General features: G+C 37.9%; 1 protein-coding gene across 1 annotated transcript; it reads right to left on the minus strand.

Moving 5' to 3' along the window:
* Positions 1 to 3,005: 3,005 nt before the first annotated feature.
* SUCNR1 (succinate receptor 1) lies at positions 3,006 to 19,587 on the minus strand. Its single transcript, XM_068969087.1, has 3 exons — positions 19,413 to 19,587; positions 19,314 to 19,372; positions 3,006 to 3,953 (listed from the first exon to the last, which is right to left on the minus strand). Exons 1-3 carry the CDS (start codon positions 19,585 to 19,587, stop codon positions 3,006 to 3,008), a joined length of 1,182 nt encoding a protein of 393 aa, XP_068825188.1.
* Between the last annotated feature and the right edge of the window lie 52,502 nt (positions 19,588 to 72,089).

Raw genomic sequence — 72,089 nt, forward strand, 5'->3', positions numbered from 1 at the left:
GAAAATAGCTTGACATACACACTCAAAAGGAGTATTGAATTCAAATTTGTCCTATAAGACATTCATTCATAATGAAGAATCATTTAAAATGTACCTTGTTTGGTGCTGCGAAGACAATAAAATATTTTAAAAATTAGATACAATTTTTCCATTAACAGACCTAAGAATTGACTTTAAAATGTATTTTATGAAAACAATAGTCAAAAGTAGTCTGAAGCCCCAGAGGTAGGCAGATTTATTTTCAGATTTGGGGAGAAGTCCTAAAAGTAAGGCTTTAAAATGGAGAGACAGATAATATAGACCTTAAAAGAGGCTTAGATTTTTTTAATATGTGGGCTTAATAAAACAAGGTGAGCATCCAGGCATCCGCAGTAGAGAAAGTTCTAAATATAATGAAATGAAGTAGCTATCTTGGTTGAAAGGTATAATTTGTGACAACAGTGGTGAGAGAGAATGCACAGGGAATAAGTGTGTCCAGACTGCAAAATGCTGGACCAAATACTTTAGTCAGGATTCTGGAAGATACTAAAAAGCCAATAAAAGATAAGTTATAAAGCCCAACATTTTTTTCCCTTGCAAAACACAAATGCAGAAATGATATCCATTATTTATTGTTTGAGATTCCATTCATTACTTATTGCTTATGATTCCATTCATTACTTATTGCTTGCAATTGTAATCACCTGGTACAAAATGCAAATGGAATAGTTCTTGTAACTTCCATGCAGATCACTTTAATCAGTTAAGGATTACATTGTCACATGACAAATTTGAACAAAAAATAAGAAATATGTTATAAAATTAACATTTTGCTTATAAAATATGTGTAAGAGTTCATAGTTTCACAAAATATTTCACTATACTATTAGAAAAGCTTACCCCTACCAATTCTTGGGATAGGTGTGGCACAAATTTAATTTCATGTTTACAGATGAAAATCAATGCATCAGATGCAAATTACAGTTAAATTATATGTTTGCAGATAAGTGAATCTTTCCTAAGACCCTTTCTTGTGGCCTTTTCTAATGAAAAAAAATTCAGAAGATCAACTTTTATCAGGCAGTTATAAAATGACATTGACACTTTAAAATTATTGACAAACAAAAAAAAATTTAAAAGCTTAAGGTTAGGTAGGAAAACAAATCCTTTGTAAGTAATGTATTTTTACAATATTTCAATGGGAACATTTTGGGGTTTTGGAATGTCAGGATATAATGTTACCAGGAAACCTCAAAACAGGGGTGACATGGAATTTTATGTCTTTGCTGCTATAATGCTTATTTTTATCCTTTGCATTACAGCTAATGACCTTAAGGAAAAGAGCATAGGCATGTGGCCATGCACACATTTTACTGCATGTAATATGTAAATTATTATATGATACTTTTAAACTCTAAATAACTAATGCAGCACTCATTCCCCCTCTCCAAATTTGATTTGTGGCATGGGATAGTGTTTACATAACCCTCTTGGAATAATCTATATTGATAAGTACATAAATGTTCTGTACATTTTGCAAATTCATATAGTGTATTTTGTCTAAAACATTTTCTCCAACAGTCTTAGGTAATACTCTATGAAAATAAGTCTCATTGCAGATATGAGTCACTCTCTCAAGATAAAATTGTCCTTGTAAATTATCCCATTGCTTTAAAAAAAATAAGTGTGTGTGTATTTGGGGCAAGGAGGCGGGTGTAGAAAACCTGATTTTTCTCTCCCAAAATGGAAAATAATTAACTCAATAAGTTTTGATATTACCATTTCACTTCCTCTTATTTTCTGGTTTATGATATTAATATATTTCAAAGTTTACTATTTAATCAAGAGCAGGAAGGCTAAAGAACTTAATATATTTCCATGCACTGAAAATCACATTGTGATCATAAAATACCAGATGGTACACTGATTATAAAAACAGTGCACTGACTTTGTTTTGTTTTGTCTTCCTTTGAGTTTCCTGGTAGGTGCTTTGCATTCTATGACTTTGGAATTTTTACAGTTATCCTTGGTATCTGACTCTATTATTTTTATAAAGCCACTTATACCTAAGTCCCCTGAGAGCTGAGCTCACATATGCCTCTATGAAATCATCTCTTTAGGTTCTATTTAATATGATTATTTGCACTAAAAACTGTATAACAACAAAAGAGAACTTATAATTACAACTGGACCCCAATTCTTAATCAATATAAAGAAATATGGGCATATTTGAACAAGTTACATTTTTTCTGCTCTTTGTTGCTACTATTATCTCTAAATTTGCTCAAGAGCACAACTTCTAGCAACAATATTTAATAGCACAAGACTAATCTTCTCTTATTTGGTCTTCACAAAAAATTATGGAATTGTACGAGTAACCTTGTATGAATAACATTGTATGGGCTTCCCCAGTAGCTCAGCAGTAAAGAATCTGCCTGCAATGTGGGAGACCTGGGTTCAATCCCTAGGTCAGGAAGATCCCCTGGAGAAGGGAATGGCAAGCTACTCTAGCGTTTTTGCCTAGAGAACTCCAAGGATAGAGAAGCCTGGAGGGCTCTAGTCCACGGAGTCACAAAGAGTTAGACACGACTGAGCAACTAACACACACACACATATACACACACACTCGAATAATTTACAGAATATTGCCAATACAATTTTTTTTTTGTTTTTACAGTCTGACTAGTGATTAAACACAAACAACTTGCAACTTTATCTTCTGTTCCTTTTACACTGATTGAGAGGGTCTTATATCATGTAGAATTTTGGACTTATGTGCTCAAACATTAGACAGTGCTAGTCCAACTCCTTTCAATGCTTAGGTCAAGAAACCAATAAATACCTTCCATCATCTTCTTTTCACACACCCTGGGTCCAGTCCAGCATGCCTTTAAACCAGGGTCAAGTCTGTGGGCCTCTCTGAGTTACGTCTGAGTTAAACTCTAACTGACGTACAGCTGCTTCTGTAAAACAATCTGCTACACAGACATCTCACTATTCTCGAATGAAAATGTTAGTCCATGAGCTCATCTTCTGAAGGATGTAAGGGCCTTGAAGTGGTGCCTCAGTTTATTCATCAACATCTCCCTGAAGTGATCTCCCAAAAGGAAATAGAAGACAGGGTTAATGACACTGTTCAGAAAGGCCAACGGCCTTGTCAGGATATACAAGGAGTTGATGATGGCTTCAGTACATGGGGACTTCTTCCAGGTCTCCAGGCGTGAAGCAATCCGGACATTTCGCATGACATGGTAGGGAGTAAAAAGCACAGAGAAGATCACAACTGCCATGATGACTAAGTGGAGAGGCTTCTCAAGGGGCAAAGCTGTAGTGAGCTGCCTGTTCCTCTGCTTTAGAAAGAGAGCAATCTTCAAATAAAAGAAGCACATCACAAAAAGGGGAATGAGAAAGCCCAGAAAGGTTAGACACAGGCTATAAATGAGGCTGTGATTGGGGTCCCCAGAACTTGCATAATCAGTACAGTTGTTGCTGTTGTCATCAGAATGTATAAAAAGAAGTATGGGCAGGAGCTCTAAGGTTACTAAACCCCAAATGGCCAAAGATATTAAAATAGCAAATGCTTTCTTTTGCAGGAGGTGTTCCCGGAAAGGATAGTTCATGAGCAGATATCTATCGATGCTGATGAAAGTGAGGAAAAGAATACTGGTATAGAGGTTGGCATGAAGTACATATCGGTTGCTTATACACAGCACATATCCGTATGTCCATTTGCTCTGGGCGTACTGTCTCATCAGCATGGGAAGGGTACACAAAAAAGCCAAGTCACAGATAGAGAGGTTGAAGAGGTAGATGTTACTGCTGTTCCAGTTCTTCAGGCAGAAGAGGTAGCCAAAAACAACAGCAGTATTCCCAAAGATTCCCACAACAAACTCAATGCCATAAAAAATGGGAAGGTAGCAGCTTTCCAGGGCAGTCTGCACAGCCTGCCAGTGTTCACAAGTTGCATTCCATTCCTAAAGAAAGGAGAGAAAACATAAGGATGAATCACTAACGTAAGACCGAAAAAACTACAAAATATCATTGCCTTCATTATTAGCATCATGATCAACAGCATCATCATCATCAAATAACACTTAAAATTTGAACTGCAGAGAGTTGGTTACATTAGTAAGAAGTGCGTATGTATAATACACAATTATATGCCTATATATCATTAATATATTATTTTTACCTATACTTACTGAGATCCTTTGAACTATATGCTAGATACAGATGACAGTTGTGAGTAAAATAACATTCTCCATCTCAAATAACTTTTCCTCTCTTGGGAAAAATCAAGAAAGAAATAAGTTCATGTCATGTAATGATAAAGATTGTCAGACATAAGGGAAAGCATATGCAAATGTCCAGAGATGGAAACATGCATAGAGGACTTGACAAACAACAAAGAGACCAAGAGAAATTGCAGTGAAATAAGTGAGAAGTCAGATTAACTTTGTCTTCAGGATTGACTGTGGTCCATAGCAAATCGCAGTAGTTCAACAAATTCTCTGAGCTATGTTTAACTGAACCATAGACTAGAAGAGGAAATAGCGATGCTTACAACTTCAGTCTTGCAATTTTTGTTTCCATATTGGCAAAGGATTATGCTTATTGTATTATGTTTATAAAATACAACTCCAGTCTTTTAATTTTGCAACAAGAGAATATATTTATTGATATTTGCCAAGCACATCATAAATATTATCTCTAATTTTCAGAAAAATCCATTTAACTCAATTCCACGTCCATCCCACTAGACAAGAGAAAAACCTGGGTTGAAGACCTAAATTACTAATCACAGGTCGCCAAGTGTCAGGGCCAGAATTTGCCCTGCAGCCCACGGCACTGCACACAGTAGATCCTTCGCTGTAAAATTGAGCAGGCTAATTGAAGAACCAAGCAGACTGGCTTCACTCTGTATTTGAAGTTATGTGAGTTTACTGTTCTCTCACACTACCAGCAATTTACTACATTTCTCGTTGTCATACCTTTCCAATTTTTTCAAACCTCTGTCCTACTCATCATTAGCAGATGGTTTTGCCTGTGAATCCCTGAGAAGAACCTGGTCATTGGGCATCCACTCTCTGGTTCCTGCCTCTCTTACTATCCTCTCCTCCTTCCTTCCTGTGACAACAGAAAATATCTATTTCTCTTGGCTTACTTCAGATTGAACTCATCCCTGAGTTCTTAAGATTCCCACATGTTATTCATCATTTTTTCAGCCGCTCCATCTCAACTTCATCCTTTCCAATGGCTCTGATATATGCTCATCTTGTCATAAAAGCAAGGCATATATAAGATTAAACAACTCTCCCTGGTTTCACATATTTCTCTCCTTGTCATACACTGATCAACATTGGAGCTGTCTTCACTAGTTATTTTGACATCCTGACACCCTATTCCTTTTTCAACCTACTTTAGTTTGGCTTCTGATCCATCACTCTACCAAAATGGCTTCCGTATTACTCCATCTAATGCTCATTTTTTTCAGTCATCTTATCTGACATCTCTTCGTACAACTATGTTTTTCCATTTTTTATAGAAGTACTCTCTTCTTTTGCCTTCTGTGACATGAAAATCTCCTAATTTTCCCTTCTTTCCCTCCTTGGTTGTGTTTTGAAGACTCTCTTACGGTCTAAGCCTTCAAGGCCTAAGCATTAAATGTTGACTTCCTCAAGGATCAATGCTGAATCCCTTCTTTATCTAAACTCCTTTCTTTATTATAGCCCTTCTTTTCACGTCCATGGTGTCAATGGCATTGTCAATACCATACACAGGAGTTTGAGCAAACTCTGGGAGATAGCGAAGACACAAAAGCCTGGTGTGCTGCAGTCCATGGGGTCACAAAAAGTTGTTAGCATCTGAATAACAACAATCTAGATGCCTGGATGATTCAATCCACTTTCTATCTTTAATGACCATCCATATATCCACCTATCAATGTACATCTCAGCCCAGCCCTGTCTTATAAGCGCTAGTAGTTTATAGTTATTACCATAGATTGATCTCTCAGAGGTGCCTGTCTCTAGAAATCCTGTATAAGTTCTCCAACTTCCTTCTCAATCTTGCTGTACCTAGATCTAACTCAGTAAATGGCCACACCATTTACTGAAATGTTCCCCTTAAACATCTGAGCAATGTCTTGAAGTCATCTGCAGCTCACCTCCAATAATGAATAAACAACCATGTGTTGTTGACTTCAATGTCTGGATATTTCTCTGCTGTTGCTTCAGTCATGTCTGACTCTGTGCGACCCCATAGACGGAAGCCCACCAGGCTCCCCCGTCCCTGGGATTCTCCAGGCAAGAACACTGGAGTGGGTTGCCATTTCCTTCTCCAATGCATGAAAGTGAAAAGTGAAAGTGAAGTAGCTTAGTTGTGTCTGACTCTTAGCGACCCCATGGGCTGCAGCCTACCAGGCTTCTCTGTCCATGGGATTTTCCAGGCAAGAGTACTGGAGTGGGATTTCTCTAATCTATCACTATTGCTTCATCTCTTTCATCACCATTCTAATCCAGGCCACCAGCATCTTGGACTGTTTTATATTCTCCTATTGTCTTCTCACATCTTCCCTGGCCCCCTTTCAGTCTACTTTCAACATGATAGCTAAACAATATTTAAAACCTCCAATCAAAATTCTGATCATATTTCTCTCTGCAACCAAAAGGCTTGAATAATTTTCACAGTCTAAGGAATAAGGCCATAATTTTTAGTGAGACTTCAGTGCCAACATGGTCTGGCTCCTGGACTCCACTTCAACCTCATCTAGCATTATTCTCCTCCTTTCTCATCTTTCTTCCTGTTGTTTGCATGCACAGAGAATTTTCCTAATGTTCAGTTTGTTGAATTTTTCACTGACATTTTATATGATCTTTACTCCATCACATCCTCTGTCTTATATCTCCACTTCTTTCAGACTTCAGTTTAAGTGCAGTTCTCCAAGATAGGTTCTGACTCCCCAGTCTAATTAGCCCCCTGCCCAGTGTATGCTTAGTTTTTTCTTAGCATTTTTCACAACTTTATCTTACATACAGTTTATCTTCTATACCTGGTTCAGTTCAGTTTAGTTCAGTCACTCAGTCGTGTCTGACTCTTTGTGATCCCATGAATTGCAGCACGCCAGGCCTCCCTGTCCATCACCAACTCCCAGAGTTCACTCAGACTCACACCCATCTAGTCAGTGATGCCATCCAGCCATCTCATCCTCTGTCATCCCCTTCTTCTCCTGCCCCCAATCCCTCCCAGCATCAGAGTCTTTTCCAATGAGTCAACTCTTCGCATGAGGTGGCCAAAGTACCGGAGTTTCAGCTTTAGCATCATTCCTTCCAAAGAAATCCCAGGGCTGATCTCCTTCAGAATGGACTGGTCGGATCTCCTTGCAGTCCAAGGGCCTCTCAAGGGTCTTCTCCAACACCACAGTTCAAAAGCATCAATTCTTCCGCGCTTAGCTTTCTTCACAGTCCAACTCTCACATCCATACATGACTACTGGAAAAACCATAGCCTTGACTAGATGGACCTTAGTCGGCAAAGTAATGTCTCTGCTTTTGAATATGCTATCTAGGTTGCTCATAACTTTTCTTCCAAGGAGTAAGCGTCTTTTAATTTCATGGCTGGTACTGGTCTATAAATACTTGCTTAGTGGAAAGAGGAACATAAACACTTGACTTTTTACAAAGCATTTATATAAATATTTCCTCTGAGGTCTAAGAAGTGATAAGTGAAAGTGAAAGTGAAGTCGCTCAGTCGTGCCTGACTCTTTGCGACCCCATGGACAGTAGCCTGCACCAAGCTCCTCCGTCCATGGCATTTTCAAGGCAAGAGTACTGGAGTGGGTTGCCATTTCCTTCTCCAGGAAGATAAGTCCACCAAATTAAGCTCCTTGTTCTATTTCCACATAAAAGCTGATGCTATATATAGTATGAAAGTGAAAACATTAGTCATCAAGTTGTGTCTGACTCTTTTGCCACCCTATGCCTTCCAGGGCCCTCTGTTCATGGAATTCTCTAGGCCAGAATACTCGAGTGGGTTGCCATTCCCTTCTCCAGGGGATCTTTCTGACCCAGGGACCAAACCCAGGTTTCCCACACTGCAGGCACAGTCTTTCCCATCTGAGCCACCAGGGAAGCCCCGTATATAGTATGACTAATATTAAAAAGTAGCAATTGTAGTAGTGCTATCTATGATTTAGACATATAGTTGTAGAAGGTAAAATTTAATATATATCTTCTAGGATCAATTTTAAAAATTTAAATTAGCTAAAAAAATTGAAATTTACACATGAAGTTAATAAACCCCAGAAAGTTCAGGACAGATACTAAAATATTCCTATTGATGAGATTCCAGATGATTTTTATTGTGTCCTTTCTGCTTTGGTTTATTTGGACTATTTTTACTTCCAAATCAGCATGTGTGATATTAAACATTTCTAGAAATACAGTAGAAGTTCAATGATATTTACAAAATACAGGCTTTATTTTTCAGCTCACTGGTAATTTTTCAACATTATTTTTTACTTTATTCCCAGTGACTTCCCATTCCATGATTCTGGAAGTTCTCTCTTCCTTGTCTTCTGTGACATGGCGATCTCCTTGTTGTCTTTTTTCTCTCTTGGTAGACCCTTTTACAGTCTAATCTTTCTTTGCCCATGTTGCAAATTATTAGAGTTTTTCAAGATCATTTCTAGGCTACTTTGTAATTTTGGGAATACTCAAAATGCTGGTGCATGCACCCAAATGAATATTAAACCAGTAGGAAGTTTCATTACAACAAGAAGCTTACTTGTTTTGTTTTTGAATTTCCTCTTTTTCTAATTATAATTCTTTCTGCCTAGTCAGTGCTTAAATGTACTGACTTATGTCAGCAGCTTATGTGTAGCATAAACATTTGGCTGCCATGGAAGTAAGGGTAATGTTGTCTAACATTTTCAGACCACTATAACCTCACCTGGACCCACTATTTTTAGATTTCAATTAGTATGAGTGTGTCTTTAGTGTGGTAATCACAGTTCTACAAATTGAAGTAACCTAGTCCTTTAAGCAAAAGTCTTGTTGAAGATGACTTTCCCTCATGAAAAATGAATATACTCTTTGCTTTTTAGTGGTTAAATTCTTAAATTTTGGAAATAGAAATCATGATAAATCTGTTATAGCTGATTTGGATGAATTATTTTTAACAGGTTTTTTTTATTAGATGTTGGCAATTAAAGTGAAACCTTTAATTATATTTATAAAAACATATCTAGATTTGTTAGAGGTATTAAACTATAATATTCAAATTACATAAGTAGATCACTAGTTCTCATTTTTAATTTGGGAACAAAGTATTACTTTAATTGTATTCAGTTTTTAAAAAATGTACATTTTTGACACAAATTTAAAACTGTTTGATAGTCTATTAGCTTTTAAAGTGTTTTTCTTATAATCATCACAGTGAGATAAAGAACATTTATGAAATTTTAATTCTTAACTACTTCAAGACTATATAGCAATATAAGTATTTATAAACAAATTGCTTTTTCACTGATAAATAATTTGAAGGAAAATATTTACACTGAAAAGATATAATCATTCAATATGAATGACTTCATCTTTTATATATTTTTGTATATTCCAGAAATTATACCAGAAATCAAAGGATTAAATGCTGATAGAATGGTTTCAAATTGTGTGTTTATGAAAGTTCTGGAAGATATAATAGCAATAGTTTCTACGATTTTCTCCTTTTCCTTGGTGAGCTATAAATATTCTTAAAGAATATAATTTTTACAAACAAATGCTAAATCTCATTTTTAGAATGGCTTAAAATTTCTTCTAACACATTATTTTCTGAACATGTAATTATTATACATTATATATTGTTTCATCTGATCTAGAAACTTTAGTTATTTTCTATAAGTATTTATATCTATCTAAATAAGTCCAATTATTCTTTTTGTTAAAATATGTTACCAAGAATTAGCAAATAAAATAAATAAACCCCTTTTAATAAATTAGATTTGTATTTGGCAATTAAAACAAGACATATAATTTGGCAAAAAAAAAAAAATGTAGAGGAAACAGCTATGACTTTCTTTTTGCTTCTTTTCCTATTCTTCCTCTACTTACAAATGACAGTTCAGACAGCTCATTTAAACATTGCTTAAAATCTTAATTGCTCACAGACCACTTTTAAAAGAAACCCCTGGCTAATGGGAGGTCTAGAGTTACTTTATATACCTGGAAAACATGAATTGCATTAGAGCTTACCATTTTGTCAGGAGGCCTGATCCCTCGACAGAAATTTTTTGCCAGCAACTTGATACAGCTTCTGATCCAGTGCTGTGCTGCTGACCATAGTTAGTGCAGTCTCATTTGCATATCATGTCACCAAGATTAATAATTCAAAAGTTCAGGAAAAATGTCAAACCTCCAAGTCAGCTGTTCATGTAAGGAACTTCCTGAGAAGTTGAGACATAAACTTATTATTCATTTCATGGAAAACACATTTCACAAACAGATTTTCAAAAGGTTACTGTTGAAATTATTCACTTCACTAGCAAAACAACAGAGAAGCACTCATTATTTCCATGTTTATTTGCTTATTTAAATAATAAGAAAATGTAAGCACTGTATGTTTGGTTTACAACTGCTTTTGCTTTTTCTCCAGTTTTCAAATTCACAAATTTTGGTGAATTCTGTATCAGGAATATAATAACTAAACAACTGTTATCAACAAGTTTGAGGGAAATATAAAACTGAAAATTTGAAGGCAAATCTGGGTATTGTCAGAGTACTAACAAAAGGGATACTAGAGTTTTAGGCATTTTCATTTTATTTTCATTGGTTAAAAACAAGAGACACTTAAAAAAAATACATCAGGTGGCCAGGGATTAGGGAGAAAGGTCACAGCTAAGTAAGATAACCTCAGTAGAAGGCAATTTACACATGCCAAGCAATGCTCTGCATAGCACCTGGAAACATAAAACCACCATTTCAAACAGGAAACACACCTGGCCTTTTCTGAGGATTATATTAGATTTATACTCAAGCAAACACTCAATCTGCTTTATCTGAAGCCTAGTGATGATGCGGAGAAAGATCCTAAATTGTGCAGGCAGTAGTCATTTAATTTGAATGCCATGAAAGTTTAATGTTGAATTGGCAGTGACGGGCAAAAGCCCCCAAAGAAACCATTGCATCCAGCCCTCCTAGCCAAGTATTTCACCTTTTCTGATATATAAGAACCCCAAACTCAGAAACCTAAAAAATAAAATTTATAAATAAATACATATACATAAGTATGGCTTCCCTGGTGACTTGGATGGTAAAGAATCTGCCTGCAATGCAGGAGACCCAAATTTGATCCTTGGGTCAGAAAGATCTCCTGAAGAAGGGAATGGCTATCCACTCAAGTATTCTTGCCCAGAAAATTCCATGGACAGAGGAGCCTGGTGGGCTACAGTCCATGGGGTTGCAAAGAGCTGAGCACAACTGAGTGTCTAACACAAACATACATTATATACTTAACAGTATATGCATACATTGAAATACAAATGTACTCATATATGAAATGTATGTATATTTATATGAAATACTGTCTCTATAATTTGTTGAATTCTTGTGATATGCCAGGTATTGCACTAAGCACCTTTTTGTATTGAATACTTATGAAGATCCTCTGAGGTTTTTTACTATTTCTAAAATTTTCTCACTTTACAGATTAAAAAACACTGAGGCTTAGAGAGATTAATTAACTTTCTCAAGGTCACAGAGTCAGTAAGGAGAGGGATCTGAGTTTAAACATATATATTTTAATTCTAAACACACCTACTCTGATTCTTAATTGCCTCCAAGATAGAGTGATGATACTTTTGCTGGACACCACAGATTGAATCAAAAATTGAAAATTAATGCAACTATTTTTCAGAAATTCAACTCTGTTTTACTTTTAAAAGAAAGGCTAAAAACATCATTTTCTGTCTACAATTTTAAAAGGACAAAAAGCAAAGCATTTGAATGACCCATACCAAGCCTACTAATTTTAAACAAATTAGCATAGACCCCCCTCTACGGTACATGGACACATTTCACAGGTTTCTGCCATCATTCTGAGGGGATGCAGGGCAATTCCTTTTTTGTGGGATGGTGGGAGTTCCCCAGAGCTTCCTCTTTCTTCTCCCCACATCCTGACCGCTATCTCACTCTGGACTGTTAAGATGAAAAGTGGTCTTTGCTTCTCCTTTCTCATAGCACCAGCAATCATTACTGGTAGCCTTGCTTCCCTCCCAAGTTTTACTTCACCAAAGGTCATATTGCCTCAGGATGTTCTCTCTGGAGAAACTGAAGGGCTTCTGAGACAGACTCAGTAAGAGGTCGCTACTATTTCCGTTCTATTATGAGGCTTTATTGGAGGGCTTCCCAGGTGGCCCTCGTGGTAAAGAACCCACCTGCCAATGCAGGAGATGCAGGAGACCCAGGTTGGATCCCTGGGTAGGGAAGATCCCCTGGAGAAGGGAATGGCTACTCTCTCCAGTGTTCTTGCCTGGGAAACCTTATGGACAGGGGAGCCTGGTGGGCTACAGTCCCTGGGGTCACAAAAGAGTTGGACATGACTAAACAGCAACAACAACAGCAACATGAGGTAGATGTTAATAGCAAAATAAATGCTGGCTATTATAGAAGTTTATAATAAATGAGAAGATTTCTTCAGAATAATCATATCAATCTAATGCCATTAGTGTTAGAATATTTGCTGCCCAGGAATATCCATTTGAAAATGACTTTACAAAAGGCAGCTTGGTGAAAAAAGATTAGTGAATTCTCACAAGGCTTTGCCTTTTAGTTCCTGTATGCACCTTGAAAACATAATGAAATGTTGTTTCCTTGTTTGGAAAAGGGGGATAATAATTCCTATCCCCTAAATCTCAAAATGTTCATAGTAGCAAATGAGATAATATGTGAAAATTCAATGGGCTAGGAATGTGAAGAGCAGTTCATACATACCAGGGGCACCAATCAGGAAATTCAACAGGACAAAGAACAGAGTGGGAAAGACAATCAAAGTATTAATTAAATCCAGTGTGAATAATAACTTTAATATTTTTGAGCACTCAGTCTATAACAACGTGGTATTTATTGTTTGTTTTATTTATTTATTTTCTTGGCTGCACCACACCATGTGCGGGGATCCCTGAGCAGGAACTAAACCTGCTCCCCACCACAGTGGAAAGATGGCTCCTTAACCACTGGACCAACAGGGAAGTCCCAACATTGTGTATATTAATTCCTTTAATATATATAAGAACTGAATGCAGTGCCTTTTATTACTGATCTTGGGTGGCCTTGGCCTGCAGTTATTTGAAGCAGGTTTTGGTTCCAGGCCAGAGACTGAAGTCAGGCTGCAGCAGTGAGAGCTCTGAATCCAAGCCACTAGACCACCATAGGCAGTGGCCAGTGGCAAGGCCCTGGCCTGTCAGCTGTGTCGTAATGAATTTCCTGGTAACGATGGAAGGTAGTGAAACAAGTACTTATTATCAAGAAAAAGGGCACATGTGGATAGATACACAGGCAGACTCTGAGAGAGTTGTGCCTTTGTGGTAGATTGAATCGCTTTCATGGAGCATATCTTCCTGTTTTCCTTTGGGCAATCATCCTGCTTTCGATCCCCGTATTTGGTTTACTTCAGAATCCTCCCATAAGTGCACATGCATGTCTTAGCCAAGATGGATTCTAGTGAAGAGGCCTAAGGGTAGATTGACATCACTTACTATGGTGATGCCCCCTCACTTTAACCTCCTTGGAGCCTTTCTGCACAAGTGTCTCCTTGGCTTCAATATTGAGGAATACGTGTCTTTTATCTTATCACTGATTCAACGGACATGAATATGAACACACTCTGGAAGACAGTGGAGGACAGAGGAGTCTGGCGTGCTGCAGTCCATGGGGTTGCAAGGAGTCAGACATGACTTAACAACTGAACAATAGCATCTCTTATCTGGGCAGGCTCTGCTCCTCTCCCACTCCTGCTATTTGGAGTATCTGTCCATAGGGGATGAATTCCAGCTGCTTAGCCTTGGGTCTACTTATCTGTGGTCTCATTACTATGTTTAATTTTCAAATAAAGAAATTGAAACCAAAAAAAGATTAAATAACTTTCCACAGTCACACAGCTAGTAAGTGACTGGGCTATAATTTGAAGGTTTGTGTGTTTGACTCCCGAACCCAAGCTTTTATTAATTTGTTGCCCTCATGGTAAAGAGGAAAATATTAGGTCAAAATATAAAATGACTGACACTGTACAATGTTTACTCTACATATGGCAATTTACTGTGTTTTAACTTAATAAAAATAAGTCTAAAACTAACATTCAGTTTAATTACTAGTTATCAGTTTTATTGGTTATCAAATTTAAGTATTTAAGTCTAACAACTAAAGATAATAGAACATTTTAGATGAGAAACCAGACAACTAGACACATTTAAAATAAATAAGTGTTTTTGGAAAGGTTCTACTAGCAACAGCCCTAGGCATGTTTACCAGACACATTTTTTTCAACTGCAGGAACAAGTCTGAGTGGAAAACAAGCTTGTCTAAGGGTCATACTGACCATCAAGGAATCACAAGCAGGGAAAGAGGAGAACAATTAATTTAATCCAAGGAATTTCTTCTAAGCCTTTCTGGGTAGTAATAGTAACAATATGACTCCAAAGAAATTGAAAGGAAACAAGAAAATTATTTTAGTGTTGCCATGCTAGGACGATTTACCCAAGGAAATCTAGATATATCTCAAGTCAAAGAACGGGTTTAGATACAGAAAGAAAAATTAAGAGAACAGCAGGACAGAAACATTAATAGAAAGTATATGTAGACTGTCTAAAAAGTGAAAGTGAAAGTGTTAGTCACTCAGCTGTGTCTGACTCCTGGCAACCCCATAGACTGTAACCCTCCAGGCTCCTCTGTCCATGGAATTCTCCTGCAAGAATACTGGAGTGGGTTGCCATTCCCTTCTCCAGGGGATCTTCCCAACCCAGGGACTGAACCTGGATCTCCTGCACTGCAGGCAGATTCTTTACCATCTGAGCCACCAGAAAAGCCCAGATTGGCTCTAAACTCTTCGATATTCTAAAATTCAAACAAACCTCTATCGGCCAAATTAACTTTACCATGGAGAGTAGTTCATCCAAGATGGGCATTCCAGCTGAGGCAAAGCAATCTATTTCTTCTATATATAAAAATCCTTGGGACTTCACTGGTTGTCCAATGGCTAAGACCCCATGCTCCCAATGTGGGAGGCCAGATTCGAGCCCTAGTCAGGGAACAAGATCGCACATGCTGCAACTAAGAGTTTGCCTGCCGCAACTAAGATCTTGCACGTTGCAACTAAGACCTGGTACAGTCAAATAAATATTAAGAAAAAATCCTTGTCATGTAAGAGTCACATTAGTAATGAGAATTTGTACAACATTGATACTTCTTTGTTTCTTATCCAAGTGAATAAAATATCATGTTTATTATTTATCAGCAAAATTCAGAAGTATTATTTTCTGTTAAATGAAAATGTTACTTGTTAAAAATGTCTGGCTATAGCTGCTAGTAATAGTTCAACATACAGCAAACTTACCTCTTAATTTCCAGATTATACTCCAAAATTCCAAAAACTAAATGACTTTTTAATGATATATGATAAGTGATTACCATCAGTGTCTCCCTACAGGAAATAATGTTGTCTTGTTGCTTGACATGAAACACAAATATTTATGTGAAATTATGGAAACATATTTTACTCTTAATTATCAATGATCAAGGCAAAGACTTTTTGTTTAAAAAAGAGTGTTTGCCTGAAATATTGAAATAATTGATTCATTTAATTTGCTATCCTACTCCTCAGTGTTTTTCAGGCCAATTTATTGTATTTTGTACAAATCTGCTTGATTCTTGGAATGTTTTGCATTACTTACAAAAACAAAACGAAAAGCACCTAGTTCATTGTTTTGATGTACATATAAGCACTTTTCAACTGGACCCAATTAACTACTCCTCATCTTGCCTTCTTGTTGTTCAAATATATGCCCTTAAAATCAGTTCAGTTCAGTCGCTCAGTCATGTCCGACTCTTTGTGACCTCATGAATCGCAGCACACCAGGCGTCCCTGTATCACCAACTCCCGGAGTTCACTCAGACTCATGTCCATCAAGTCCGTGATGCCATCCAGCCATCTCATCCTCTGTCATCCCCTTCTCCTCCTGCCCCCAATCCCTCCCAGCATCAGAGTCTTTTCCAATGAGTCAACTCTTCGCATGAGGTGTCCAAAGTACTGGAGTTTCAGCTTTAGCATCATTCCTTCCAAAGAAATCCCAGGGCTGATCTCCTTCAGAATGGACTGGTTGGATCTCCTTGCAGTCCAAGGGACTCTCAAGAGTCTTCTCCAACACCACAGTTCAAAAGCACCAATTCTTTGGTGCTCAGCTTTCTTCACAGTCCAACTCTCACATCCATACATGACCACAGAAAAACCATAGCGTTGACTAGATGGACCTTAGTCAGCAAAGTAATGTCTCTGTTTTTGAATATGCTGTGTAGGTTGGTCATAACTTTTCTTCCAAGGAGTAAGCGTCTTTTAATTTCATGGCTGCAGTAACCATCTACAGTGATTTTGGAGCCCCCCAAAATAAAGTATGACACTGTTTCCACTGTTTCCCCATCTATTTCCCATGAAGTGATGGGACCAGATGCCATGATCTTCGTTTTCTGAATGTTGAGCTTTAAGCCAACTTTTCACTCTCCTCTTTCACTTTCATCAAGAGGCTTTTTAGTTCCTCTTCCCTTTCTGCCATGAGGGTGCTCTCATCTGCATATCTGAGGTTACTGATATTTCTCCCAGCAATCTTGATTCCAGCTTGTGTTTCTTCCAGTCCAGCATTTCTCATGATGTACTCTGCATATAAGTTAAATAAGCAGAGTGACAATATACACCCTTGACATACTCCTTTTCCTATTTGAAACCAGTCTGTTGTTCCATGTCCAGTTCTAACTGTTGCTTCCTGACCTGCATACAGATTTCTCAAGAGGCAGGTCAGGTGGTCTGGTATTCCCATCTCTCTCAGAATTTTCCAGTTTATTGTGATCCACACAGTCAAAGGCTTTGGCATAGTCAATCAAGCAGAAATAGATGTTTTTCTGGAACTCTCTTGCTTTTTCCATGATCCAGTGAATGTTGGCAATTTGATCTCTGGTTCCTCTGCCTTTTCGAAAACCAGCTTGAACATCAGGGAGTTCATGGTTCACATATTGCTGAAGCCTGGCTTGGAGAATTTTGAGCATTACTTTACTAGCATGTGAGATGAGTGCAATTGTGTGGTAGTTTGAGCATTCTTTGGCATTGCCTTTCTTTGGGATTGAAATGAAAACTGAAATTTTCCAGTCCTGAGGCCACTGCTGAGTTTTCCAAATTTGCTGGCATATTGAGTGCAGCACTTTCACAGCATCATCTTTCAGGATTTGAAATAGCTCCACTGGAATTCCATCACCTCCACTAGCTTTGTTCATAGTGATGCTTTCTAAGGCCCACTTCACTTCCCATTCCAGGATGTCTGGCTCTAGGTGAGTGATCACACCATCATAATTATCTTGGTCATGAGGATTTTTTTTTGTATAGTTTTTCTGTGTATTCTTGCCACCTCTTCTTAATATCTTCTGCTTCTCTTAGGTCCATACCATTTTTGTCCTTTATTGAGCCCATCTTTGCATGAAATATTTCCTTCGTATCTCTAATTTTCTTGAAGAGATCTCTAGTCTTTCCCATTCTGTTGTTTTCCTCTATTTCTTTGCATTGATCGCTGAAGAAGGTTTCTTATCTCTCCTTGCCATTCTTTGGAAGTCTGCATTCAGTGCTTATATTTTTCCTTTTCTCCTTTGCTTTTCACTTCTCTTCTTTTCACAGCTATTTGTAAGGCCTCCTCAGACAGCCATTTTGCTTTTTTGCATTTCTTTTCCATGGGGATGGTCTTGATCCCTGTCTCCTGTACAATGTCACGAACCTCATTCCATAGTTCATCAGGCACTCTATCTATCAGATGTAGGCCCTTAAATCTATTTCTCACTTCCTCTGTATAATCATAAGGGATTTGACTTAGGTCATACCTGAATGGTCTAACAGTTTTCCCTACTTTCTTCAATTTCAGTCTGAATTTGATAATAAGGAGTTCATGATCTGAGCCACAGTCAGCTCCTGGTCTTGTTTTTGTTGACTATATAGAGCTTCTCTATCTTTGGCTGCGTAGAATATAATCAATCTGATTTTGGTGTTGACCATCTGGTGATGTCCATGTTTAGAATCTTCTCTGGTGTTGTTGGAAGAGGGTGTTTGCTATGACCAGTGCATTTTCTCGGCAAAACTCTATTAGTCTTTGCCCTGCTTCATTCCCCATTCCAAGGCCAAATTTGCCTGTTACTCCAGGTGTTTCTTGACTTCCTACTTTTGCATTCCAGTCCCCCATAATGAAAAAGACATCTTTTTTGGGTGTTAGTTCTAAAAGGTCTTGTAGGTCTTCATAGAACTGTTCAACTTCAGCTTCTTCAGCATTACTGCTTGGGGCATATACTTGGATTACTGTGATATTGAATGGTTTGCCTTGGAAACGAACAGAGATCATTCTGTTGTTTTTGAGATTGCACCCAAGTACTGCATTTCGGACTCTTTTGTTGACCATGATGGCTACTCCATTTCTTCTGAGAGATTCCTGCCCGCAGTAGTAGATATAATGGTCATCTGAGTTAAATTCACCAGTTCCAGTCCATTTTAGTTCACTGATTCCTAGAATGTCGACGTTCACCTTTGCCATCTCTTGTTTGACCGCTTCCAATTTGCCTTGATTCATGAACCTGACATTCCAGGTTCCTATGCAATATTACTCTTTACAGCATCAGACCTTGCTTCTATCACCAGTCACATCCACAGCTGGGTATTGTTTTTGCTTTGGATCTATCTCTTCATTCTTTTTGGAGTTATTTCTCCACTGATCTCCAGTAGCATATTGGGTACCTACTGACCTGGGGAGTTCCTCCTTCAGTATCCTATCATTTTGCCTTTTTATACTGTTCATAGGGTTCTCAAGGCAAGAATACTGAAGTGGTTTGCCATTCCCTTCTCCAGTGGACCACATTCTGTTGGACCTCTCCACCATGACCCGCCTGTCTTGGGTTGCCCCGCAGGCATGGCTTAGTTTCATTGAGTTAGACAAGGCTGTGGTCCTAGTGTCATTAGATTGGCTATTTTCCTGGGAGTATGGTTTCAGTGTGTCTGCCCTCTGATGCCCTCTTGCAACACCTACCATCTTACTTGGGTTTCTCTTACCTTGGGCGTGGGGTGTCTCTTCACATCTGCTCCAGCAAAGCGCAGCCGCTCCTTCTTACCTTGGACAAAGGGTATCTCGTCACCACCACCTTTCCTGACCTTCAATGTGGGATAGCTCCTCTAGGCCCTCCTGTGCTCGCACAGCCACCGCTCCTTGGACCTGGGGTTGCTCGTCCCGGCCACTGCCCCTGGCCTCAGGCATGAGGTTGCTCCTCCTGGCCACTGCCCCTGACCTCGGACGCAGGGTAGCTCCTCTCAGCCGTTCCTGCGCCATCGCAGCTTAGCACTCCCAGCTGCAGTCCCTGACCTCGGACGTGGGGTAACTCCTCTTGGCCACTGCCCTTTGGGCATGGGGTCCTCCCTGCTTCTACCCCTGACCTTAGACATGGGGTAGCTCCTCTCGGCTGTGCTTAGTGCGCCGGGCGCAGCTGCCTGCGCTTAGTGTGCTGGATTGAATCTCACTGAGCATTTTATAATTGAATTGAGAGATTTTCAAAATTCCCTTGCATATGAAAAATATGTTCATTAAGAGAGTAAACTCTCTGTGATTGCCTTAGGTGTTAAATTTTAAAAATTACCGTTTCCACCTATATATTCCTGGAATAAAGTGTCAAATGGGCCTTAAGACGAATAACTATGAACAAAGCTAGTAGGGGTGATGGAATTCCAGTGGAGCTATTTCAAATCCTAAAAGATGATGCTGTGAAAGTGCTGCACTCAATATGCCAGCAAATTTGGAAAACTCAGCAGTGGCCACAGGATTGGAAAAGGTCAGTTTTCATTCCAATCCGAAAGAAAGGCAATGCCAAAGAATGCTCAAACTACCACACAATTGCACTCATCTCACATGCTAGTAAAGTAATGCTCAAAATTCTCCAAGTCAGCTTTCAATCGTACATGAACTGTGAACTTCCAGATGTTCAAGCTGCATTTAGAAAATGCAAAGGAACCAGAGATCAAATTTCCAACATTCACTGGATCATCAAAAAAGCAAGAGAGTTCCAGAAAAACATCTATTTCTGCTTTCTTGACTCTGCCAAAGCCTTTGACTGTGTGGATCACAACAAACTGTGGAAAATTCTTTTAAGAGATGGGAATACCAGACCACCTGACATGCCTACTGAGCAATCTGTATGCAGGTCAGGAAACAATAGTTAGAACTGGACGTGGACCAACAGACTGGTTCCAAATAGGGAAAGGAGTATGTCAAGGCTGTATATTGTCACCCTGCTTATTTAACTTCTATGCAGACTATATCATGAGAAATGCTGGGCTGAATGAAGCAGAAGTTGGAATCAAGATTGCCAGGAAAATACCAATAACGTCAGATATGCAGATGACACCACCCTTATGGCAGAAAGGGAAGAAGAACTATAGAGCCTCTTTTTGAAAGTGAAAGAAGAGAGTGAAAATGTTGGCTTAAAACTCAACATTCAGAAAACTAAGATTATGACATTTGGTCCCATCACTTCATGGCAAACAAATGGGGAAACAATGGGAACCGTGAGTCTTTAATTTTCTTGGGCTCCAGAATCACTGCTGATGGTGATTGCAGCCATGAAATTATAAGATGCTTGCTCCCTGGAAGAAAAGTTATGACCAATCTAGACAGCATATTAAAAAGCAGAGGCATTACTTTGCCAACAAAGATCTGTCTAGTCAAAGCTATGTTTTTTTTCTCAGTAGTCATGTGTGGATGTGAGAGGTGGACTATAAAGAAAACTGAGTGCCAAAGAATTGCTGCTTTGGAACTGTGGTGTTGGAGAAGACTCTTGAGAGTCCCTTAGACTGCAAGGAGATTCAACCATTCAGTCCTAAAGGAAATCAGTCCTGAATATTCATTGGAAGGAGTGATGCTAAAGCTGAAACTCTAATATTTTGGCCACCTGATGCAAAGAACTGACTCATTTGAAAAGACCCTGATGTTGGGGAATATTGAAGGCAGGAGGAGAAGGGGACGACAGAGGATGAGATGGTTGGATGGCATCACCGATTCGATGTACATGAGTTTGAGTAAGCTCCGGGAGTTGGTGATAAACAGGGAAGCCTGGCGTGCTGCAGTCCATGGGGTCGCAAAGAGTTGGACACAACTGAGCAACTGAACTGCACCTATAAAACACTTAGTGATGCAATTCACTTGTAGTATTTTCTTTGTCTCTACAACATACTCTTTGATTCAGTTATTAATTTTAAAGTGTGTTTAACTGAGGACTTCCCTGATGGCTCCATGATAAAGAATCTGTCTGCAATGCAGGAGACCCAGGTTCAATCCCTGGGTTGGGAAGATCTCCTGGAAGAGGTCGTGGCAACCCACTCTAGTACTCTTCCCTGGCAGGCTGCAGTCCATAGGGTTGCTGGGAGTTGAACACAACTGAAGTGACTAAGCAGCAGAAGCATGTTTTACTGCTGGCTTATTATACTGCAAAACTAATAAAATTTGACTTCACTATTAGGTCAGTGTTGTAATATAGTAAATGAATTTTCAGGTTATAGAAATTTTGATAGTTACATTTAAACAATCTGAATGGTTACAAAAATATTTGAAGTGTTGCCTTTTAAAATACCCTCTTACCCTATATGTATTATTTATGTGTCTGTAAGTAGTATTTTTTTCATGTTTACATAACTTTTTTTTTTTTTTTAGCCACACTGTGTGGTTTGTGGGTTCTTAGTTCCCCAACCAAGGATTGAACTCAAACAGCCTTCAGCCATGAAAGTGCAGAATCCTAACCACTGGACTGTCAGGGAATCACCCTAACTGTGTGTATTTTAAGTAACAGAAAAGAAGGAAAGAAAAATAACAGCAAGCTTGAGAAAGGATCCAGCCATTTGACACTCATGATGGCTCCATCGTCAGGAGAGGGATGTGACAAACTTGAGCTGATCAGGAACTCCTTACTGCCCAAAGACCACAAAACAGGAAATCTTAGCCAAAAGACAATTCACCCTACGCAGAATTTTTTTGTGTTGGTATGCTGTAACCATAGTGAAATGCCCCAGTCGCATCTGTTTTACCACTGACTGGGGCTTAACCCCAAAATATCAAGCAAACTTTTTGAATAAAAATGGACCATTTCCTCTATTCTGCTATTCTTTCACTTTTAAACATCTTTTAAAGGCCTCCATGTACATCTATGGGGAACTGGAAACGGTGAAATGCTTATCTGTAGCAGAGATTAGCATACACAGAAAATAAAATACATTTTTCCCAATGACACTAGATTCTTGAATGTTAAATACCAAGCATGATGAGTAGCATGAGGAGAGGTGGCCCTTATTGTTTGCCATCTGTAACTCAGTCCACCAATTTGCTTATTTTTGAGAAAATCAAGTCTCAGATAGTGTAAATTTTGCAAGGTCACATGCTTCCCAGCTAGCTCAAATGGTAAAGAATCCACCTGCAATGAGAGAGACCTGGGTTCAATCCCTGGGTCAGGAAGATCCCCTAGAGAAAGGCATGGCAACCCACTCTGGTATTCTTGCCTGGAGAATTCCATGGACAGAGGAGACTGGAGGGCTACAATCTATGGGGTCACAAAGAGCTAAACACGACTGAGTGACTAACACTTCCACTTTCACTGCTCAGGCTAGAATCCATGGTGTATATCAGTCATGCTGTTGCTTCTACTTGCCCAAAGTTAATTTAACAATATTTCTTGACAGTGGTCTCCAGGAAGTCCCTACCAGGTAAAGATATCTTGGTGTATCTTTTCTTGAATATAGTAGCTCTTGTTTAAATTTAAATTATCTAGTTCTACCATATCATAATGTCCTGTTAAAAATGTAGTGCTATGTCGCTCAGTTGTGTCCAAGTCTAATTAGATTTATCTAATTTTATTGCTTTTATTATACCTGGAAATTATTATAGATTGTATCAAATGCTTTCCATAAAATACCAGCTTCTAAATAATAAGCAAATTATTATTTCAGTGATTATTATGGTCTTTATAATCTCATTCAACTCTCATAGGGTATCAATTTCAACTTAAAGTACTTCAGAGAATTAGTGTGCTAACTGATTTAGAATCCAACATGTAATGCTTGAAATTTTCTCAATTTGTTTTAGTAATATATAGATTTATGACTAATGCAAGGACCTTGTCCATCTTTGGTTATTACTCAAGCCTGCTTTTAAATAGCATAAAGGTTTGTGTATACAGGACAAAGGGCAAGAATAAGTTTCCAAATATTATTCCCTAGAGTAATGAAAACCCAGCCTCTAAGAAAATCTGGGAAAGGAAGGAATGAAAAAAAAAAAATCTATCATGTAGTAACATGTTTTGTGAACTCAGGAAGAGAATCGAGAAGAAAATAAATAATAGAAATGGAGAGAAAATCCTCTTAGAATTCAAGACATCAAAAACTGTTGCTGACTTGGGGAATGTTTGTAAGCCCATACATGTATGTCAAGGTCAAAGAACAAATATTAATGGAAAAATAAGTACTTCACCAATAGCAAGCAATAAATTCACTGCTGATGGCAAAACTGAACAAAATTCAAGAAATCTGGCTTACTTTTCTCTTAACTAGATTTGTTGCATATTTATTTTAATTAAGACATTCTATTGACTCTATTAAACTTACAACTGTTTAATTTATACAGATAGGAAGATTTTTCCAGAACTGATATGCCTTTGTTAATTTTACTTTGTATACTATATTTTTATAAAATTGGAAATAATTGTAGATAGCAATTTTTAAAGTTTATTTATAGATATTCTACCCAGCAAAGTTCTAAATTTACATATAAAATTTTATTATTTTTAATCTTAGGGAAATTAAAAATAATAAAATAATATTTTTTAAGCAGACAGTCAGTAATGTAATATCTATTATTCAACTGAAAAATAAAGGGAAAGGAACAAAGATTTGACTGTGCAGCATAAAAGAGATGGCAGGAAAATATTGTATGCACAGAGAAAAGGTTAATGTGAACCAGTGAAATAGTTTCCAGCTCAGTCAAGGCACTGAAGCAAGTAATAAGAATACTGCCCACTGGGGCTCCTCTGACCCCACCCCAGAGGGGAGTAGGTGTTGGGGAAGTGCCTTGATGCTGCCCAGAGGGGATGCAAGTCCTGCCTCCATCAAGAGAGTTTGAGGTACCTTTAGAGCCTGACAAGGGTGGGGTCTAAGATGCTCACTCAACCTTTGCTGGTATGGTGGGAGTGGGCCAATTTTTCTCTTCTAGTGTTTGATTCAACTAGAGTGGTTTTAAAAAGCTTTGTATCCTGCCAGACTGTCCCTTTCCTATCACCTGGGCTAGAGAGAACAGGCTTTTATAGTGCTTTAAAAATTTTTTTCTGTTTATGCCTATTGCCATGAGTTTGGTGATGGATAGGGAGACCTGGCATGCTGCAGTCCATGGGGTCGCAAAGAGTCGGACACGACTGAGCGACTGAACTGAACTGATTGCCATTTGTAGGTTGTGCTTCTTTTGCTCCACATCTGATCTACATGAGGCAAATAACAAACACATAAACAAAACAACCATTATCTTTGACATTATCTTTGTCCTCATATTATGTTTTAAATCTTTAAAACTTTAAAAAGTACTTTTAAAAGTTTCAATGATGTACCAAGTATAACCAGAGAATTATTCTGGACATAAAGTTCAAATACATTAAACTGTTTTTTTTTTTAAACTTTAATTATTCTGACCAAATGTATGTCAGTTAAAATGTTTAAAAATAATTTATGCATTATTGTCTGAAGATTAAGTGTTTGCAACTTCAAAAGAACACTGATAAATGGCTAATTTTGATGAAATTATAATTTGATTTATTATATTATGACATAGGTCACAGAAAACCACTGGCTATTTAGAATAATGAGCAATGTGAAACAAAAGAAGTAATTTCCTTTGATATTTAGAAAACATTTCCCTGTAAACAGATATTAATCCTTTACATTCTATCTATTAACATATGTCAGCAGGTACATACATATATAACATTTCAGCTCATAAGAATCTATTGTTAAATTTTCAGGAATCTTTCAAGCTAATAGAGGTCAAGGTAATAGTTTGAACCTGGCCATAGTGGGAATATCTACACCATGGAAATTGCAAATCCTTTAAATCAGCACCATGTCCCCCCAAATCTTACTTTCACAGAGAGATTGTTGTTAAACATTTACCAGCACATCACTCTATAAATTCAGGTATTTGTCATCATTACTAACTGGCACATATATATTGAATAAGTGCAAATGTATTAAATCTACATATATTTAATAAATGCATATAGCAAATATGTATATGGAAGTTTTCATTCCAATCCCAAAGAAAGGCAATGACAAAGAATGCTCAAACGATCACACAATTGCATTCATCTCACATGCTAGTAAAGTAATTCTTAAAATTCTCCAAGCCAGCCTTTAGTAGTACACAAACCATGAACTTCCAGATGTTCAAGCTGCATTTAGAAAAGGCAGAGGAACCAGAGATCAAATTGCCAACATCCACTGGATCATCAAAAAAGCAAGAGAGTATCAGAAAAACACCTAGTTCTGCTTTATTGCCTATGCCAAAGCCTTTGACTGTGGATCACAACAAACTGTGGAAAATTCTGAAAAAGATGGGAATACCAGACAATTTCACTAGCTTGTTGAGAAATCTGTATGCAGGTCAGGAAGCAACAGTTAGAACTGGACATGGAACAACAGACTGGTTCCAAAAGGGAAAGAAATATGGCAAGGCTGTATATTGTCACCCTGCTTATTTAACTTCTACGCAGAGTACATCATGAGAAATGCTGGGCTGGATGAAGCACAAGCTGGAATCAAGACTGCCAGGAGAAATATCAATAACCTCAGATGTGCAGATGACACCACCCTTATGGCAGAAAGTGAAGAAGAACTAGAGAGCCTCTTGATGCAAGTGAAAGAAGAGAGTGAAAAAGTTGGCTTAAAGCTCAACATTCAGAAAACTAAGATCATGGCATCCAGTCCCATCACTTCATGGCAAATAGATGAGGAAACAGTGGAAACAATGACAGACTTTATATTTGGGGGGCTCCAAAATCACTACAGATGGTGACTGTAACCATGAAATTAAAGATGCTTGCTCCTTGGAAGAAAACCTAAGACTTTGCCAACAAAGGTCCATCTAGTCAAAGCTATGGTTTTTCCAGTAGTCATGTATAGATGTGAAAGTTGGACTATAAAGAAAGCTGAATGCCAAAGAATTGATGCTTTTGAACTGTGGTGTTGGAGAAGACTCTTGAGAGTCCCTTGGTCTGCAAGGAGATTCAACCAGTCCATCCTAAAGGAAATCAGTCCTGAATGTTCATTGAAAGGACTAATGCTGAAGCTGAAACTCCAATACTCTGGCCATCTGATTCAAAGAACTGACTCATTTGAAAAGACCACGATGCTGGGAAAGATTGAAGCAAGAGGAGAAGGGGATGACAGAGGATAAGATGGTTGGGTGACATCACCGACTCACTGGACATGAGTTTGAGTAACCTCCGGGAATTGGTGATGGAAAGGGAAGCCTGGTATGCTGCAGTTCATGGGGTCACAAAGAGTTGGACACGACTGAGCGTCTGAACTGAACTTGCTATAGAGATAACTTTTAATTATATCAGTATATATACTTTATGCACACACATCTACAGTCCATGATTTGGCAGAACCCATGCTAGGTGTGTTAGGGAACACAAAAGTGACTAACCCTGCCCTATCTTTATGAAAGTACCTAATTTTAAACAAAAACGAAAGCAATATTGTGATATTTTTCTCCTCTTGCTTTTGTCTCCTTTTGTCTTTGGAGTCCTGAAATATATATTTCTTGGAAAGGGTTGATACTTAAACAGATGTTTAAAGAAATGATTGCTTGAACATACGCCAGTTCTTTTTGATGAGCACAAGCAGGTTCTCTCCCTGCCGGAAATTACAAACGTATAGTAGTGATATAAGGGCTTCGCAGGTGGCTCAGAAGGTAAAGAATTCACCTGCAATGCAGAAGACTCAGGAGACACAGGTTTGATTCCAGGGTCAAAAAAATCCCCTAGAGGAGGTCATGGCAACCCATTCAAGTATTCTTACTTGGAGAATCCCATGGACAGAGGAGCCTGGTGGGCTACTGTCCAGAGGGTCACAAAGAGTCAGATACGACTGAATCAGTTGAGTATGAACGCACGCAAAGCACTGCACGGTTATGTTCCAAATAAGTCTAGAAATCCTCCCTTTCCTGTTTAAGTATCCACCCTCAAGCAATGGATAACTAATTTCTCCTGTTTGGATGCAGTAGATGGGCAGGTGGTTATGTGTGATTATGGCTGTGGACATCAAAAGGAGTCAAGGATTCAAGAATCTGAACTCTCCCTGTTTCTCTTCCATATAGCATCCCAGCTCAGCACTCCAATCGTTCTTCATGCCTTCACATCTGAGACAGAAGGAAGTCAGCTCATTCATCTCATTAAATAAGAAGCCAGCCTTCCTCTCACTTCTAACGACAGTCAGTTCATTTTTAAATTTCTTAATGTGGAAAGACTTAAACTGCTTTTCTAAATCTGAAGGGAGAGAAAGCTATAAGAAATAAATGTTGGGTGTTGAGTTATTTTGTTCCTAGTTTCCTTCAGGCAGTTATCAGTTACATGTAGAATAATAAAATATCTGTTTCATGAGAAAACATGATTCATGATTAGGATCATTAAGTTTGAACTGATAATGATTCTGTTTCAAATGTTTTGTTGTTGTCTTTAAGGAGCTAAGTGATAAATGACTTGAAAATGTGTAGCTTGTTTGACTCATGAAATCTAAGCCTGGTACTCTTGTCATCACATAAATAATTGCTTCATAATCCTCAGAGGGAAAATTATGTACATCTATATTTGCACCTGTCTTAGTTTAGTTTAAAGTTACATATTGCTGTTAGGTGCAATCAAAATAGCAAATAAAATATCTCTTGATAGTGTTTGTTGTACTGACTATCATTATATGGTTGTGTTCTTAAATTTCTGCCAGTTTAATGTATCTTGTTTCAAACTCTGAAAGTATCAGAAAGAGAAATAAATAAAATATAAATTGAGTTGTCTTTACTTTGCCAGTAAATTCTTTACTGCTTTGGGGTTGTTGTTGTTTTGTTGCTAAGTCATGCCCCACTCTTTTGTGACCCCATGGACTGTAGCCCTCCAGGCTCTCCACAGGATTTCCCAGGCAAGAATACTGGAGTGGGTTGCCATTTCTTTCTCCAGAAGATCTTTCTGACCCAGGGATCAACCCTGAGTCTCTTGGCAGGCGGATTCTTTAGTACTGAACCACCAGGGAATTTTCAAATTCCTTGTAAGACTGACTAAAATAAACTAGAAAAAGAAGGTTACAGTGTTGTTCTTATAAAAGTGGCCATTTAGGAGAGAAGGAAATGTTGTTTAAAATTCCTTTCTTCCCCTATTTATCCAGGGATTTAACCTGGCCCAATCTCAGGGAGTCAGAATGATGGGGGCTTTATCAGGGCCAAGAGATATGAGTGTTCTGTGTTGAGGAATTGACACTCTTTGTCTTGAAGGAAGAAATTAAGTCCATGCTTAATTCCAAAAATATTCCTGGACTAGAGCAATTCTACCTTTCTATGTCTTCTTTTGCAGACACTCTTTGATAAGCAAAGGAGATGTGCTGTGTTGTGCTTAGTTGCTCAGTCGTGTCTGACTCTTTGCGACCCCATGGACTATATAGCCTGCCAGGCTCCTCTGTTCATGGAGATTCTCCAGGCAAGAATACTAGAGTGGGTTTCTATGCCCTCCTCCAGGGGATCTTCCCAACCCAGGGATCAAACTCAGGTCTCCCGCACAGCAGGCAGATTCTTTACCGTCTGAGCAACGAGGGAAGCCCAAGTAAAGGAGATAAATACTTAGAATTTTCTAATCCCAGTGAATGACTCTTCCTACCCCCAAGATGGGTCAGTCACAGGGAAAGGAGGAGGAGGGTGGGATGAATTCCTAGATTGGGATTGACGTGTATATATATATATATATTATTGATGTGTGTGCATGCTCAGTCATGTCTGACTCTTGGCAGCCCGCCAGGCTCTTCGGTCCCTGGGATTCTCCAGGCAAGGACTGGAGTGGGTTGCCATTTCCTTCTCATATATTTTTGATACTATGTATAAAATAGATAACTAACGAGAACATACTCTGTAACATAGGGAACTCTACTCAGCGCTCTGTGGTAAGCTAAGTGTGAAGGAAATCCAAAAAAGAGGAAACATGCGTATGTGGAGATGATTGACTTTGCTGTACAGCAGAAACTAATGCAATTCTGTAAAGCAACCAAACTCCAATAAAAATTAATTGGAAAAAAACCCAGCACGAATCATGTTCCCCCTTCAACTCTCAATGGCCTTTTTCCTTACAAAAATGACATTAGGTCATATTTAGTTGCATAACTAACAGAGGAATTTGCATACCAATAATAAATCAGCAAGATATTTCAAAATAACTGTTTCTCTAAAATCGTATCTACAAGTCCATGCACAGAGGCTGTTGCATATTTCCCATATTTCCCAAAGCTTGAGAGATAAGCCCCATGGGCACAGAACTTTTCAAATTCTGGATTAGAGGTAATTATACTATATGGATTTAATTATAGTGTTTCTTTTTTGGATTTATATTTTCCTCTGAGATTTAAAAATCTCAGCTATACTGTTTACTGGCTAAAATTTGCAACTCTTGATAATGCATAATAAAGACCCATTAAGGACTATAATTTTGAATAGGCAACATTTTATTGTTACTGGCAGAACGTCTATTTTCTTAAAAATAGCACTGAATCAGTGAACCGATGATGCACAATATATTATAGGTTATTTGTATTTTGAATTGCAAATGTGATTTTTAAAAAGCAAATTAACTTTTATATAATAGATTATAGCATAGTATCCATAACCTTATATACATAGAAAGTGCCACCTTCCATATATTTTGGTAATAAATAAATTAATGATGTTAAGTTATCCCTATCATGGCTAAGTACTATGCCAGTAGTCCTGCAGTAGAGATAGATAATAAGATAAAGTGCCTGCCTTAAAAATTTACTTAATAATGCATTTGAAACTATCAGTCTCCACCAAGAACCATAGAGGTATGGGACTGAGGATGTAACTAAACCATTTTTTTTTTCTTTTTTGATGCCCTGTGGCATGTGAGATCTTAGTTCCCTGCCCAGGGATTGAACCCATGTCCCCTGCATTGGAAATGCTGAGTCCTAACCAGTAGATGGCCAGGGAATTCCCAAGACTTTTAATAGGAAGCTTCATGTCTTATACCTTTCCTAAAAGAATAATTGGCATGTGGAATTCTAAATATGGAACTTTGAAAAATATAAAAGTGTTATGTTGGTTTAATATATTGTATTTTATATCCCTTGATATATTTTCTTTATGAAACTTCATATGATATTATGTTAGAAGGCCTTGCAGCAGAGAAGCAAAAATGGCTGTTTGGTGATATATTTTCTTGGTTTCTGGGAGAAGGATTAGATTAAGTGACATATAATTTCATAATCCATGAAATAATCATGGTCTTTCATGTCAGACCAACTCTGAAATGAGGAGCATATATCATGGAGTTCAAAGTACATGATTGTGATATGAACTATTCCACAATATCTTCACTCTGAGCTTCTAAAAATAGATATTTGTGATTTTTTTTTTAACTTACTATGTGTAGTTTACTGACAGTTTTAAAGGTCTTTGGGGATTACTGAAAATACTAACTAGGTAGATGATTTCACCCACAGTATTCTAGTCAATGCATATTTGGTTGCAAGGAAGACTTATTTCAGAGTACTCATAAATAAGAATACAAATATAAGTGAGGTTAGGCCTCACTAAGAATCTGGAAATTTAGAAGTCAGCAGTTAATAATTGGAAGCTGGTCTGTTTGGGCTTCCCTGTTGGCTCAGTGGGCCAACCTGCCAATGCAGGAGAGGAAGGTTTGATCCCAAGTGAAGATCCCCTGGAGAACGAAGTGGCAACCCACTCCCATATTCTCGCCTGGGAAATCCCAGGAACAGTGGAGCCTAGTGCGCTCAAAGAGTCAGATGTGACTTAGCAACTAAACAACAGTCTGTCTGTCTGCCTTTCTCTTTATTTACCTATATCTATATTGGGGCTTCCCTGGTGGCTCAGAGGGTAAAGCGTCTGCCTGCAGTGCAGAAGACCTGGGTTCGATCCCTGGGTTGGGAAGATACCCTGGAGAAGGAAATGGCAACCCACTCCAGTACTCTTGCCTGGAAAATCCCATGGACAGAAAAGCCTGGTAGACTATAGTCCATGGGATCGCAAAGAGTCGGACACGACTGAACGACTTCAGTTTCTGTCCATATGTCTGCCTATCTATGTGTCTATCTACCTATCTATCTATCGTCACTATCATCTATTCTCTCTCATTATCTACTCCATCATCTTCTCTTTCTGTATGGCTTCCGATGGTCATCTTAGCAACTAAAGCTACATATTCTTTAATCACAGTTTCCTTAACCTAATGACTTCATTCCTAATTTTTGAAAGAGAGGTCTAACTTTCTAAGTTCACTTTTTCAGCTGGGTCTATGAGCCTTCAGTAAGGAATAGACAAGGCATCAGGTCAAGCGGTTTATGTTGAATGCAGTTTTCCTCAGGAAGAAATAAGCATAGAATGAGCAGTAAGAGGCATCTCTCATAAACAAGCATTTTAAAAGCACAAAATGCCTAAAACTAGAATCGTTTTTCTCTTCTCCACTTCTTCCTAATCCATATCCACAAGATACTCATCTTCTCTGTATTCTTAACTTTATGAAATGTTCATCTATTGATAGTTATCTAATCAAGTTATCCAGTCAAAAAAATAGAAGATGCAATTGATTTTTCTTATCTCCACATATCCAATCAGCTCTCAAAGTCTGAAGATTCATTGATTTTGTGACAGTAATACCATTCACTTGATGGAAATTTATATAATCTATTTCACTTCAATTTTTTTTTTAAAGGATAAATTTAATACAGTACTCATATTTTATAGGTTAGGAAACAAAAAACAAAGACTTAGAGCAGTTAGTTAATTTACTCAAAGTGACCTGCACAGCAAAAGACAGAGCTGAGTTTTATCCTAGCACTCTGACTCTAGAAATATCCCTGCAGTAAGTAGTCCCTTGCCTAACCCTACGGGAGATTGGAGTACTTGTAAACAGGAGCAACTTGAACTTGCTGCAGATATTTTACTTCTAATGTTAACCTTATATTGGGCAAGTTATTGATTAATTCCTATCTTAATCAACTGTAAGGAAGCTGGTCGGATGGTGATAAAATAATGACTACTCTGTGCTTCAGTTCAGTTCAGTCGCTCAGTCATGTCCGACTCTTTGTGATCCCATGAATCGCAGCATGCCAGGCCTCCCTGTCAATCACCAACTCCTGGAGTTCACTCGGACTCACCTCCATCGCGTCAGTGATGTCATCCAGCCATCTCATCGTCTGTCGTCCCAATCCCTCCCAGCATCAGGGTCCTTTCCAATGAGTCAACTCTTCGCATCAGGTGGCCAGAGTACTGGAGTTTCAGCTTCAGCATCATTCCTTCCAAAGAAATCCCAGGGCTGATCTTCAGAATGGACTGGTTGGATCTCCTTGCAGTCCAAGGGACTCTCAAGAGTCTTCTCCAACACCAGTTCAAAAGCATCAATTCTTCCGCGCTTAGCTTTCTTCACAGTCCAACTCTCACATCCATACATGACCACTGGAAAAACCATAGCCTTGACTAGACGGACCTTTGTTTGCAAAGTAATGTCTCTGCTTTTCAACACGCTGTCTAGGTTGGTCATAACTTTTCTTCCAAGGAGTAAGCGTCTTTTAATTTCATGGCTGCAGTCACCATCTGTGCTTATGTCTGTACTATTTCCTGCCTCCATTTCTTTTTCCAGCCACAGTTCCTTACTATTCTGGTATTCAGAATGCCTGGCTCAGTTTAGTGCTTGTATCTCCACTTTGAAAATTGTTGAAAGGACAAGTTTAAATACAATCTAATCTTACTTATGCAGACTCATGCGTATTTCTACCTAAAAGTAAGATACAAAGAGAAAGGCACAACTTATTAATCTTTCCCATAGTTAAAGGAAATTTCCGATGAGGGGCAGGGAATTGAATCTATTATTTTATTATTTCTATAATTTTATTTTTATTATTTCAATTATATTTCTTTATCCTATCCTGCTGCTGCTACTGCTGCTAAGTCACTTCAGTCGTGTCCGACTCTGTGCGACCCCATAGACGGCAGCCCACCAGGCTTTCCCATCCCTGGGATTCTCCAGGCAAGAACACTGGAGTGGATTGCCATTTCCTTCTCCAGCGCATGAAAGTGAAAAGTGAAAGTGAAGTCGCTCAGTCGTGTCTGACTCTAGCGACCCCATGGACTGCAGCCTACCAGGCTCCTCCATCCATGGAATTTTCCAGGCAAAAGTACTGGAGTGGGCTGCCATTGCCTTCTCCTTCTCCTATCCTATGTGGGCCCTATTTCAGATTTTACTAGACATTTCAATCTTTTCCTCAATATTTAGAATAGGACTGTCTTAATTCTTTGCAAATATTTGTTCTTGATAATTGTTTGCCCCAAGTCTTCATGCATATGTTTGTGTAACTGAGTGTGTAGATGGCAAAGAGTGTAAACCCTGTAACTAGAGTAGGGTGTCTGTGAACGTCACTTGAATAATGAGCCTCTGGTTGTTGCATATTTGTTCTTATGACATTGATAGCCAAAGCTATGATTTATTTGGTGTTAATTCTTGGTCAGATTTGTATAGAAATCAATAAACCATTTTATAATGTCTTACTTTCTGACTCATTTTACAGCAGTATATTTACAGAGACAGTTGGGATTGTATATAGAAAATGTTTTCCATTCAAGATTACAGGATCTTGATTTATGATCTGTTACTTATTTTTTAGAGAAAATATACTTTGCCTTATTGGCCACTATTTTGTACTGTGCTTTTAACCTTCTTTCCTTTAGTCCCTTGTAGCTCAGCTGGTAAAGAATCTGCCTGCAATGTGGGAGACCCAGGTTCATTTCCTGGGTCAGGGAGATCCCCTGGAGAAGGAAATGGCAACCCACTCCAGTATTCTTGCCTGGAGAATCCCATGGACAGAGGAGCCTGGCAGGCTACAAGCCATGGGGTTGCAAGAGTTGGACATGACTCAGCAACTAAACCACCACACTTTAGTCAGTTCAAAACTCAGTTTCCTCCTAGAATTTTTAAATAAATTTGTTAGGGCACATCATAATACATTTTGCCGTATAAAGTTACTTTATTATTTTCATTGTTGAAATTCTAGATACCTCTCAAAGAGAGAGCATGCAATTAGAGGTCAATAAATATCACCTGAAAGAATGCTCTGTTGAATTGATTGAATCATGTTTATTTTTCTGTTTCTTTATTAAAGTATTCTCATTTTTTCTCTAAGTTTTAGAATTAAACTCTTGGCTATATTCACTAGGAGTTCCAAGGACATATCCTGATAAGAAAGGTATAGTTGAATTAGAATTACTATTACATTTAGCAGTGTGGAGTCATTGATGATAGTCCCAAGAGTATTTTCAAGGATTTATGAGGTAAAACACAGATTGCAATGGATATAAAAGAAAATAAAAGGAGAAGAATTGGAACCTAGTGTTAACACTTTTGAGAATTTCTCTATGTTTTGATCCCCCATTTAACCACCAACTTTCAAAACACCTTGTGTCTCAAACGTCAAGCTTACCTGGCTTTCTATGGCCAGAATCAGCTTGCTTCTCATAGAGATTTGCTACTGACCCTGGGCAGGACCCTGTGGGGCTCCTGGCCATGGAAGGTTTTCTATGTGTCCCGTTTGTTATTTAAGCTTACCTGAGCTCCAAAGGGTAGGTTCAAACAGCTTTTATTCAGGGAAGGGAAGGGATGAAGAGAAAAGGGGGAAGCAGTGAAGAAGCAATAGTATGGCCTTAGGGCAGGGTTCTGGTTCCACTTCAAAGGATAACATAACATTATCTTTGAATTCTTCTATGAAACTAAGACTCTAAACAAAAGGAAAATGTTAACTACTTGAAGCATTCTTCATCCCAGAGACAGTCACATAGTCTGGCAACTTTGAGAACCACAGAAGCTCATCAGGAGACCACTTGAGTTGAGATTAAAGGAATACAGGCCCTCAGTTGAGTCAGTTCAGTTCAGTTGCTCAGTCATGTCTGACTCTTTGTGACCCCATGGACTGCAGCACGCCAGGCCTCCCTGTCCATCACCAACTCCTAGAGTTTACTCAAACTCATGTTCATTGAGTCGGTGATGCCATTCAACCATCTCATCCTCTGTCGTCCCCTTCTCCTTTTGCCTTCAATCTTTCTCAGCATCAGGGTCTTTTCAAACGAGTCAGCTCTTCACATCATGTGGCCAAAGTATTAGAATTTCAGCTTCAGCATCAGTCCTTTCAGTGAGCATTCAGGCCTGATCTCATTTGGAATGGGCTGATTGGATCTCCTTGCAGTCCAAGGGACTCTCAAGAGTCTTCTCCAACACCACAGTTCAAAAGGATCAATTCTTTAGCACTCAGCTTTCTTCATAGTCCAACTGTCACATCCTTACATGACTACTAGAAAAACCATAGCCTTGACTAGACAGAACTTTGTGGGCAAAGTAATGTCTCTGCTTTTTAATATGCTGTCTAGGTTGGTCATAACTTTCCTCCCAAGGAGCAAGCATCTTTTAATTTCATGGCTGTAATCACCATCTGCAGTGATTTTGGAGCCCCCCAAAATAAAGTCTGTCACTGCTTGCACTGTTTCCCTGTCTATTTGCCATGAAGTGACAGGACTGGATGCCATGATCTTCATTTTCTGAATGTTGAGCGTTAAGTCAACTTTTTCACTCCCCTCTTTCACAGTAATCAAGAAGCTATTTGGCTCTTCTTCAGTTTCTGTCATGAGGGTGGTATCATCTGCATATCTGAGGTTACTGATATTTCTCCCGGCAATCATGATTCCAGGTTGTGCTTCATCCAGCCCAGCGTTTCTCATGATGTACTCTGCATAGAAGTTAAATAAGTAGGATGACAATATACAGCCTTGACATACTCCTTTTCCTATTTGGAACCACTCTGTTGTTCTGTGTCCAGTTCTAACTGTTGCTTCCTGACCTGCATATAGGTTTCTCAAGAGGCAAGTCAGGTGGTCTGGTATTCCCATCTCTTTCACAGTTTTCCACAGTTTATTGTGATCCACACAGTCAAAGGCTTTGGCATAGTCAATAACGCAGAAATAGATGTTTTCTGGAACTCTCTTGCTTTTTCCATGATCCAGAGGATGTTGGCAATTTGATCTCTGGTTCCTCTGCCTTTTCTAAAACCAGCTTGAATATCTTAAAGTTCATGGTTCATGTATTGCTGAAGCCTGGATTGGAGAATTTTGAGCATTACTCAGCTAACATGTGAGATGAGTGCAATTGTGCGGTAGTTTGAGCATTCTTTGGCATTGCCTTTCTTTGGGATTGGAATGAAAACTGACATTTTCCAGTCTTGTGGCCACTGCTGAGTTTTCCAAATGTGCTGGCATATTGAGTGCAGCACTTTCACAGCATCATCTTTCAGGATTTGAAATAGCTCCACTGGAATTCCATCACCTCCACTAGCTTTGTTCGTAGTGATGCTTTCTAAGGCCCACTTCACTTCACATTCCAGGATGTCTGGCTCTAGGTGAGTGATCATACCATCATGATTATGTTGGTCGTGAAGATCTTTTTTGTACAATTCTTCTGTGTATTCTTGCCACCTTTTCTTAACATCTTCTGCTTCTGTTAGGTCCATACCACTTCTGTCCTTTATCGAGCCCATCTTTGCATGAAATATTTCCTTCTTATCTCTAATTTTCTTGAAGAGATCTCTAATCTTTCCCATTCTGTTCTTTTCCTCTATTTCTTTGCATTGTTTGCTGAGGAAATTTTTCTTATCTCTTCTTGCTATTCTTTGGAACTCTGCTTTCAGATGCTTATATCTTTCCTTTTCTCCTTGGCTTTTTGCTTCTCTTCTTTTCACAGCTATTTGTAAGGCTTCCCCAGACAGCCATTTTGCTTTTTTGCATTTCTTTTCCATGGGGATGGTCTTGATCCCTGTCTCCTGTACAATGTCACGAACCTCATTCCATAGTTCGTCAGGCACTCTATCTATCAGATGTAGGCCCTTAAATCTATTTCTCACTTCCACTGTATAATCATAAAGGAGTTGACTTAGGTCATACCTGAATGGTCTAGCGGTTTTCCCTACTTTCTTCAATTTCAGTCTGAATTTGGTAATAAAGAGTTCATGATCTGAGCCACAGTCAGCTCCCGGTCTTGTTTTTGCTGACTCTATAGAGCTTCTCCATATTTGGCTGCAAAGAATATAATCAATCTGATTTCGGTGTTGACCATCTGGTGATGTCCATGTGTAGAGTCTTCTCTTGTGTTGTTGGAAGAGGGTGTTTGCTATGACCAGTGCATTTTCTTGGCAAAACTCTGTTAGCCTTTGCCCTGCTTCATTCCATATTCCAAGGCCAATTTTTCCTGTTACTCCAGGTGTTTCTTGCCTTCTTACTTTTGCATTCCAGTCCCCCATAATGAAAAGGACATCTTTTTTGGGTGTTAGTTCTACAAGGTCTTGTAGGTCTTCATAGAACTGTTCAACTTCAGCTTTTTCAGCATTACTGGTTGGGGCATAGACTTGGATTACTGTGATATTGAATGGTTTGCCTTAGAAACGAACAGAGATCATTCTGTCATTTTTGAGATTGCAGCCAAGTACTGCATTTCAGACTCTTTTGTTGACCATGATGGCTACTCCATTTCTTCTAAGGGATTCCTGCCTGCAGTGGTAGATATAATGGTCATCTGAGTTAAATTCACTCATTCCAGTCCATTTTAGTTTGCTGATTCTTTGGCACTGCCTTTCTTAGGGATTGAAGTAAAAACTTACCTTTTCCAGTCCTGTGGCCACTGTTAAGTTTTCCAAATTTGCTGGTGTATAGAGGGCAGGCCCTGGACGCATTCAAATCCTTATCAGCAATCTGACACTGAAACACTGTTATAAATGTTCTCACCAAATCCCTCTGGATTGGGACAGAGAGTTTTGATGCCATTAGTTCATGGTGTCCCTATTTGCCAGGCAAAACAATAAAGCTATTCTTTTCTACTTCCCCCAAAAGTCTGTTTCCAAGATTTGAGTCATCTCTGGTGCACAGAGGCCAAGTTTTTGGCATTACTACTTTAGCATTTTCAAAAATTTGTATCTTCCAAAATTTGTAAAGCTCTCTTTTCTCCATTTCTGCAATTTTTTTCATGAATGTTTACATGATGCAATTCCTTCATTCTCATTTTAGTGATGTTTTTTGAGGAAGCAGAGAAATCCATATTTGTTCAATGCTCTAAGTAGAAACAATCACAGATTCTTAGGAAGAGGTTATCATATCATTTATATCCTATATTGAATGGAAAACAATACTAAATTTATTTTAGGGTAAATTCAATATTTATTTTTACCTAATTTTTATTTTTCTAGGCCTAAATAAAGAAAATATCCTAAATTGAAATTATATTCTCATTCATTGCATTTAGAATTTCTCTTTAACACCATATTTGGTCTACAATCTGAAGAAGAAATATAATTTTAGAAAAGTCAAACAAAGCATTATAAAGCTTACATCAAAACCAAACTTTCATAAAAATAATAATATAAATTTATTATGAATTTGTTAATCTTATAAAATAGTTGAATAAAGCTCAGTTTAAAATTTCTAAAAATACACACCAGAAAGCAAAGGATACACATGGGTTATTTGATGGACATGCTTAAATGTATGTGTTTATATAATTATTGAGTCGTGTCCGACTCTTTGTGACCCCATAGACTGTAGCCTACCAGGCTCCTCTGTCCATGGGATTTTCCAGGCAATAGTACTGGAGCGGATTGCCATTTCCTTCTCCAGGGGATCTTCCCAACCCAGGGCTCGAACCCGGGTCTCCCGCATTGTAGAGAGACACTTTACCATCTGAACAACCAGGGAAGTCTTTGTATAGGAACTTAGTTTATGAGAACTAAAAAGAAATAGATTGAATGACACAATGGAATTTATGAGGTATGGGAGCAGAATTTCCCATGCTAAAATATATCTCTCTGGCATATTAAATAACTTTTCCTCCTTTTTCCTCTTATCCTTCTTCTTTTCTGAGAAACAGCAGATATAGGAAGGGCTCTGGAAATCAAGTAGAAGTTGCCATTTTGTAAGACACATTTATCTGTGAGGGATGTTGCCATTTGTAAAGGTGTTTCCTTCTCTATATCTGAAAGAAGATGACAAAAATCATCTTGAAACACGTCTAGAAACACATCAGTAGAGAAGCAAGGACAAATTGCATCACAGTTCACTCTTGTTTAGTGTGCTTTTCTTGATAACCTCCCATAACTGACCCCCTCTAACCTCAACATCCTCTTTTCTCTTTAGCTGAAGATGGTACTTAAGGAGAGGGCTTTGGCTACTTTGGCCAGTGACTCAGTTTTTCTGGGTATCTCCCATGAATATGTGCTATTAAATTTTGCTTGATTTTCTCCTGCTAATCTATCTCATGTTAATTTAATTTAATGTCAGTTTCTTCCAACAAGAAGGATAGAGGAAAATTTATTTCTCTCTTTATAATCAGGCCATTAAAGATGGTTGTTCTCTTGCTCTCAGTTCATTCACCCTTGCTTGTCCAGTTGCTACCTCACCTACATCCTACTTACATGGCTTATCTTCCCTTTTCATTGTAAAGTCTAATTAGTAAATGTCTACACAGTTGCTCCCAGCTCCAACTAGTGACTGTTCGAATCTTTAGATCAAAACATCTTCACTATGATAGCTTATCAAAGGGGTAGTGAGAATTGTGCTTCTTTGCTGGTTTCCCTGGCAGAAACTGGATGTTAATTCTTCCTTTATAACTAATCATTTCCCCTTCCTTTGCCTCCATAGTGAAGATTGCTGCCATGTCCTGCCATCTGTCTATCTGTTACACAAGGTAGGGTGAAACTCCAGAACCTTGCTTCAGACATATAAGACCCTGTATCCACTAAACCCTTGATGCCTCTGCCACTGACTCCAGGCTCTTTCTTACATCTTAAGGCTGGGAAAGTACAGAGCTTGTCAATCTGTAGGGCTTCCCAGGTGGCTCAGCAGTAAAGAATCTGCCTGCCAGTGCAAGAGATGTGAGTTTGGGAAGACCCCCTGGAGAAGGAAATGGCAACTCACTCCATATTCTTGCCTGGGAAATCCCATGGACAGAGGAGCCTGGCGAACTACAGTCCATGGGGTTGCAAAAGAGTCAGATACAACTTAGTGACTAGGCAACGACAACCCCTCAACATTAAAATGGTGAAAATGGTAAATTATAACTTTGCAATTTGTTCCTATGGTTTTGTTTTAAACATCATAGAAATCAAGTGTATGAGATAACTAAATTATAAAACAGAAAGATAGAAATAGTTTGTTTAGCACTTCATTTCCAGAATACTGAAGGTCGTGTAAACAATAGATTAAAATATACTCTGATCATTTAGTATGTTGAATGGACGGACACAGGAAAACAGCTTGATGGTAATAAAGCACAATCATTTTCTTTTAATTGGTAAGAATCATTAGTAAACATTATTCATATTCTAGCAAGAAATGCTTCCTTTAGTATACTCTTTATAGGCAGAATTCTAAACGCTACAGGCTTTCTATGAAATTCGGAAAAAAATGGAAATATATGTAAAATTATTGATGTTACATTGCAGTGTTCAGTAATGTCACATTGTATGCTAATTGGTTTGTTATTACTAGTGATAAACAGTTCAAGATGCTGTGTAAAATTATAGTGAGCAAAGAACGTTTTTCTAAATCATGCAAGTGCATCTGTGATGTGCTGCCTCATATGATGTGCCTCCCACTTTCATTGAGTAAAGCTTCATTTCTTGCATATTCCAGAGGCAAAATAAGTTTCATTCTGTTTAAAACAATTAAACATTATATCTGTTTCCAGACTTTATGGCCAATCTGTGCATTCTCATTCTACAGTACAATGGCATCAGAGCAAGAATGCATTACAAAATAATGGAAAAAAGTATTAGCTCTGGTGTTTGTAAACCTAGGACTGAGTTTTAAGTGTACTGAAGTGAGTTTTTCACCTCTAACAGCCTAAGATTCTTCATCTCTAAAATAAGGTTGTATGCACACCAAGTTGCTTCAGTTGTGTGTGACTCTGCAACCCTATGGACTGTAGCTCTCCAGGCTCCTCTGTCCATGGGATTCTCCAAGGGAGAATACTGGAGTGGGTTGCCATCTTCTTCTTCAGGGAATCTTCCCAACCAAGGGATTGAATCCATGTCTCCTGCAGCTTCTGGATTGTAGGTGGATTCTTTACTACTGAGCCATTGGGGAAGCCCAAAATAAGGTAGCTGGAGGGTCAAATCAGATGTCATAGGACATCTGAAATACTTTTAGACAATAAGATATTATAATATTATTATTACTGAAATTTAACTAACTTAGCATCTTCTCAAATAAAGCTGTGATTAAAAGTAAAGCATGTTAAAATATTTCTTACAACCATAAATACAAATCTATTGCTGAAAAAAAAGATAGCAAAGGCTATGTCTCTGGCCAATGGGCTGGGAGTCAATGGAGAAGGAGCATGAGGAAACTTTTTAAAGGGTGATAGCGATGCTCTGTATCTTGTTAGGATAGGATTTGTGTAGGTATATACATTTGTCAGGACTCAGTGTTTGATATACTTAAGATTTATGTATTTCCTTATACATATATTTATCTCGAAGAAGGCAAACACAAAAATAACTACTGTATTCTGGTTAGTGAAATGTTTACTAAAATGTTTAGAGATGGAATTCACTGATGTCTGCAACTTTGACATACATTAAAAAATAAATTGGATTGATAGAGTCGATAGAGAATGAATAGATGAACAGAGAGCTAATGAAGTAGATGTAATGAGATATTTGTTGTCAGATCTAGGGGATGGGCATATAAATATTCACTATACAATTCTTTCAACTTTTATGTATGTGTGACAATTTTTACATTAAAAGTTGAAAAAGAAAGGACAAAAAATACAAATAAAAATCTATCCCTTCCCAAAAGATGTTTTGTCTCTAGCTCTTCCTTAAGGGTTAATGAATTGACCTAAATGTCTATATTTGTAAAGCAAACAGAATATACTACCTCAAAGTCTCCAACTAAAGAAATCCAGAAAGAGGAAATATATTGAGAGCAAAACTAGATGAAACTGAAAGCAAAGCAAATCAAGTTTTTGAATTTTCAAATAAACAAAGTATAGTTTAATTAATGAAAGACAAGGTATGATTTGTCATTAAATAAAGCAAAAACTAGAGAAGGGTTGGTTATACATTCTCAGTGAATTTCCAACTGGAAATGGAAAAACTGTATACTTAAAAATATAAAGTGGCAAAAGTGATAATATCAAATAGAGACTATGAGAGGAACAATAAAAGAGGAATTAATGAGGAAAAAAGGAAATACTTTCAAAACTAAGCTAAATGGAAATTTTCAAAATTTCCTAATGAATAATTTTTATGATATAAATATTTCTCCAAGATATAAAAAGCATGGTTTATTATCTGGTTTCTTTAATGAAGAATTTAAAAATATTTTTTTTTCCCCACTTTTGACCAGAGCAAAACTGAAAGGAAAGTATTAGCCCTAGTGTATTTTGAAGATACATAGAACTGAAATTAAATCTTAGGAAATAATTTGAATTTTTTAAAAATGAAGTATTGAAAAATATCTTAGAAAATAGAATTTAGTTTCCAACCTGCTGAGAATTTCACTTGGAAAATAGAGTTTAGTTTCTAACCTGTTAAGAATTCTACTTGGAAAGTGACTTAGAAAAAAAATATATGAAATCAACATATTATTTGAAAATAAGCAATGAGTAAAATTAAATTCTACCCCTGGACACACAAAGAAGGCTTTGGATAATGTGTTATGTACCTCAGAAAAATCATAAACTTTTGGAGGGCAATGCATGAGAAAGCCCACTTCTACACTTAAGAAATTCTGCTCATCTCCAGGCACTGCTGAGCAAGTAAGACCTTATTCGGAAGTCTTATTTAGGAGTGGCTGTTACTGGTTTGACCTTTGGTTTAAGTGGGCTGGTTTGGAAAAATAAGTGCAATAATCAGAAAATGATGCAGACTCAAGAGCAGAAGCCAACCCATATATCAAGGTTTTCTATGAAGTTAGGGTTGTTGCTGTGTCATTTATTCAATTTTAAAACAGAAGTCCAGAACAAGAGGACAACCCCTCTCTAAGAGAGAAAGATACTTGAAGTGCCTGACACATAACAGCAGATTAAATATTTGATGAACAAATAAATAAATTATAAAATAGAACATCTGTACATTAATATTCCAGTGAGGAAATAGTTCACCACTTGAGTCGTGTTTTTAAAATGATAAAATTATGGAGAATGATTAACTTTTACTTATCAGTTCAGTTCAATCACTCAGTCGTGTCTGACTCTTTGCCACCCCATGGACTGCAGCACACTAGGCTTCCCTGTCCATCACCAACTCCTGGAACTTACTCAAAATCATGTCCATTGAGTAGGTGATGCCATCCAACCATATCATTCTCTGTCATTGCCTACTCCTCCTGCCTTCAGTCTTTCCCAGCATCAGGGTTTCTTCACATCAGGTGACCCAAGTATTGGAGTTTCAGTTTCAGCATCAATCCTTCCAATAAATATTCAGGACTTATTTCCTTTAGGATAGACTGGTTGGATCTCCAGTCCAACTGGAGAATTTCCTTTAGGATGGACTGGTTGCAGTCTGAGACTCTCAAGAGTCATCCCCAACACCACAGTTCAAAAGCATCAGTTCTTTGGCACTCAGCTTTCTTTATAGTCCGACTCTCACATCCATACATGACTACTGGAAAAACCATAGCTTTGACTAAATGGACCTTTGTTGGCAAAGTCATTTCTCTGCTTTTTAATATGAGTTTAGGTTGGTCATAACTTTTCTTCCAAGGAGCAAGCATCTTTTAATTTCATGTCTGCAGTCACCATCTGCAGTGATTTTGGAGCCCCCAAAGATAAAGTCTGACACTGTTACCACTGTTTCCCCATCTATTTCCCAAGAAGTGATGGGACCAGATGCCATGATTTTAGTTTTCTGAATGTTGAGTTTTAAGCCGACTTTTTCACTCTCTTCTTTCACTTTCATCAAGAGACTCTTTAGTTCTTCACTTTCTGCAATAATTGTGTCATCTGCATATCTGAAGTTATCGATATTTCTCCCAGCAATCTTGAACTTTTATTTTATCTTAGCAATAAATTGTAACTAGGCAAAAAATAAATAAATAAACATTTGAAAAAGAGTTTAGTTTATTAATTCTGTTTTTTATGAAACAACTCTAAAAGTTTTAGACTCTACATCTAAACATAAGTTGCTATTATATGACAGCTGTGGAAGTTTCAATTTATAAAAAATAAAATATTTGGTGAAATAAGTTATCTGAGTGCTGATATATAATCTTAAATGAATTAAGGATAAAACTATGACTTTTTCCATTCTTCTTAGCAGTTGTGGAGGACCTTTGTATATGTTATCTATGTAAAATTTCTACATATTAGATTTTAAATTACAAAGTTAAACTCCTAGATATCATATTTTCAAAGCTTATATTTATTATATATTCAATGTTTTATTATAAAAAAGGATATGATCTTCATAAAAATCAACATATTATTTGTGAAGACTATAATATAGACCTGTTTGAATATAATTACTTTCTATTTTTTTCATTTCATGAACTTATTCAGGAAGTGTCAATATTTATTTAGCTTTTAAGTACAAAACACTGTGATGGCACTGGAGAGGAATACAGAAGTGAAAACTGAGTGAACTACTACTAAGAAAAAAGAGGATGAAATTGTCACTGCTGACAAGTAAGTAAAGTTCTTATTGGAGAATTAAAGAGGATACAGTTTTGAATTGAGCCTTGGAGAATGAGATGGATTATGTTCAGTCAAGTGGTGTTAATTGACCAAAGTCCTGATGTGTTTAGGGCAGAACTTTTTTGTCAAGTTTTATAATTTTATTCTGGAAATAGAATATAGATTGATTAGTGGTAGACTTTAGAGGTAAACAAAAAAATGATCTTAAACATTCAATGATTGATAAAATTGAGGAGAAAACAAGTAAACAAATAAATATAGCTCTGATTTCAAGCTATTATTGTTAGATTTAAGTAAACTTAGAAACAACAGCACATTCCAAACTGCACATTTTTGCAAAACCTGTGTTTAACTTATATCCCTAAGTTGCTCTGAGTCTAATAGCTTGTGTACCTTAACAGCCAATTGATTTGGAGCGAACATGGTGAGACAACATATCAAGAAAAAGAAGTGATAAGGACAGCTGCAAAGCTCAGAGTCTTTAGAGGATGAAGTCTGTTGTCCCTCATATAAAAGTACTGAATATATTCCAGTTTGGGCATATCTGATTATCCAGAGGGATGGTATGGGGAGGGAGGTGGGAGGGGGGTTTAGGATGGGGAACTCGTGTATACCCATGGCAGATTCATGTCGATGTATGGCAAAACCAGTACAATATTGTAAAGTAATTAGCCTCTAATTAAAATAAATAAATTTACATTTAAAAAAGAAAAATATAAATTGCCAAATTAAAAAAATAAATAAACATACTCTTATCGTATAGTGCACTTTTTTAAAAAAAGAAATTAAAAGTCTCTTCTCCCTGTGCCTTTGACATGAGACTGATCAACAGGAGAAAATCAAACAAGTTCAACAGCAACTATATATAGGAGAAACCCAAAAAAACTGAGTAACAACAAAATGGCTAAAACCCTCACCTTAAATATCATCTTCAGCTAAAGGCAAGAGGATTTGGGCATCATGGTTTGGGACTTCAAAGGAGTGCATGGCAATTCACAAGGGAATAGTAAGAACTTCCCTGGTGGTCCAGTGGCTAGGACTCTGTTCTCCCAAAGCAGGGGGCCTGGATTTGATCCCAAGTCAAGGAATTAGATCCACATGCCACAACTTAGCCCTGGGATTTCTTTGGAAGGAATGATGCTAAAGCTGAAACTCCAGTACTTTGGCCACCTCATGCGAAGAGTTGACTCATTGGAAAAGACTTTGATGCTGGGAGGGATTGGGGGCAGGAGAAGAAGGGGTCGACAGAGGATGAGATGGCTGGATGGCATCACTGACTCGATGGAGGTGAGTCTGAGTGAACTCCAGGAGTTGGTGATGGACAGGGAGGCCTGGCGTGCTGCTATTCATGGGGTCACAAAGAGTCTGACACGACTGAGCGACTGAACTGAACTGAACTGCCACAACTTAAGGGCTCCCATGCTACAACTAATGGTCTCACATACTGCAGCTAAGACCTGGCACAGCCAAATAAATGAATGAATATTAAAGCAGATGTCTGGTAAGTAAATGTCTGCTAGGCCCTGCAGGGACAGTGGGACACAGAGTGGACTCTAATCATCACCTCCCTCTGAGCTTCTCCCACCACAGTTAACCCATATTCTTTGCTGGTGATATCACATATCGCATATCGCTCCATTCTAGAAACAGGCCCTCTACCTAAATTCTTTTAAGGAAGTTAGGGGGAAAGTAACTATGTTTCTTGACTTTTTTGGGCCTTGATTGTTTTCAGCCTGAAATAATCAGCATGCCAGACTCATTTGGGGTGTCAAATTTGCTGGTTTTGTTGCCTACACCTTCCATTCAGTTTATGAAACAGTGTTCTCTCTTAAGTTGAAGTTGGGCAGTTGTGTTGATGACAGATGGCTTCAGTAAGACAAAGCCAGCTGTTGCTTTTATTCCTGTCTACTACGAAAGCAGGGACAGAGATGTTTGCTTTCTCTTCTGTTTGTGTTAGTGCCATAATAAAATATGACCTTTTCTGCTGTTTGTCTTTGACCTTGAGGTCAGTTTCATCCTTTCTACAAAGTTGCTCAAGCTGCTTATTTTTCCATTGCTGGTAAGAGAAGAAGGGGCAGATCCAACTTAGATGTACAGTTTCTGTCTGAATTTTTGTTTTTATTTTAACTATATTTAATAAGGAATGAATATATAAGGCTATAAAGGATCTTTTTTTAGGATTAAAAATTTATCTTTATAAAAATATGCATTGTTTTTAAAATTATTGTCATACTTTCATTATTAATTAGAAGAATATCCCTTCTAATCTATGCACAGTAATAAAATATATGTGTGACTAAAGGAAATTAATTGTAGAATTGATATGTTTTATAATAAAATGCTTATTCAGTTATGAATTTTAAACTAGTTACAATTTTTATTGAAAAATTTAACCATCAAATATTCTGATAACAGACTCCTGATTGTGTTAAACTCAAATTATAAGACCAAATTAAATAAAACTCAAACAGATCAGGACAATATCATCAATATAGTGATTAAATAATTTGGTAGCTAATTATATTGAATTATAGAAATAAATTCCGTATGTGAAAAGTTTTGAATACTGCTTTTTTTAAAAATGATCTTAACAAATTTGTGGATATTGAACTATTTGTTAGAGGAGACAAAGTTTGGACCTATCATTTTTGTTTGTAGAATAAATAAACAAACATTTATTATTAGTTTTAAACAAACCTATGCTAGAAGCCCACTAGATATCATTTTTTTTATTTACTACCTATTTTATTCTATCTGGAGTTACTTCTATTGATTAGTCCATATGCTCTGAACCATCTTTTCCTTTGGAGTATGTTCATTCAGAATCTCATCAGCAACCAATCTGTCCTACTATCAGTTGTTCTTATTACTGCTTAGTCCATTCATTTATAACCTCACTTTTGTATAAACTCTCTTAATTCCCTGACCGGGTATGAACCCGTGCCCCTGCAATGGAAGTGTAGAACTTAACCACTGGGTCACCTGGGAAGTCCTAAGCTCAATTATTTTAAAGGCTTCCCGGAATGACTTGGGTGCTTGTGGAGTGTATGTCCTTAACTTTTCACATTCTTTGCTTTAGTATCATTGGTGTTACAAATATATTTCGATTCTTGGCCTTTGTTTTCCCTCAGAATTTATGACACCTTTTCCCTCTACCTCACCAAAGAGCCATCATGGCATCAGTTTGCCATCATGATATCTCAGCCAGCACTCCCTAGAGGTTGTTGATTTTCTTTCACACAACATTATTGCAGCTTTGTATTAGACATCACATGTCTCGTGTGTGTGTGTGTGTGTGTGTGTGTGTGTGTTAAGTCGCTTCAGTCGTGTTAGACTCTTTGAGACCCTACGGATTGTAGCCCACCAGGCTCTTCTGTTCATGAGATCCTTCAGGCAAGAATACTGGAGTAGGTTGCCATGCCCTCCTCCAGGGGACCTTTCCAACCTAGGGATTGAACCCACACATCTTATGTCTCCTGCATAGGCAGGTGAGTTCTTAACCACTAGTGCCACCTGGGAAGCCCCATCACATGTCTTCTAAATTGGTTTGCTTATTTTGAAATGTATAAGGGAGATAAAAACCCAAAAATAATAGAGAAAAATCAATTTGTCTTTCTTTTGTGGTGTGTTGTCTTCCTCTGGTAGTTCCATTTAAAGCTAATCAATATCAGATTTTAAAATAAATGTTAAAAGCTGAAAAGAATTTAAGAAACATTTCTCTGATTTGAGCAGTGATGGAAGTCCATCAAGAGTACTTTTGAAAACTACAAAGATTCTTAGACTATATGTTGAGAAATTCCTTCTTACAAATTCAAGGTCTATGCTTTAGATTTTAGCTTTATGGCAGTGCCTGGTTTTCTAACTTAGCAATCATCTAAATTATGCATAATTTACATGTGCATGATTAAAATTATGAAATCAATATACATAAAAAATTCTCCTGGAAGATTGTGAATACCTACAAATAGATATGAAGATATTAGTTTGAAAAATACTGGCCAGCTCCTACACTGTGATTTCACAAGTGAAAAAGCTAAGTGTAGAGAGGTGTGGGGGCCTTGTTCAGAATCACCAAAGAGTTACAAGCATAAGGCTTGGTAAGAAAATTGTGTGTGAGTGTATGTGTGTGCATGTGTGACTATGCATACATTTAACATAGTTTGTGCCCACCTAATTTTACTTTGTTTTAAATCTTGAAACAATATAATTCCCTTTACTTAAAAGGTTATGGTCATACTGAAACCTGAGGCATCATTTGGGAAAATGGCATTACAATTAATTATAATGTTTGTGTTTATTCTTTCCTTTATTCACTTAATTTAAGAATCCACTCACTTATTAAAACATGAAAGCTAAAAACCAGTTGCATCACCAAAAAAGAAAACAAAACAGAAAAACAAATCCCCTGTCACAGAAAAATTATGCATGATCTATTAAAAGATAAAATGAAAGATACAGAATAATTTTAAAACTAATTAAGTTTAATATTAGTAATATTATGGCTTAGAGATTACCTGTTTAAATATTCAAAATTTAAGAACTAATACATCATTCATGTAGACTTATTAGTTACCAAAATATGCCAGCAGATAGTTATCACTGAATACCTTTTAAAATCTGCAAAACATTGGCATTTAAAGTTTATGCAAACCAAAGAAATGTGACAGACTCTGCATCAATGTGCTTATTTGGCCTGCAACATCTTCATTAGAGCAAGTTCTAAGGGCAACCAGCTACAGTACTTTTGAATGTACCCTTTCCTCTCTCACACAATAAAAACTCAATTTATTTTGTAAGAATGTAGATAAATACTTTCAAAATTTATTCACAGGATGTTGAATGAATGAACAACAGCCCTCAGTCAAATTGTTTCATATAGCAATTTTTGACAATTACTCCCAATATCGAATTTCTACAAAGTTTTTGAAAATAAAAATCTTAAAATTTTTGAAGTATGTGTGTAGTTTGTATAGTATTTTCATTCTTAAAAATAATTTTAGGAACTAAAAGAAATGTCATCAATTTATTCAAAGATGTTGATTTTGAGGATGTGTTTCTAATTTTAAATATTTTTGTATGACAAACTAAAGCAGGCTGAAACATTTTACTAAACCACTTCAAAAGATATTAAAACTTGATCTTATTGGATATATATAGCAAGACTATTATATATATATATGTTCTTTGGAAGGAATGACGCTAAAGCTGAAACTCCAGCACTTTCACCACCTCATGCGAAGAGTTGACTCATTGGAAAAGACTCTCATGCTGGGAGGGATTGGGGGCAGGAGGAGAAGGGGATGACAGAGGATGAGATGGCTGGATGGCATCACCGACTGGATGGACGTGAGTTTGAGTGAACTCCAGGAGTTGGTGATGGACAGGGAGGCCTGGTGTGCTGTGATTCATGGGGTCACAAAGAGTCGGACACGACTGAGAGATTGAACTGAATTAAACTGATATATAGCAAGACTATTTTGTAACTGTGCTGTTTTATATTGGATAACAGCTTTCTGGAGACCACAAGGGGGCAGACCAAGAACAAATGAAAGAAAATAATCCTCAATATATAGCCTCTTAATTCTGCCAAAAAATTACTTTCAAATTGAATGGATCTGGTTCTAATTTCCTTTCAATGAATTTTATATTGCTTTCTTGTAACTGTTAAAACAATTTCACAATCTCTTGCAAATACTGAAAAACTGATTGAGCATTAAAATCTAAATTCATTTGATTGATTATAACCAGTTTCTCTCTTATTTACTTCTAAGACACAGAAGAACTATGTGAAAGTGACAAATTATGCTGGAGGAATGCATTTTCACTCCATTATTTTCCACTAAGTAATTTTATTTTGATATTTTATTTTAAAATATGGAAAATATTAACCACAACTAAAGTCTTATTTTTTTCATACAATCATATAGATTAATACTTTAAAAAGAAGTGGCTTGGAAAGTCTTGTATTTCTCTTATTCTTATGGCAACTTCATAGTTTGACTGAAGTCTTGTTTTATTTATTAATTTTGGCCAGGCTGAGTGGCTTAGCTTTGTTCCCCAGCCAGGGATTGGACCCTTGGCAACCACAATGAAAGCACCAGCTCCTAATCACTGGACTGCAAGGAAAGTCCCTCGATTAAAACTTTTAAACACCCTTCTGTATTTACTGAAGGTAATTTGATTAGCTGGGAAAACTATTTTCCAACAGAAGCTATTTTTTTTTCTAGCAAAGTATATTTGTGTGTGCTCATCTATCTAAAAAGGAAAACTATTGTGCAACAATTATATGACTAACACATTGAAAAGCTTCCTTTGGGACAGATGAAAAATCTCATACTTGCATTAATCAATAATTAACTGAATGTTTTGCTCATAAAGAATTAATGTCTGTTTAGAATGAAGAAAAGATCTTCATTGAGGTCAACATTTGATCTATTATAAATAAGTGAGATTTCAGATCAGTTCAGTCGCTCAGTCGTGTCCAACTCTTTGCGACCCCATGAATCACAGCATGCCAGGCCTCCCTGTCCATCACCAACTCCCGGAGTTTACTCAGATTCACGTCCGTCCAGTCAGTGATGTCATACAGCCATCTCATTCTGTGTCGTCCCCTTCTCCTACTGCCCCCAATCCCTCCCAACATCAGAGTCTTCTCCAATGAGTCAACTCTTCGCATCAGGTGGCCAAAGTACTGGAGTTTCAGCTTTAGCATCATTCCTCCCAAAGAACACCCAGGGCTGATCTCCTTTAGAATGGACTGGTTGGATCTCTTGCAGTCCAAGGGACTCTCAAGAGTCTTCTCCAACACCACAGTTCAAAAGCATAAACTCTTCGGCGCTCAGCTTTCTTCACAGTCCAACACTCACATCCATACATGACCACTGGAAAAACCATAGCCTTGACTAGATGGACCTTTGTTGGCAAAGTAATGTCTCTGCTTTTGAATATGCTATTTAGGTTGGTCAACTTTCCTTCCAAGGAGTAAGTGTCTTTTAATTTCATGGATGCAATCATCATCTGCAGAAATAAAGTCTGATACTGTTTCCCCATCTATTTCCCATGAAGTGATGGGACCAGATGCCATGATCTTAGTTTTCTGAATGTTGAGCTTTAAGCCAACCTTTTCGCTCTCTTCTTTCACTTTCATCAAGAGGCTTTTTAGCTCCTCTTCACTTTCTGCCATAAGGGTGGTGTCATCTGCATATCTGAGGTTATCGATATTTCTCCTGGCAATCTTGATTCCAGCTTGTGCTTCTTCCAGCCCAGTGTTTCTCATGATGTACTCTGCATATAAGTTAAATAAGCAGGGTGACAATATACAGCCTTGATGTACGCCTTTTCCTCTTTGAAACCAGTCTGTTGTTCCATGTCCACTTCTAAGTCTTCCTTCCTGACCTGCATATAGGTTTCTCAAGTAGAGGTCAGGTGGTCAGGTATTCCTATCTGTTTCAGAATTTTCCACACTTTATTGTGATCCACACAGTCAAAGGTTTTGGCATAGTCAATAAAGCAGAAATAGATGTTTGAAAAGAAAAGAAGAGAGGCGAAAAGTAAAGTAGAAAAGGAAAGAAATAAGCATCTGAATGCAGAGTTCCAAAGAATAGCAAGAAGAGATAAGAAAGCCTTCCTCAGTGATCAATGCAAAGAAATAGAGGAAAACAACAGAATGGGAAGGACTAGAGATCTCTTCAAGAAATTTAGAGATACCAAGGGAACATTTAATGCAAACATGGGCTCAATAAAGGACAGAAATGGTATGGACCTAACATAAGCAGAAGATATCAAGAAGAGGTGGCAAGAATACACAGAAGAACAGTACAAAAAAGATCTTCAAGACCCAGATAATCATAATGTTGTGATCACTAATCTAGAGCCAGACATCTTGGAATGTGAAGTCAAGTGGGCCTTAGAAAGCATCACTATGAACAAAGCTAGTGGAGGTGATGGAATTCCAGTTGAGCTGTTTCAAATCCTGAAAGATGACGCTGTGAAAGTGCTACACTCAATATACCAGCAAATTTGGAAAACTCAGCAGTGGCCACAGGCCTGGAAAAGGGCAGTTTTCATTCCAATTCCAAAGAAAGGCAGTGCCAAAGAATGCTCAAACTACTGCACAATTGCACTCATCTCACATGCTAGTAAAGTAATGCTCAAAATTCTCCAAGCCAGGCTTCAGCAATACCTGAACTGTGAACTCCCTGATGTTCAAGCTGGTTTTAGAAATGGCAGAGGAACCAGAAATCAAATTGCCAACATCTGCTGGATCATGGAAAAAGCAAGAGAGTTCCAGAAAAACATATATTTCTGCTTTATTGACTATGCCAAAGCCTTTGACTGTGTGGATCACAATAAACTGTGGAAAATTCTGAAAGAGATGGGAATACCAGACCACCTAACCTGCCTCTTGAGAAATCTGTATGCAGGTCAGGAAGCAACAGTTAGAACTGGACATGGAACAACAGACTGGTTCCAAATAGGAAAAGGAGTACGTCAAGGCTATATATTGTCACCCTGCTTGTTTAACTTATATGCGGAGTACATCATGAGAAACGCTGGACTGGAAGAGGCACAAGCTGGAATCAAGATTGCCAGGAGAAATATCGATAACCTCAGATATGCAGATGACACCACCCTTATGGCAGAAAGTGAAGAGGAGCTAAAAAGCCTCTTGATGAAGTGAAAGAGGAGAGTGAAAATGTTGGCTTAAAGCTCAACATTCAGAAAACGAAGATCATCACATCCAGTCCCATCACTTCATGGGAAATAGATGGGGAAACAGTAGAAACAGTGTCAGACTTTATTTTTTTGGGCTCCAAAATCACTGCAGATGGTGACTGCAGCCCTGAAATTAAGAGACACTTACTCCTTGGAAGCAAAGCTATGACCAACCTAGATAGTATATTCAAAAGCAGAGACATTACTTTGCTGACTAAGGTCCGTCTAGTCAAGGCTATGGTTTTTGCAGTGGTCATATATGGATGTGAGAGTTGAACTGTGAAGAAGGCTGAGTGCTGAAGAATTGATGCGTTTGAACTGTGGTGTTGGAGAAGACTCTTGAGAGTCCCTTGGACTGCAAGGAGATCCAACCAGTCCATTCTAAAGGAGATCAGCCCTGGGATTTCTTTGGAAGGAATGATTCTGAAGCTGAAGCTCCAGTTCTTTGGCCACCTCATGTGAAGAGCTGACTCATTGGAAAAGACTCTGATGTTGGGAGGGATTGGGGGCAGGAGGAGAAGGGGACGATAGATGATGAGATGGCTGGATGGCATCACGGACTCGATGGATGTGAGTTGAGTGAACTCCGGAAGATGGTGATGGACAGGGAGGCCTGGCGTGCTGCGATTCATGGGGTCTCAAAGAGTCGGATACGACTGAGAGACTGAACTGAACTGAACTGGAACTCTCTTGCTCTTTGTTGATCCAGCGGATGTTGGCAATTTGATCTCTGGTTCCTCTGCCTTTTCTAAAACCAGCTTGAACATCTGGAAGTTCACAATTCACGTATTGCTGAAGCAGCTAAATGTTAATCTACATTATTTTAAATTCAATTAGATTTAAAGGTGGAAGTTATCTAACAGCCTAAATACTTAAATATATCCAAGTAAGATGTTTCATTAAATTATTACAGGTAAAAGGCTTCCGAGGCAGCACTAGTGGTAAAGAATCCATCAGCCTGCCAATTCAGGAGATGCAGGAGATATGGGTTCAATCTTTGGGTTGAGAAGATCCCTTGGAGGAGGACATGGAAACCCATTCCATATTCTTACCTGGAGAATCCCATAGACATAGGACCCTGGTAGGCTAAAGTCCATGGGGTCGAAGAAAGACATGACCAAGCAACTGAGCATGCACGCAAACATTACAGATAAAACATGAAGTTTCCTATTCACTTAGCCCCTGTCTCTAATTCCAAAGTACTGCTTGAGATCTAGCCCAGATATAATGCTTCCTATACTCCAATACTCACAATTTAATCTCACTGCTATTCTTTTTTTGAGATTTTAAAAATACTTACATTTATATTTGATATTTAATTTGCAGAATAAAATTTTTTAAAGTTATAAAATTGTGGTTAGATCTCTAAACAGACACCATACATCTCAACTTAAGGATATAGAGAATGAAAGAGCAACTGAAATTAAAACTATTCACAGCTGAAAAGCCACTCCACATGTCATCCTGCTGAACTGATACCCACCCCTTAGCAAGAAAGCTTTGAATAAGAGGAAGTATATATTCTAAACTTTAGCTCTTTTACAGGCATAGAGTTTTAAAGCTCACAACTAAACTTGATAAAGATCTTTGTTTAGAATCAGCCACTTTTTAGGGAAGAAGAGATTTAATTTCCAGTAAGTATAATTTTGGGGACTGTTATGGTCAGGATATAAGCTTCAGCTTTAGTCACACTATGTTTTTGATTGGCATGATCTGAACTGGTATGCCTAGTTCATCTTGTCAGTAGTTAGAGCATGTCTTTCTGACTGCAGGTTTTCTGGGTTCTACCACAGGCATAATAGTGGGAGTCCCAGGAGTGTGAGTTACCACCTGAAAACTTATGGGAGTCAAGGCCTCAGCTTGGAAAAGAAGAGTGACATCATATTGCTAAGAGACAAATGAAGCATATGCTTATCACACAGTCAACTGTTTAGGGATTTTCTTGTAAGAGATATCTCACTCAGATATACCCTCTGAGTGGTGCCAACAGACATTCTCTGAGGGAAAACAGCTCCAGAATGAAACATGCATTCTTATGCAGGCACCTCATCTTCTCAGAGTCTTAAATGTACCACACACAAACACACACACACACACACACATATATACACACACACACACACACACACAAAGTCTCCTGTTTTCTAGAAACTGATGAATGAGACACTTCCCTAACCCACCCTTGGCCTCTTTTCAGAATTCTACAATCTTTTATAAGAGATTTAAGTTTTAAGGGATCTTGGGCTTTCCAAAAAGGATTGTAATTATATTTTATAATGATGACCCTAGCCTAGAGCCTAGGGGAATGGAAGAGCTGAGAATCTTAGAAATACAATTGGAAATAATTCCAATTCTAATCGCTCGAGAGAAGTGAATACCAGTCCTGGGAGAACATTCTTATGTAGAATACTGCCTACCAAGATTAGATTCCAGTTAAAAAAAAAAAAATGATATTAAAAAAAACTTGAAAAAGACAAGTCAAAATTTGTAAAATTTTAAAGACTAGAAAGGTAGTTATCAATTATATGGCAGAGTAAATAATATTAGGTGATCTCCTCACATTTGAACACAAAGATTTGCTGTGTTTGAGCTAAAATGTTCTAAATTCACCAGCCACAAGTGTGTGACTTTCTCCCACTTCTTCCTTTGTTTGAAAGATTGCTGGGCAGATTCTCCTCAGATCCATGTTAAAATGCTCAGAGCACAAAGAAAATCTAAATCCTTTCTTCTGGCTTCTGGCTCCTCTGTCTCCTGCCCCCTCTGAAATCTGATGAGTTTCTAAATACTTGGGTACTTTTGTGCAGCTCAGACAGTCCCCTGCCCTTCTCCCAACACATCCGCTTGGGGAAAGAAACAGACTGAGCCTGATCTACTAGGAAGAATACATGCTATTATTTGTAGTGATTGTTATGCAGAGAGTTAAATGATGCTTGCAATATAGAGGTACCTCAGAAATATGTTCAAAATTGGTGTATGTGATTGGTGTATATGATAAACAACTGGTTTGGTCCCTAAGTCATGTCCGACTCTTGCTACCCCATGGACTGTAGCCTGCCAGACTTCTCTATCCATGGGATTTCCCAAGCAAGTATACTGGAATGCATTGCCATTTCCTTCTCCAGGGAATCTTCCTGACCCAGGGATCGAATGTGGGTCTCCTGCATCACAGGCAGAATCTTTACTGAATGAATTATGAAGGAAGAATTCTTTGTGGTTTATGTGATACACTATCCGCAATGGAGTCGTGGAGCTTTGGGGCAGACACAGGAAACTTGACACTTGCCTGAGGTGACCTAGGTAGTTAACAGTTTTAGAGTTATCCCTGTTCTCCCAATCCCATCCCTAAGGAAGAAAAAAGTAGCCTCCAATATCACTAAATCATTGATAGGACAGGCTTTGAAGCTGAGCTGTTTGGGGTTGATTTCCAAACTTACAACTTACTAGACATGTGTCCATGGGAACCTACCTAATCTCTACTTTTTCCTTTTCCTTCTCTGCAGACTACAAATTAATACTTTCAGGTAACTTGGGAAACTCAGCAGTGGCCACAGGACTGGAAAAGGACAGTTTTCATTCCAGTCCCAAAGAAAAGCAAAGACAAAGAATGCTCAAACTACTGCACAATTGCACTCATCTTACATGCTAGTAAAGTAATGCTCAAAATTCTCCAAGCCGGGCTTCAACATTACGTGAACCTTGAACTTCCAGATGTTCAAGCTGCTTTTAGAAAAGGCAGACAAACCAGAGATCAAATTGCCAATGTCCGCTGGATCATCAAAATGGCAAGAGTTCCAGAAAAACATATATTTCTGTTTTATTGACTATGCCATTGCCTTTGACTGTGTGGATCACAATAAACTGGAAAATTCTGAAAGAGATGGAAATACCAGAACACCTGACCTGCCTCTTGAGAAACCTATATGCAGGTCAGGAAGCAACAGTTAGAACTGGACATGGAACAACAGACTGGTTCCAAATAGGAAAAGGAGTGCATCAAGGATGTATATTGTCACCATGCTTATTTAACTTAAATAAGATGAAGCACAAGCTGGAATCAAGATTGCAGGAGAAATATCAATAAACTCAGATATGCAGATGACAACACCCTTATGGCAGAAAGTGAAGAAGAACTAAAAAGCCTCTTGATGATAGTGAAAGAGGAGAGTGAAAATGTTGGCTTAAAGCTCAACATTCAGAAAACTAAGATCATGGCATCTGGTCCCATCACTTCATGACAAATAGATGGGGAAACAGTGAAAATAGTGTCAAACTATTTTGGGGAGCTCCAAAATCACTGTAGATGGTGATTGCAGCCATGAAATTAAAAGACGCTTACTCCTTGGAAGGAAAGTTATGACCAACCTAGATAGCATATTAAAAAGCAGAGATATCACTTACTCAACAAAGGTCCATCTAGTCAAGGCTATGGTTTTTCCAGTGGTCATGTATGGATGTGAGAGTTGGACTGTGAAGAAAGCTGAGTGCTGAAGAATTGATGCTTTTGAACTGTGTTGTTGGAGAAGACTCTTGAGAGTCCCTTGGACTGCAAGGAGATCCAACCAGTCCATCCTAAAGGAGATTAGTCCTGGATGTTCATTGGAAGGGCTGATGCTGAAGCTGAAGCTCCAGTACTTTGGCCACCTGATGTGAAGATTTAACTCATTGGAAAAGACCCTGATGCTGGGCGGGATTGGGGGCAGGAGAAGGGGACGACAGATGACGAGATGGCTGGATGGCATCATGGACTCGATGGACATGAGTTTCGGTAAACTCTGGGAATTGGTGATGGACAGGGAGGCCTGGGGTGCTGCAATTCATGGGGTTGCAAAGAGTTGGACACGACTAAGTGACTGAACTGAACTGACCGAAGATTTCTATCTTTAGGAGACAGATCCCTTTAGGAGTAAGGTCTGACACATTTTAAGTGATACCAATTATCATTGAGAAATAAAATCACTTAATTTTAGGTCTTCTTTTTGCTTGAATAACACACACATACATATTTTTTTTTCTTGACTCTGATCAGCATAGACCTAGCCTTCACTTTCCATTACTTACTCAATCTTATCTAAGAAGCACTATTATTTTTATTTTTTGGTGTAATCATGCATCAGGCAATAAAACTGAGAATCTTGGTATGTAACTCATCCGGTCTGAAAACAAACCAACACAGCTCTTGGCTGGTTGATATGACAATAGCTTATCTGTCCATCTTGACAGTTGGTCATAATTTTGAGAAGTTGAAATGAAAGGAATAGAAGCAGGGTATTAGTAAGAATGAACACACGAAAAGAACTGTGTTTCCTTCACAAGAATTCTACTGTACTTATATTGTATTCTGGCAGTTCTCCATTTGTTTCACATTGAAATACTAAGGAGACAAATTTAATGCTGGGCTTTATAAGAAAGCACTCTTTCAAGTACAGTAAAACTGGAGTTTCTCAGTGAACGCCCTAACTTCTCTGTCTCATTTATCTTCTGTCCTGCATATTTGGTCATTGGCTATTTTAAACCAGCCTCATTCTCTGAAAGACTAATTCCAACTCCCTTATAGGAAGAGATGTAAATTTGTCTCTGTGTTAGGTGATGAATGTTTAAACATAAAAAGACAAGTCATTGACTTGACCAATGTGCTATTAGATATGTGAGCCAAGAACATATAAACAGAATTGTGGCAATATAGAAGGACCACCTAAATCTTCAAGGACAATGGCAAAATTTCTAAAAATAAGCAAGATAGAAATATATTCCCTTAAAATGCAAAGCTGGAATGCTTTCATTAATTGCTTTTGTAAGCTTTATTATCCTAAAAATGTATCTGGCTAAAACTTGTCTTTGCCTCCTTTTGTTTTGTCTAGGAGGAAGCACCAATGTTCTTTGTATGCATCTCCAATCCTTCTACTCTGGTTGCTCAGTTAGTAAAGAATCTGCCTGCAATGTAGGAGACCCAAGTTCAATCCCTTGGTGGGGAAGATCCCCTGGAGAAGGATATTGCAACCCATTCCAGTATTTTTGCATGGAAAATCCCATGGACAGAGGAGCCTGGTGGGCTACAGTCCATAGGATCTCAAAGAGTCAGACACAACTTTGTGACTAAATCATCAATCCTTCTATCCACATCTGATTCTTTGCCAGTGTTCTGAATCTTCTTCCCTCTTATTTTTCTGGGATGTTCATCCATTAGTCAATATTTTCAGCTCATCTATTTCTCTAACATATTGCTATTAATTAACCTTACTTTTTCCAGTTTATGAACTTTGTCAGGTCTCTCTCACATAAGAAGATTAAATGTTTCTTTATTCTTACTTCAATCCATCATCCTCTTACTTATTACTTTCACAACTAAATCCCTTTAAGGCCAATTTTTAAAAAGTAATTAGCTGCAGGACTCATAGAAATCATAATGAAGGAACTCACAAGTTATAGAGCAAAAAGCAACTAAGAAAAAAAAAAATGTTCTACTGCTTGAAACTCTTCAATAACTCTACCAGTGCCCAAAGAATGAAAGCAAAATTGGCTGCCATTGCCCACAGACCACTGTGGGTTTTTTTTTTTTTTTTTTTTCTGGTATTTACTTACTTATTTAGCTACACCGGCCCTTAGTTGCAGTATGTGGGATCTCCTATCTTCATTGAGGCATGTGGAATCTAATTCTTTGACCAGGGATCAACCCCACATTGGGAGTGCCAGGCAAGTCCTTCCTACAGACCACTGTTTATCTCACATCTTTGAATTAAATTACAGCTTCACCATCAATTTCAAATATCTCATAAGATTTCTTGAATTTGTTGGTATTTTGCGGCAGGGACTTTTGCTCCTTTTTACTAGTTCTGCTGGGAAACTTTTAACACTTAGGGTGGCTGTTTCCTTTTTCATAATTCCAGTCTCTAAGCAGATGTTTCCTCTCAGAGAGGATCTCTGTGACCACACAGCCCAACCCTTCCCATCTGCCCAAATCTTTCCTATTTATCTCCTTCAAAGCACTTCTCCTGATCTTAAATTGCTCATTTATTCATTAATTTGATGTTAATTTGTCAATTTTCTTTACCACTAGAATGTAAGCTCTGTGGGGACAGACTCTTTGTTTGACTGGTAGCATTTAATAAATAATTCATTGTTGAATAAAGGAGAAAGAATATACCATCTTTAGAAAGAGAGTTTTTTCAATGGAGTGAATAAAATAATCAAAGAAATAATAAGAAAACATCTCCAAGAGGTTATACAGATCCAAACATTTTTTTACAGGTCAGCATCAGAGCTACTCTGGCAGGCAGTTAGTTGCTATGACATCCTGAAGTCCTCCCCTCCTTCCATTTCTGCATATCATGTCTTTCTCCTGGTTAACCCTGAGCACATGCCAATCAGCTCGCTTATAGAGCATTTCCTTGAAGACTTCCTCACATGCCTTTAATTTATACTCTGGATCCCCAGACGATGGCCTAATAGTATACAACTAACACAGGATCAGATGATCTCTGATATGTTTCAAAGAGCTGCCACTGTTTTAACATTCAGTTCAGTTCAGTTGCTCAGTCGTGTCCGACTCTGCGACCCCATGAACTGCAGCACGCCAGGCCTCCCTGTCCATCACCAACTCCCGGAGTTCACCTAAACCCATGTCCATTTAGTCGGTGATGCCATCCAACCATCTCATCCTCTGTCATCCCCTTCTCCTCCTGCCCTCAGTCTTTCCCAGCATCAGAGTCTTTTCCAATGAGTCAAATCTTCGCATCAGATGGCCAAAGCATTGGCGTTTCAGCTTCAGTATCAGTCCTTCCAATGAACACCAAGGACTGACATTAATGCTACTTAAACAAAGCATTTTTATGTAAAAGCTGCGCAAATGCCTCCTTGCTTATTTTGGTTGATTTTTTAAACCATGATTTTTGTTATTAATATATAAACTAGAAAGTAAACAAACAAGGAAGCAACATTTATAAACAATAAATAAAGAAAAGATGGTGGTGGTGGTTTAGTCGCTAAGTCGTGTCCGATTCTTGCTGACCATGGGATTCTTCAGGCAAGAATACTAGAATGGGTTGCCATTTCCTTCTCCAGAGGATCTTCCTGACCCAGGGATTGAATGTGGGTCTCCTGCATTGCAGGCAAATTCTTTACCAACTGAGCTAGGAGGAAAGCTCTAGGGATTTACATATAGACCAGTCCAAATAATAGACTTATGAGACCAGAATTTTTGTTTTCTCATCAATGAATAAAATAAGTTTTCAAAAGGTTAAGAAACTGGGCCAAGATCATAAATCTCAAGTACTACAGCCAGAAGAACTGAGGTGGCTAAGAATGGCTTCCCTGGTGGCTCAGGCAGTAAAGAATCTGTCTGCAATGTAGGAGACCTGGTTAGATCCCTGGGTCAGGAAGATCCCCAGGAGAAGGAAATGGCAACCCACACCAGTATTCTTGCCTGAAAAATTTCATGGACAGAGAATCCTGGCAGGTGACAGTCCATGATGTTACAAAGGGTTGAACATGATTGAGCGACTAACAGTCACTTTCAAAGCTGTAAACAGAAAAAATTTTAAACTTTTAATGTTTATCTCCAGATAGGCTTCCCTTGTGGCTCTGTTGGTAAAGAATCCACCTGCATGCAGGAGACTTGGGTTTGATCCCTGGATTGGGAAGATCTCCTGGAGAAGGAAAAGGTTACTCACTCCAGTATTCTGGCCTGGAAAATTCCATGAACTGTACAGTCCAAGGGGTCACAAAGAGTTGGACACAACTGAGTGGCTTTCACTAGTATATATATACACTCTAGAATGTTTGGAAATACAAAAGGAAAATAATAATTAAAAAATCACATCTCTACATTGCTGAGATGAGTACACACTGACACCTTAATATATTTTCTGCCATAATTTTTTTCTGTCTGAAAACTTGAGATAACCATTTTTTCAAGGAGTCCTGGATTCCTTTAGTGGGGAATGAAAGTAGAGAAAAAAACTGGCACATACTCATTGACATTAGACTATTTTAATGTACAGAGCTAAAAAAATACACATTTTAAAAATACATTCGTGAGTTTACAATAATATAAATTTGACCCTATAGGATCGTTTCTTAATTTTTTATTTTTATAATTGCATATACCTTTTTAAGTAAGCATTTTATTTTATATTACTAAAATTTTGTTTCTTATGATTGTAAAATTAGAAAACATTGACATGCAAAAAGGAAAATAAAAAATCTTTAAAGTACTCCATGGAATATTGCTTTTAAAACAAAAGAATAAGAGAATAATTAAACTCAATAGATATTTTTTATATTCTCTGTGTATTCATTTTGGGTTTAGAAGTAGTATGATAACAATAATAAAGTAGATTTTAAAAATTAATGCAACAAGTCAGTGCTTACCCACCTACTTGACTTGATGAGATTTCTACTTGTACACATTCAGGATTATGTTTGTTTATACACCCAGTATTTAGGATTTGATTTACTCTTTTGTGGTGATGTTTAACTTCCTATGATGATGTTTACTACCTTGAAATGAGGTGAATCTGTGTCACATTTTATTGAACCTCCATAGGAATTATGTTTTAACCATTTGAGGCAGTCACCTGTGGTCTTTTCTATAAGGAACTTTCCAGAAGTCTTGGCTTCTTCAGATAGTAATAATAATAATAATTGTATCTAACATTGATACACGTGGTTTTCTCATTTAATTCTCTTCACAAGCATTGATGAATTGTTACTATCTACATTTCAAAAATTAGGAAACTGTTGCACAGAGAGGTTAATTAACTCACCAATGTCATACACCTAATTATCTTTTTCTGTCACAGTAGTTTCTTATTACAAATGAATAATTTACTTCAGTGTGGAATTGTATCTTTTTTCACTCTGCTTTTTATTCTCTTTAAAGCAAGACAGTTTGGGCTTACATTTGGTTTATCACCCATTAGTTGTATATCTTTATTATCCTGAACACTTTATTGCTGATAATTATTTCATATTTGCCTTACACGTGAAATGTCTCAAAATATTAATAATATTTGCTCAGGTAGCTCAGTGGTAAACCTACAATGAAGGAGACATGGATGATGTGAATTCCATCCCTGGGTCAGGAGGAACCCCTGGAGGAGGAAATGGCAACTCACTACAGTATTATTGCCTGAGAGATCCCATGGACAGAAGAGCCTGGCTTGCTACAGTGCATGAAGGTCACAAAGAGCCGAACACGATTGAGCAACTGAGCACACACATGCATAGTAATAATAATTTATTATAATTAATAAAATCACCTAGAGATTATTTAATTTCTTTGCTGTACCTTCTACCTTGAATTCATCCATTTGCCTCAATTACATAATAAAGTCACTAGAAATTCATTCTTTTGTAACATTACCAATATAAAATATGGTTAGGTTCATTTGTGTCCATTTGTGTTCAGTTAGTGGCAACATTCTATATCTAAATTATTTTTATAAAGCTCAAATTCAAGAAACAAAGATCATGGCATTCAGTCCTATCACTTCATGGCAAATAGATGGGGGAAAAGTAGAAACAGTGGCAGGTTTTATATTCTTGGGCTTCAAAATCACTGTGGACAGTGACTGCAGCCACAAAATTAAAAGACACTCCTTGAAAGAAAAGCTATGACAAACCTAGACAGTGTGTTACTTTGCCGACAAAGATCCATATAGTCAAAGCTATGGATTTTCCAGTAGTCGTGTATGGATGTGAGAGTTGGACCATAGGGAGGGCTGAGGGCCAAAAAATTGATGCTTTTGAATTGTGGTGATGGAGAAGACTCTTGAGAGTCCCTTGAACTGCAAGGGAATCAAACCAGTTAGTTGTAAAGGAAATCAACCCTAAATATTCATTGGAAGGATTAATACTGAAACTGAAACTCCAATACTTTGGACACCTGATGTGAAGAGCTGACTCATTGGAAAAGACCCTGATGCTGGGAAAGATTGAAGGCAGGAGGAGAAGAGGGCAACAGAGGATGAGATGGTTGGATGTTGTCCTCTACTCAATGGACATGAGTTTGAGCAAACTCCAGGAGACAGTGAAGGATAGGGATGCCTGGCATGCTGCAGTCCATGGGGTTGCAGAGTCAGACATGATTTAGCAATTCAACAACAACAACAAAAATATTTAGCAATATACTACTGTATCTCTGAATATAGCCCAACTTTCTGTATTCTTCTTTGTAAGGCTAGGGGTGGACTTCTATGAACTGTTTACAAACTCTTGTCCCCTGGATACTGATTACTTTCTGCAAGTAGGAAACACTAATACAAGATTGAACAATGGGAAAGAAGAAAAATGATTCTTCTTCCTACTTCTGGTTTCTTTTTACAGCCTTCTAATAGCCAAAGACGTACCTTTGGCTATTACCAGATGCTGGCTATGCCAGCATCCTTCTGAATGACCAGCAGGAGCCCAATCACTGCCTGCTGAAGGTTTAAGCACCTGCAGTATCATCAGTCACATGGCCTCTCTGAGAGGTCTGAACACCAAGGTGTGCAAATGCTCTTCTTCTGCACACCTGGATTATGACCACTATCCCTTCCCTTTGGTCATGGGTTCCTGGGTTGTTGAGGGAAGCCTGCCTTCAGATCCCTTACCATGGGAGCTTCTCCACAGGGCAACTCACAACATGGCGGCTGGCTTCATTAGAGTAACACAGGGAGAGTGGGAGTGCCCAAGAAAGAAAAGTCACAGTCTTTTACAGCCTAATAGTGGAAATGCCGTGTCTTCATTATTGCCCTATTCTATACCTAAAAGGGAAAACATGAAGTTCAGCTCATAGAAAGGGAAAAGATAACACACATGTATGTGTTTGGGGAGTCATTTTAGAAACTGTCTGCTACTAAGGAGACAATTTTAAAAAAAATACAAAGTACTAACACTGATATTAAGAAAAATAAGGTGCTACAGTCCTATATACCTATTGCAGAAGTTAAATTCATAATTAAAAATCTCACAAAGAAAACTGTAGTACTAGGTGTCTTTGAATTCAAGTTCTTTCAAATATTTAAGGAAGACATACTATGAATGCTACACAAAGTGGTATTTCTACTCATTTTAAGAGACCAGCATTATAATGATACTAAAGCAGACAGGGCATTACAAAGAAAAGAGAAATACATATCAATGTTCTTCAAGAACACAGATAAAAATCTTGAGCAAAGTATTAGCAAATTACTCTTACAGAAAAAGTAATATTTTAAAATGTCTTGTCTTCAGCAGAGGGAATAAAGTCAAATGTGATGTAATGGTGTGATGGTGACCAGGGTCTTTTGAATCATCCCAACCTAGCCAATTAAGGATATTTAGAGAAAATACTGCAGGAAAACGTGATTTTCTTGGAAAACCATTCTGAGCAGAATGTTCACCAAAAAATTACCAAATCTTCAAAAAGCTGGCGTCATAAAAATACTAACTTGGTTTTCTCTTTTTTGACCATGTATACTTTTCAGTTGTTTTTTCTAAAAACATACATTTTCTAACTTGTATCCTTAAAAAACTTTTTAATACAATTTTTAAAGGTTATGCTCCATTTACAGCTACAGCAAAATATTGGCTATATTCCCCATGTTGCACAATACATCCTTCTAGCCTATCTTACACCCAATAGTTTGTACCTCCTGCTCCCCGACTCTTGTGTTGCTCCCATCCCTGTAATCACCAGTATATCCTTTATATCTGTGTCTGCTTCTTTTGGTTGTATTCACTAGTTTGTTGTAGATTTTAGATTCCACATGTAAATGATATTATACAGTATTTGCCTTTCTTTCCATTTTAAAATATGTAAATGCTGCTATTGCAGCCAAATGAAAGTCTTATCAAGAGGAGTTGGGGTAGAGAATATTTGTGTTCATTTTATTATTTTTTAGAGTAATTAGTACTGATGCTATCTCTCCAGATAAATTAGAAGCTCCGATTGCATCAAGCAGTTGCAAAATGAAGAGATGAAGGAGGATATGCACACAGAAGTTTCCACAAACAACTATGATTAAATTATCAATGATGAATAAGTCAAAAGAAAAGACAAAAGGCAAAGCAAAAAGTCAAAGCTGAGCAAGAAATCATCGACTTCAAAAGTTGGTACGAAGGCAAGTGCATGAAAACAAGAGACCTCACATGTTATGGGACAGTCCAGGGAATCTCGCAAAGACCTTTAAAAAAATAAGTAGGCTTGGCAGTAGATTGAATGGAATGATACAGTGCCAGTCTTGTAAGGAATTACACATGAGAGCATTTTGTGCTGTTTTTTGTTGTGCATTTTTATCCCACCTGACAGAAATTTCTATTGATGATTTCTCCTTTTCTTCAGCAGAGAGCAAAGGCATCATGATGGGCAGTTGAAAAAATATGGGGCTGAATTTACAGTCATTTACTGACTGTACCCTGATGCTGATGGAGCACAATTAAGAGTCTCTAATTGGAATAAAAATCTGTTCTTTAAAAAAAGAAAGGAAGAAAAGTATTATATAAAGTATTGTATGCCATTATGGAATTCATCTCTTGAATACAAAAACTGATCAACTTTGTAGATTTGTTGGGAGCCACATTAGGCATTATTGACAAAATGGAGGCATGGCCCCAGGCCCCCTCTCCTCATTCCGCAGGCACGGATCCTGGATGAAGGAGTTAGGCCTTGTAATTCTTACTTGTCTTTTCCTTTCCTCAGCTGAATTGACTGAAAAGGAATATTAAGGTGCTTATTGCTCTTGAGAGGAACATGAGAAGGCACAAAGCCTTCTGCAGCTGTGCTCAGAGAATAATTCATAGAGTTAATCACTGACATTTGTTTAAGGACTTTTACAAAAGAGTGTTCCAGGATGAGCACATAGGCCACAGCTCGAAACCATGGGAGGGATTGCTATCTGAAGCTTATTTGTGAGGAAAATGTTTGTGGCAAAGGAGTTTACTGAATATAGGGCTTAGAAATAATTAAAATAGTTAGAAGTTAAAGATTTAAGGAATGTTGTAAAGTTAGCATATTTTAGTATAGCTTATAGAAGTTAGGAATTTTTAGAGACACTATAGCTAGAAGCCTTTTTAAGAGATAGTGAGCTCAGGATGTTAGGGGCAAACAGGATTTAGGAAGATAAGAAGTAAACTGAGGAAGGTAGCATGAGTTACAGTGTAATCACAAGTTAACTATAGGACACGTTAGAGGAGGTAGATAATAGATGATAAGGCTGATTTGGAGAGAATCACTGAAGCAGGAACTCTGAAGAGCAACAATGATTTATGGAGATAATAAATCTGGTAGAGGGGGATCTGAAAATGTCAAACCTCTGGCCTAATGTTTTTGTAAAAGTATAAAAGAGAATCTTAAACTTGAAATAAACAAGCAGTCCAAAAGAAAATTGAGAGGCTGTCTCATTCGCTGACACCATTCAACTCTTCAGGTTGAATCCCCGGCTGCTGGAGTTGAACTCCGTCATAGATTAATCAACTAGATAAACTGAATTTTAAAAAAGCATATTTTATCTTACTTTATGTAGCAACCATATTAGACAAAATCCAACAATTTTTTTCTGGTCCCAAAATCACCAAGGAAATTGAGTCAGGAGAAAATACACACATTTGGTGAAAACCAGCTGTAAAATACAGACCTAATATCAAACAGTTAAATGATAGACCTAATATCAAATAGTTAAAATCTGAACACTGGAAAAAACACAATTGCCGGGAGCCACCACAGGAGATCCCACCCATGACAAAGGTCATGCAGAGAAGACCTGACAGGCAAAGGCGGATCAGGATTCGAGGGGCTCCCTAGACCTGCTCGAGCATCTAGCCCAAAACCAGAATCTGTCTGTCTTACTATTTTGTGCCTTTCACCAACTCTTCTGACATTAACAGGGGGCTATCCTCGACCACCTTTTTCTGGAGAAAATTAACTTAGGGCTCTAGCTAATAAGTCTCCTGGACATGAGAGGAGTATTTCGAATCAACCCCCTCTGATGGCTTTCTAGCTTGCTTGGCAGGTTTATCCAGACTCTTGCAGCTATGCATATGATTATTCACAGCCTCCCAACTGTGAGAGACACGAGAAGCCTAAAAATATAGAGCCTTTCAAAGAGTTAAAAACTATTAGAGTAGTGCTGGTGTAGGATTTCACTGTTGAGCCAATGCTTGCTGCTATGTTCCCATATCTCTTATCCATTGTGCACCTGGGAGTGCATTAGTTAACATAGTTGGAATTTAAGAAAAACAAGAAGTAGCCTTGAAATTAACCATATCAGACATTTGAGCTAATTGGTTCTTTCTTTGTTGTAACTCACTGCACCTTTGCTCCGTGAGAAATGTAACTCTGTTTAATACTTTCTGAGGCTGACATAGATTAGAAATATGAAGAAAAAACATTTCAAGGGAAAATAAGTTTTCTGGTTGAGCAGCCTTCATCAAAAGAGGGTCATAAAATGTTCACAGGCCTCCAAGGCCAGAAGATAACGTACACAACATTGTCTATGGGAAAGGTATGCAGAAAAAATCCTGGTTTCGATAAAGACAAAACAGATGTAATGTTTGGGCTGACTCTGTATGACTTTGCATCTTTCATTTGCCTCTATGTACAAGTCAAGGTATAAAAGTTCTTTTTGAAAATAGTTACAGGCCTCACTCACCGAAGCTTGGTCACCCCGTGCCTTTCTTTCTCTCTCTTACTCTCTTTTTCAGGCTGATCCCTTGGAGCATAGAGGCTCTCTGTGTTCACTTTCCTACCTGGGCTTCTAAGATCTGAACAGGAAGGCGCTCTCCATCTTCACTCCCTCAGGAGACCAGGAGGGCGCCTGCAGCCTACGTGAACAGACAAGCCCCTTGTCTTGGGGCTTTATTAGCTTTCTGTGTAAACCAAGAACTATCAGCCTCTTTCTCTCCTCTGTTTTCTTATCTGCAATATTCTTTCTTTGTGTCTCTCTAAATCATTCTCTTCACCGATGCCATTTCTCCTGAGGGTTCCCCTGGATCCTGCAGGGGCTGGACCCTGGCACACAGTAGCCTTCATTCTCCTCAATCTTTCTGTCCCTAAAATTATACTGGAGATCCTAGACAGTGCAATAAGATAAGAAAGAGACATAAAAGACATACATAGTTTTAAGGAGTAATTAAAACACTTATTCACAGATGACAGGATTACCTATAAAGTAAATCATAAATCATTCAGTCTAAAGCTATTACAACTAATAAGTAAACTAAGCAAGGTCTTGGGATATAATAAGATCAATATATAAAAGCAAGTGTGCTTCTATATTCCTGATATCAACAATTAGAAATGAAAATTACAAAAAGAAAACACTGAAATTTGCAATGGCCTTAAATATGAAATAATCAGGTATAAGCTTCAAAAAGTATAAATAATAATTATATAGGAATTACACATCTGTACCTCTGTTCTTGTCAAATTTATCAGTCAGTTCAGTTGCTCAATTGTGTCTGACTCTTTGTGACCCCATGGACTGCAGCACATCAAACTTCCCTGTCCCTCACCAACTCCCTTCATGTTCATTCACTTATTTGTCAGTGATTTTGCTTGTTTTATGTTAAAATATCACATGTAATAATACTCTGATTCAGTTAAGCACAAATTTTTAGTACACTGAACTCTGATAACACTAGACCATCTTTATTAGCTAAATTTTTCTGTTGCAGCACCCTTTGAGGCAGGCAGAGGATAATGGCAAACACACTAATGAAAGTATTCCACAAAGATTTCTGAAATACATTTTTCAAATTATTGAATTCATAATGTTTCAGGAAGTCTCCATTTAGAGGCACACACACAATTTTTTTTTAATTTTTATTTTTACTTTATTTTACTTTACAATACTGTATTGGTTTTGCCATACATTGACATAAATCTGCCATGGGTGTACATGAGTTCCCAATCCTGAACCCACCTCCCACCTCCCACTCCATATCATCTCTCTGGATCATCCCCATGCACCAGCCTCAAGCATCCTGTATCCTGCATCAAACATAGACTGGCAATTCGTTTCTTACATGATAGTATACATGTTTCAGTGCCATTCTCCTAAATCATCCCACCTTCTCCCTCTCCCTCAGAGTCCAAAAGTCCATTCTATACATCTGTGTCTCTTTTGCTGTCTCACATACAGGGTTATCATTACCATCTTTCTAAATTCCATATATATATGCGTTAGTATACTGTATTGGTGTTTTTCTTTCTGGCTTACTTCACTCTGTATAATCTTCTCCAGTTTCATCCATCTCATCAGAACTGATTCAAATGTATTCTTTTTAATGGCTGAGTAATACTCCATTGTGTATATGTACCACAGCTTTCTTACCCATTCATCTGCTGATGGACATCTAGGTTGTTTCCATGTCCTGGCTATTATAAACAGTGCTGTGGTGAACATTGGGGTACATGTGGCTCTTTCAATTCTGGTTTCCTCGGTGTGTATGCCCAGCAGTGGGATTGCTGGGTCATAAGGCACTTCTATTTGCAATTTTTAAAGGAATCTCCACACTGTTTTCCATAGTGGCTGTACTAGTTTGCATTCCCACCAACAGTGTAAGAGGGTTCCCTTTTCTCCACACCCTCTCCAGCATTTATTGCTTGCAACTTTTGGATCGCAGCCATTCTGACTGGCACACACACAATTTTTAAAACTCAATTTATTTCATGTAAAACATCTTCAAACTTACCTATTTAATTCATCAATAATTTATTTTCCCAGAATTATTTTAGAAAACATATTACTATATTGAGGTTTGGTATATGGATATGGATCTATGTATGGTGTGTGTGTTTACACATGTATACACGCACATATCAGTTCAGTTCAGTTTAGTCACTCAGTCATGTCCAGCTCTTTGCGACCCTGTGAACTGCAGCACACCAGGCCTCCCTGTCCATCACCAACTCCCGGAGTTCACCCAAACCCATGTCCGTCGAGTCGGTGATGCCATCGAGCCATCTCGTCCTCTGTTGTCCCCTTCTCCTCCTGCCCCCAATCCCTCCCAGCATCAGGGTCTTTTCCAATGAGTCAATTCTTTGCATCAGGTGGCCAAAGTATTGGAGTTTCAGCTTCAACATCAGTCCTTCCAATGAACACCCAGGACTGATCTCCTTTAGGATGGACTG

The sequence above is a fragment of the Capricornis sumatraensis genome, chromosome 1, assembly GCF_032405125.1.
Source record: "Capricornis sumatraensis isolate serow.1 chromosome 1, serow.2, whole genome shotgun sequence".
Lineage (NCBI taxonomy): Eukaryota > Metazoa > Chordata > Mammalia > Artiodactyla > Bovidae > Capricornis > Capricornis sumatraensis.

Excerpts from the sequence above, each read along its gene's own strand:
- SUCNR1 (XM_068969087.1), bottom strand. The coding sequence starts at position 19,587 with ATGGCGCAGGAACGGCTGAGAGGAGCTACCCTGCGTCCGAGGTCAGGG. Across the intron at positions 19,373-19,412 it reads GGAGCTATCCCACATTGAAG|GTAAGAAGGAGCGGCTGCGC; the intron begins GTCAGGAAAGGT and ends CCTTTGTCCAAG. Across the intron at positions 3,954-19,313 it reads AGAGACACCCCACGCCCAAG|GAATGGAATGCAACTTGTGA; the intron begins GTAAGAGAAACC and ends TCCTTTCTTTAG.